A 72,089-nucleotide genomic window follows, 5' to 3' on the forward strand; every position below is an offset into this window, starting at 1 on the left:
GTGTTGCAAATTTTACAATGTTAAACAACAAAAATCAATGAGATACATCCAGGCGCATCGAATATCGAATTACAACCTGTCAACATTTCCATGGAGCCCTGACCTGCAAGCTTGTCGGAAACCCCCCCCCCCCCGTGAGAATTTTTCATTTTTATCAATTTTACAACGAAGAAAATCCAGGGCCCCACATCCAGTAGCGGGGACACAATTTTTAGTGGGGCCCCAGACTGGCTTTATCTCGGGCTTTCGCTGTTGGAAATTCTACAACAGAAAAGAATAAGATTCATCCATGGGCACCAAAATGAAACCTGTAAACAAGGGGGCCCCCGACTTGGAGGCTTGTCGGTCATCCCCCGGTGCGAGTGAAATGAAAAATTTTCATTTGTATTCGCTTTACCAACGAATAAAATCCAGGGCCCCAACCAATTACCCGGGACACCAATTCGCATACTTTTGGTGGGTCCCCAGACTGACTTTATCTCGGGCTTCCACTGTTGCGAATTCGACAACAGAAAAGAATGAGATTCATCCAGGGTCCCCAAAATGAAACCAGTAAACATGGGGACCCCGACTTGGAAGCTTGCCGGTCATCCCCCGGTGCGAGTGCCATGAAAAATTTTCATTTGTATTCGTTTTACAACGAATAAAATCCAGGGCCCCCCAACCAATAACCCGTGGCAACAATTCGCATACTTTTACGGTGGGTCCCCAGACTGGCTTTATCTCGGGCTTCCGCTGTTGCAAATTCTACAACAGAAAAGAATGAGATTCATCCAGGGCCCCCAAAATGAAATTTTTAAACATGGGGCCCCCGACTTGGAAGCTTGCCGGTCATCCCCTGCTGCGAGTGCCATGAAAAATTTTCATTTGTATTCGTTTCAAAACGAATAAAATCCAGGGCCCCCCACCAAGTAATAACCCGGGACACCAATTCGCATACTTTTGGTGGGGCCCCAGACTGGATATATCTTTTGCTTCCGCTATCGCAAATTTTTTAACGTTAAAGCAGCAAGAAAACAATGAGATCCATCAAGGGCCCTGGAAATGAAAACTTTTAACTTATACGTGCAATCCCCCCGGGTACCCCGCCCTGTGTGTTGGGAGCACTGCTGTTGTGTGTATATTATACATATACATACCTCTCGGCATGGCCCCACCCCCTACAAGGGCAGGGCTGACAACGATTCTTATCACTTTTTGATTTTTCACACTATAAATTAACCACAGAGGGGCCCCGGAAAAGCTGGTTTGGGGGCTCGCCATCTAAATTCCAGCATAAGGGCTCTGCTGTAGGATGTGGGATCCTCTCGATACATGCACATAACATGGTCAAATGGGTCCCGATATGTGCTACGGTTAAATGAATATTTGACCCAAAATCGTAACAAACTTCCGTAAAACAAAAACGTAACAGATTTCCGTCACATAAAATCGTCACTAATTTCGGTTGCTTAGAAACAGGCCCTTTTCGAGTTTGTGATTTTATATTATAGAGTAGATAAATTTACACTATATACATGCAGGAGCGAAAGCGAACACGTTGGGTGAGGGTGGAAGAGAAATCCAGTGTATATAATCTCTCATCTTTTTCGAATTATATTGTTTTTCCTTCCCATTTCTTTCTTTCTTTTCTTCTATTTCTTTTTTTCCCATCTTCTTCCTTTTCCTAGCGTGTCGCTAGGTTTGTACAAGGTTACCAAATTTGTCAGCCATATGTCAAATAGACATTATCCAAATTTGTTGCCAGAAGCCTGCATGTGAAATTGTACAAAAGGCTGTTTCCAAAAGGTGTGTTTCCGAACACTGTTCCAGCTGTAGAGGACTATTCAAACCATTCGAATTATTTTTTATACATCGCAGAAATTTTGAAGGCAAAACTTTGTTAAAATTGATTGTTATTAATGATATTCTCCATTGATTTTCTCACTCCTGTTACTTTGCTTGATGGAAATACTAAAAGGGTGAATGTAGAAGTGTTTTCTTTTCATATCACCAATAAACTATTAAAATAATTGATGTTCGCATTCATGCAAGTCGTATGACAAACATGGCATATGTGCCTTTGACTCGAATTCTGTAAACATCCTTTCATTCCTATTAGAGATGAGAAGATCCATTAAATGATTGAATCAATCCAATTATCACAATCCATGTAAAGTGAAAAATACATAATAAAATCAAATGATATACCTTATAGATCGGACCAAGTCAGATGGCCGTCAGACATCATGGTGTGAACTCTGTCTCAACGTGTCATATTATGAATTCGTTTCGTAACATTTTTCAAAATGAAAAACACGTCAAGATTATTCAAGGTTTTTACGACGCCCTTCGGTATTACATGGTCCATGCAAAGACCACGAGATGATCCAGGGTCATCACGTAAGTCAAAGTACAAATATATCAAATCGATGGTCGGTATCTTTGGCATGAGTTTCTCGAAGAAAAATAAGCTTGCGAACAAATGCTTCTTAGTGTTATTCTTTCTGGCGTGGATCTACCAATCATTGCTGCGCATACAATATAACAGACTTTTCTCGATGGGGAAAGTGCATGCTTTGATAGGGATCATGGAATATTTCGGATGCATACCTCTGTTGTTCACGATCAGAATAAAATCTAGAAAAATAGCTAAAATCATGTCATTGAACGACAAAGACGTTCTTCAAGCAAGTATGAATGCACACAGCAAGCTATTTCTATCTGGTCTAATAGCACCCATCATTGCTGTTGTTTCGATCATTTCGATATGGATAGCTGAATTCATTTTCGACAGAGGTAGGAGATCCGTCACGTTCTGGTTTGCTGGAATGAATCCCATGGAACTAGATACGAGTACCGCCGTCGTCATTTTTTTGGTGTCGACCTGTTCGATGTTGTACTTATCATTCTTATGCCCCGTGTTCACTTCACTATTATTCCATTTGATATTCTCGGATGTGTCTCGTAAGATAACGACTCTCGCAAAGTCTATAGAAAATTCTAGTGTGGCATCTCTGAAACAACTGAGATACCTCTTTGAGGAACATAATAAAACCTGGAGTTTTGTGCAAGATGTGAAAAACACATTCTCTCACTCATTGCTAAGTATGATGGCTATGCATTTCTGTTTCACAATATTCTACATAACCCTTTACGTTAACAACCTCGACTTCTTCAAGTCTGCTTACGTCCTTACGACGACGTCTTTGATTTTCTTCAAAGTCTTTTACACCATATTAGTAATGTTAAGTGCGTCTGCGATTCCATCGGCCATGGAAGATGTCAAAAATGCATGGCGTAATAAATATCAGACGTTACTGAGGAATTACAGTGATGATCCTAGATATCGACTAATTACGAAAGTGGTGCGAGACCTGAAAGAGCAGCCGGAGATTCACCTCACAGCTTCTAACTTATTCCGTTTCAAGAAAAGTCTCATATTAACCTCTCACGGATCACTTCTCACTTACGGGCTACTATTAATTAAGAGTGGATAGCGCCTGTCAAAGACACATATTGCAAATATATTTTTGTGTGCTGGCTTGGCCGGTGGAAGACATCAATGGTTTGAACTTTCTGGTATCTTTATCTGTGGTTTTGTTGAGTTTTTCCCCTGACGTTTCAGCACTTCTGTTCTACCTTCTGTCATGTTCAAGTTAACTGCCGAACAATGTGACTTTAGAAGTCTGCCACTATAGCAATGCGTAAGATTCCAAGTCCTTTATAGACCGGTCGCGCGACAACCTCACAAATCTAAAGAAATACCTGTTTAAAATATTGGATAAGCTCGGCGGCAGTGGTGATTCCGATGGCAAACGAAGCAGCGCCGGGTAACTGCTAACTCTGACGACAAACACGGTGCATCAAGTTGTTTTGTTCATTCTTTCTTATTTCTGTTTGGGCTGGTTTTTCTGCTTTTGACGCCAATATCTTTCATGACACGATGATGCGCCTTAAAATAGCTAATAGGCGCAGGCACTCTTTTCTCTATTCAAAGTTTTTCTGCTGTGTTTTGTTGCCCACAATTACTACGTAGCGTGGTCAGTCTGGGCCACACTCGAGAAAAAATTCAAAGAAAATCACTGTTAAAACCAGCTGAATTTTTTGTTAATTTATATAAAAATAAATTATATATATAAAATCTTTGTGGGAGTTCCAGAAACAAACAAAAATTCTTGTATATCTCTTTCAAACCTCAAGTTTCAAAAACAGCTAAAAAACACTTTTGCCGAATTTATGTTTCTTTAGTGTTTGCGGACTGTAATTAACCCATTTACGATCACGGACGAAATTTTTCGTTCAAAACTCCAGTAGGTATGGACGAAAAATGTACTCTCCTCACAATCGCTGATCCTTATTCTTTTATGAAACGAAAAATGGTTTTATTTCTCTCTGTTTTTTTCTATATTCCTTTTAACGACTTTCTCCACATGTAATGTATATTTCCACTATATACATGCAGGAGCGAACGTGAACACGTTGAGTGAGGGTGGAAGAAGAATCTAGTAAACCCTCTCTCACCTATTATATCGTTTCCTTTTTCCATTATAATTATTATCATTTCTTCTCTTCAATTTTTTCTTTCCCCTTATTACTTCTTTGTCTAATGTGTGGTTACGTTTGGAAAAGGTTATTAAATTTATCGCCGACATTTCAAATGGAGATCATCTAAATCTGTGGCCAAAAGCCTGTATGCGAAGGGGTTAAAATGGAATCTCTTTCTAAGTCGTGTGTTCGAAGACTGTTCCAGCTCTAGAAGGCTATAAACACTTTAAATTCTATTTTATACGTCACAGAGATGTTGAGGTCAAAACTTTGATAAAATCGATTGTTATGAATCGTATTCTCCATTGATTGATTGTCTCACTCTTGTTACTTTGCATGATGGAAATACTGAAATGGTAAATGCAGAAAAGTTTTCTTCATATCACCAATAAACTATTAAAATAATTGATGTTCGCATTCATGCAAGTCGTATGAGCAAACATGGTATATGTGTCTTTGACTAGAATTCTGTAAACATCCTTCGATTCCTATTAGAGATAAGAAGATCCATTAAATGATTGAAGTAATCAATCATTATAATCCATGTAAAGTGAAAAATACATAATAAAATCAAATGATATACCTTATAGATCGGACCAAGTCAGCTGGCCGTCAGACATCATGGCATGAACTCTCTCTCAACGTGTCATATTCTGAATTAGTTTCGTAACATTTTTCAAAACGAAGAACATGTCAAGATTATTCAAAATTTGGACGACGCCCTCCGGTCTTATACGGTCCATGCAAAGACCACGAGATGATCCAGGGTCATCGGTCATCACGTAAGTCAAAGTACAAATGTATCAAATCGATGGTCGGTATCTTTGGCATAAGTTTCTCGAAGAAAAATAAGCTTGCGAACAAATGCTTCTTAGTGTTATTCTTTATGGCGTGGACCTACCAATCGATGATTCGATAGAAATTTTTTCCTATTATCTTCGATTAATATCCAATCATTTATACTTTGTACAATTAGCCGAGATGTTCATCGTTTCGTCCACATGTGCTAGTTTTATTGCACAGTGCTAATAATCAAATGGAGCAATATACTATATATATATATATACATATATAAATAATATATGTTGCGTCAAATGGTAGTTTTCGAAAAAATATTATACAATCCAGGTACACAAGTAAATTTGGCAGTTTGCACCAATCGTGCGAATGCAAGCCGATCTCCCCATTAAGAAGTCTCGCTACAGAGAGCAACAGGCCTACACCAGGAATATCTTCAATCATATCTTCATACACTTCACTCCTAGTTAAAAAAAATAGGAGGCAGATGGCAGCACTGTAACAAGCTTCACAACACAAACACCCACATTCCAACATGTACCAATTCGTTAGAAGTTCCGTAGAGGAATATGGATGAGGTGCATGTATGGTTTAGAAGTAGTAGTAGTAGTGTGTACCGATCACCCTGGTACTTGATTTTCATCTTGGTAATCTGCATTTCGGTGCATTTTCATCGGGATTTATTTTTTGTTGGCATCAGGAGGGACCGGACAACCACTTTATAGTTGAAAGTCAGAGGGCAGGGGGAACGTATGAAAATTTAGATTTTCCATTTTGTTACACACTGTATTTTCACTCTTAATGCTGGTATAGGGTAATTTTTGAATCCCTTTTTTTTAGCGTTTTTTTTAAATATTAAAACTACTATAACGGACTGTTGATGAGATACAGGCCCCATGAACACTTACATGACACCCTGTAGAATCGTAGACGATTTACGGTATGGGACCGGATTATGGACAGGCGCAGACATAGAATCGGGTAGCCAAATCATGCGATTGGGCCAGATAAAAACTGGGACATAACGCGAAATTATGGATAAAAACGGACATCTTGGGAAGAAAAACTTTCTGAGGGTCAAATTGTTAATCTTCCGTGAAATTGTTATAAGCAATGGATAAAATTACTAATGACATTAAAACAGCCTGGACTATACGGTATAGTTTAGTGTTTTCTTCGATGTTTTCCTCATTGCAGACCGCTGAAATTAAGTGAACATTTTACAAACTTAGCGAACCGGCACAGATAGGAGAAAGAATTCGCGAACTGACGAAAGTGAAAATATCAGAAGAGAAAATTTCCTAAAAACGTTCTTATTAAATATTTAATGTTTAAAAATGAGAATTATAAATTGATAAATGTGTGTTATAAATGCGAAAAACACACACGGTTTAGTTAGAACATCTGCTGCCACCACAGACAAAACTATCTCATAATTGAAACTATCTTAAAATGAATAAGAAAAGGGGATAAGAAACGTGTTCGTTAAAACGGGATTTTTACTATAACGGTATTGGATTGTATATATAGGGGAAAGTTACCTGTAAGGAGATACTCTCTCTAAAATAGCTTTGCTGATTCCTTGATGAACAATTTAGTAATCCTAAAATTGGTTTTGTACACTATTAATATACCTGATTCGATATTGATAGCATTTTCCGACCCACCCCCAACGAATCGGTACATGCGGCAATGTGCGTGTACGTGTAGTGAAACCTGACGTGAAGTTTTTTGTTTCTCTGTAATGCTTGTTATGTGTAGTGCTGCTATCTGCCACCAGTTTTTCTAACTATGAGTGAAGTGTTATGATTGAATGATTTATCGTTGTAGGACTGTTGCTCTCTGTGGCGAGACATTTTAACGGGGAGATCGGCTCGCATTTGCGCCTTGAAGTTGGGAACCGCAGAAAACCAACTTCAGCCGACCACCACTGTGGGGTTCGAACACGGATCATCGCATCGCGAGTCCGTCACTATAACCACTCGACCACCACAGCGGCAATAACACTCGTCAGACACAGAAGAAGTGATACTTTAGGCGTTGTCTACAAAATGAGGTCTCAATATGAGATATCCCATATTAGGGACTTCATTGAACCTCATATTGGGCACAACCAATGTTTAAGAAATATCATCGGATAAATCAAGAAATCAAAAAATGCTGGTTCCTGTATTTTTATGTTTGTCGTAGAATCACTTTTTGTAAAAACTAAAAAATACAATAACCGGTATCTTTTGGCGCATGAAATTTATATCGGTATGCAGCATATAAAAATAAAAAATTTCTTGTTTCATACCCCACGTAGTTCATTTTTTTTTGCTGCACTTAAGTTTAAAACCCGCAACCATTTTATTTTAAGAATTGCAACAGACAGTTTTTCTTTTGTTTCATAGATGGCATCATAAGCCCTAATGAAAAGCTTTTCTACTTCAAGCAATATTTATACGCATTTCGCTCCTATACAAACATTATCGATAAGGAAAATCAAATAGCATCCGAACTTATTCATCAATGTTCAAAAGGCAACACAATTTATCCTTCTGTGAACACACAAAAATGTTTATTAGCAATCTTTAACAAACGTCTTTCGTTCGCACATCACTGCTCTGAAGCAATCAATAAAGCCAAGCAAGCCAAAGATCCCAGTATATGAAATTTGCAGTATATGAAAACCTATGCCCGCATTGAGCTGTTAAATACTATGCCCATAAAAATAGATCAAAATACGTTGACTACACATTTTCATCATGGCTGTCATAGAAAGCATTTCTATGGAATTTCACGCATGTATAAGAGGCGCAGCTGCACCAACTTCGATGAAAAAAATTAGAAAATCGAAAAATTTAATTAAAATTACTGAAAATAATTGTAGTTTTTAATTTTTAATGGGTTTTTATATGCCCACGTAGAGCATGTGGTCGAAAAAATGTATGACCGGTTGAAATTTTTGCATGGCCCCAGGCGTTTCGAGCAATAGATTTGTCCAACCCTGATGTAAACAATGATTGAACTCACCCTTTCTTGCGAAGACATCAGGAGTGCATTTAAAAGACCAACGACTAGAAATTCAATGACAAAAGGATGCTTTTGGTCAACCCTGTATCATGAGAAACTGTAAATTATTTGTAACTTTCACCAATTATTTTACTTGCTATGCGCAATGTATTTTGTGTGCGTGCCTGCGAGCGACAGAATAACACGAATATTCATGAGATAAGAACGTTTCTTTCAAAAACTCCAATTTTCTTTGCAGTTCTTCTACCTTACAGCATCTTATACTTATATAACATGAAAATGCACACATTTGCTTTTTCGCTTCAAAATATATAAGACAGATGGCAGTACGAGTATAAACCGAAACAATCATAATTCTGGAAACGTAAATAGGTTAGAGCGACGCATATGCACCCACGCGTTCCTGCATATACAATTCGTAAAACATTCCTCAGTGGAATGCTTGCGAGGTGCATGTAGGTTACGTACGTTAAGCAGTAGCTTATTATCATTTGAAATGTTCAACCAAATTCGAAATGTTCCACCCTGTTGCTTTTCGCACCCTAAAAAATTATCTGAATAAGTGTCGATCATTCGAACGCCTTACAATAAAGTATAGATCGTCTATGGATATACAGACCTGTAAGACCTGTAAGTCCTATTCGGACTTTATTTGATCAACCGTTTGTCTGAGAAGTATGGTTCTACTTTAAAAAATGCTCAAAATGTGTTCAGAAATCCCTTTGTAACAGTTTCCAGAGTGAAAATACAGTGTGTGATGAAATAAAAAATCTACATTTTTATATGGTCCCCCAATCCATTAATTTCCAATCAGAAAGTTGTCTGTTCTGAAACCAACAAAAAAAACCCTCTTTTCCCAAGTCTGCTGAGATATTTGTTTCGAAAAATCGGAGAAAAGTTGGTGAAGAAGTGTGTGTACACAAAGCGCCAATTTATGTAGGTTATTTGCACAGATATGTAGGGGGATTTAACCGATCCGCGTGGAACACGAAAATAAATGAAAGTCTTAACGCGCAAATTTTCTTTTTTAGAAATTTCCCGTCCTGGATCCGGTGAACTGAAAACTGAAAACGTTTTTGGAGCTTTAATTGTATGAGTACGTGCATGGGGGGGGGGAAGGGGTGTATTTATTTTTTTTTCTTTTTTTTGGTGATAACTATAGGATCTCCCCGACCAGATTCCTCTTATGCCGGTCGTCCACTGAAAGCGACAACGTTCGACAAGCTACGTGAGCGGCAACAGTCGACATTGAGCGATGTGACGTCGACCACTGAAAGCGACTTTTACACGCTACTCAGTTCGCGACTGCACGCCACACACACACGCGCGCAGACGACTGTCACCATTAAATAATCTCAAGGCAATATTAAAAAACTAAATTTTTGAGAACATTTATTCAGTCCGTACTTGATGAGACATCTGGCACAAAAGCCGGAGAAAAACTTACTCGCCTCGATTAGTGCTTACCATCAAACACCATGAACGGCAATTTGAGCTTTCATGTTCACGCGGGAAGGAGGGAGAGAGACTCGCCTGCTCGGAGAGGCATGACGACTGAAACAGAAAAATAAAGCAGGGCGATCGCACCAGTGAAGCAAACAAACATACTGTGCATGCGCAGATAATTCAAGACGCTAAATTCCCAATCAAATCGGATTCATCGCGATTCCTCGCTCGTCTGCTGATGTCGCTCGCTCAAGATCGTTTGCAGTGGATGACGTTCTCTTACTTTTTTGCACGCGATTAGTTTATTGCTTCCAGTGGAAGTCCGACCTCAACGTTTGGACCAACGCAATCCAGTCCCCCCCCCCCCAAGAATATCCTAATTGCTGAAATTTCTCTTTAATTATGAATTTTTATTATTTCTCAAATAGGTTCATTGAATCGGCAATTATTTCTTTATTTTAATACTGAAATTATTTTTTCCCATTAATTCTCTATATTTGATACTTCAGTAAACTTTCTTTGATGATGACTTCTCCGGTCAAATACATGAAATCTGGACTGAGGGTACCCTGAAATCGTTGAGTCTGCCCTTTCCACAAAATGTAAGGTTTTTACTACTTTTATCTATCAAAGCAATCCCAAAAACGTTGACGTAAAGACTTCGATAAAAAAATTAATTTCCTTCAATAACGTTTTCAATTGATAGACTGTCTCCGTTTTGCTAATTTTTTCTACGGTTATAATGTATGATGGAAAGGTTTTTGTTGATGTTACAAACAAACTTTATCGATATCTTTCATATTTTCATTCATGTATTTTTCTATATATAATAATATAAGTAAAACATTGTACACATTCATATGCATCTTTTCATGTGACTGCAAACAGTGTTGTCCATTAAAATGATTAACCGCTATTCAATCACAATAACTGATGCGATAAAAAAAAATGAGTAAATAAAACCCAATTACATTACAATCGCATGCATAAAAGATCGGACAAAGTCAGTTGACCATCAGACATTATAGTAAGAACTCTGTCTCACGAAAGTGAGCGTAATATATCGGACCAAGTCAATGGGTCGTCAATCATCATACTAAGAACCCTGTCTCTGGAAAGTGAACGAATAGATTGGACCACGTCAGTTGACCGTCAAACATCATAGCAAGAACTCTGTTCCAGCAAAATCAACGTAATTGATCGGAGCAAGTCAATGTGCCGTCAGACATCATTCTGTCTCATGAAAGTGAAGGTATTTAATTTTAAATTCATTTCCAAACATCTATGAAAACAAAGAATATGTCAATATCATTCAAGGTTTGGTCCACTTCTTGGGATTTTATCTTGTCACGGAAAGGCCCACGAGTACATGCATGGTCATCGCGTAACTCAAGGTACAAATATATTAAATGGATGATCAGTATCTTTGGCATAAGTTTCTCGAGGAAAACTAGGTTCGCATACAAATGCTTCACAGTTTTATTCTTTCTCGCATGGATGCACCAATCGTTTCTACGTATACAGAATAGTAGAGGTTTTTCGCAGGGGAAAGTTCATGCCTTGATGGGAATCGTTAATCATTTTGGATACATGGCTCTGTGGTTCACCATCAAGAACAAGTCACAGAACATTTGTAAAATCATATCCTCCAACGAAAAAAATGTTCATCGAGCGGGTATGAATGAACACAGTAGAATATTACTCGCTAGACCTTTGGTGCCCATCATCCTTGCCGTTTCAATAATTTTGATATGGATTGCTGAATTCAGTTTTGCTAGAGATGGGAGATCCATGATATACTGGTTCGCTGGCTTGAAACCCATGGAACTAAAGACCAGTGTCGCTTTCGTGATTTTTTTGTTGTCCGCGTGTTCGTTTTCATACGTGGCATTCCTTTGGCCAATGTTCACTTCACTGTTATTCTATCTGATATTCCAGGATGTATCTCGCCATATAAAGGCTCTCGCCAAATCTATCCGAGATTGCAGCGCTGCGTCCCTCACACAACTCAGTGACGTGGTAAAAGAACATGATAAAACCTTGAGCTTTGTAGAAGACGTGAAATATACTTTCTCTTTACCATTGCTGACTATGATGGCTATGCATTTCGCTTTCGCGCTGTTGTATATAACCGTCTACGTTAACAACTTCGAAGTCTTCAATTCGGCATACGTCATGACGACGACGTCTTTGATTTTCTTCAAAGCCTTTTACACCATACTGGTAATGTTGAGCGCGTCTGGAATTCCATCGGCCATGGCAGATGTCAACAATGCCTGGCGTAATAAATATCAGACGTTACTGAGGAATTACAGTGATGATCCTAGATATCGACTAAGTACGAAAGTGGTGCGAGACCTGAAAGAGCAGCCGGAGATTCACCTCACAGCTTCTAACTTATTCCGTTTCAAGAAAAGTCTCATATTAACCTCTCACGGATCACTTCTCACTTACGGACTGCTATTAATTAAAAGTGGATAGTGCCTGTCAAAGACACATATTGCAAATCCATTTTGGTGTGCTGTTTTGGCCGGTGAAAGACGTTAATGGTTTGAACTTCATGGTTTCTTTTTATCTGTGGTGGTTTTCCCCTGACATTCAAGCACTGCTGTTTTTTCTGTCGTCTGTCATGTTCAACTTAGCTGCCGAACAATGCTACCTTTGAAGTCTGCCACTATAGTAATGCGTAAGGTGCCAATTCGTTATAGATCGGCCGTATAATACCTCGCAAATCTAAAGAAATGCTTGTTTAAAAGATTGGATAAGTTCGGCGGTGGTGATTCCAAAGGCAAATAAAGCAGCGTCGTGTAACCGCTAACTCTGACGAACACAGTGCGTTAGGTGTAGGTGCATCGCATCACGTGGTTTTGTTCAGTCTTGCGTATTTCTGTTTAGGTCGGTTTTTCCGCTTTTTATGCTAATATCTGTGATGACAAGATGATGGGCCCTAAAACAGTTAATATAGACGCAGGCACCTCTTTCGTCTATTCAAATATTTTCTGCCGTGTTCGGTTGCCCCCAATTGCTACGTATCGTGGTATGTCTGCGCCACATTCAAGAAAAAATTCAAAGAAAATCACTGTTAAAACCAGATGAACTTTTTGTTTACCTTCAAAAACAGCTAAAACACATGTTAGTCGATTTTATGTGTTTCTTTACTGTTTGTGGACTGCAATAGGAAAGAAACGTTTCCCGTAAGTATTAAGAGGGACTGAAAATTTCAGGTACACATATGTGTACTTCATGATTCAAAGGAGCAGAAACACCTAATATTTTAACCATCGTCAAATATATATATAGTTAGATGTATACTTACTATTTACAAATCTAAAACACATCATATAACATTATCTGACAATAGTAATCACGAATTCACATGTGTTATGAAGTACAAATGACTGGATTCCAAAGCTAACATAATTGCAAATAAAAGTCACATTCCTCTGTGGGGGATCGAATCACCAATCTCGAACTTCTTCCGGGCTCGTGCTCTACCATTACACGACAGAGAGAGGACAGACATTTTCTTTCTTAAAAATACACATTACATTGGGATGAATGGGACTGCGCCTCCTAACTCGGTGGCAGCTCGTAACGGAATTAGCCTCCAGATGGCGGCATAGGCATTCTTTCCAATTATCTTCGCTTGATATCTGGTGTCATTTGTACTTCGTACGATTAGCGGAGAGGTTCATCGTTTCGTTCACATGTGTTAGTTTTATTGCACAGTGCTAATGATCAAATGAAGCAATATATTATATATCCACTACACATTGCATCAAATGGTAATTTTCGAAAAATATACAGTTCAAGGCACACAAGTAAATTTGATGGTTTGTACCGATCGTGCTAATGCAAGCCGATCTCCCCGTTAAAACGTCTCGCCACAGAGAGCAACAGGCCTACAACAGTAAAATCTTCAATCATTACACTTCACTCACAGTTCGAAAATCAGGACGCAGATGGCATCACTATAACTAGTATTACACAGAAACAAGCTTCACATTAGGTTCACGACACGTAACCGCACATTCCAACATGTACCAATTCACTAGAAGTTCCGCAGACGAATATGGACGATGTGCGTGTATGATTTAGTTGTAGTAGTTTGTACCGATTACCCTAGTTCTTCATTTGCATCCTGGTAATCTACATTTCGGTGCATTTTCATCTTCCATGTATCGAGGAAATGGATTCACTTCATCCAAGTGAACATCTTTCATCGGTTGTGGATCATTTTTCCCTGCTTCGCTCAGGTTCTTCCTAGTGTGTAGAGCATTGCAGACGTGGAGGCCTTCCTCTATACGTGGAATTTATTTCTCATCATACCTACAAAGTGCTAATACAACAACCATTTTATATTCAAATAAAGACTTATAGGCACTTATTCTATTGTTTTTATACGTAACATACATCACCCAACAATTCGAAATAACAAGATCGACAAAATGAGTTAAAAATCTAATGGGCCATTTGTTTGTTCTTACCACCCCCACCGGTAATATCTCAAGTATCTATCGTACAGGTCTATTGTTCCCATGTATGCATTATTTATAGGCTGGCTGTGAGGAATGTCAACTTTCTTTTTCAATATGGGGTTCTTTGGCTTTTTTATTAATGTTGGTTTCTCAGCAACTTTCTTTCTTTCAAACCGAGCGCAACTCCCGTCAATCGCATTGGACAATTTACTACCGATTGAGTTGTACCGGAAGTGTTTTTTAGCAACTGCAGTTTCATCATCTGAATCAGATTCATCAGAGTCGTCATCTGAACCACATTCTCTAGAGTCATCTTCCTCAAAAAAACTGTACGCCAGTCATTGCCTCTACCATCAGAAATATCTGAAAGATCACTTTATTGCAGAACAGCTTCTATTTCATTACTACTCAGAATATCTAAATAAATAAATACATGAATCTGATGATTCTAGTAACTGATAAAGTGCAAATGAATTTGTATTTAAAAAGGCATCGCAGTAATATATTAGAAAGCTCAGCTGAAAATTCATGGAGAGCGAAACAATGATTATGCATAACCAATATCTGTAAAAACAATATGACAATTCTTATCAGGATTAATCAACAACTTTATTTCTTGAAAAGGGCAATATCCATTTCACCAACACACATATGCTCTTTTGTCATTTATATGTATCCCCGAAAACAATGTTTTCCCTCAAAATAGTACAGAAATACAAAAAAATCCTCACACTAAATACTTTGGTTACACGCTTAAATTCACCGCTCAACGCTGAATTTCCACGTACGTGTATTTTCATACAATTCAATGTGCTGAGTTTATAAATGACACTTTAACACTAGAAAAAATTATTTCTAACATGAACTTACGTTTATGTGTATCATTTTTAACAATAAAATTCTTGAAAATAAATTAAAAATTACTTACTTTTCCGAGTAAGCTTCGTCACCGCCATTGCGTAAACCCGCCTTTATTTTATCGCGCTTGTTTTCTCAGATAATATCATTACGAGCCGCATTCTACCCAAATATCGATAAGATTGTTTAGTTGATACATGAAATAATTTCGTTTATATATTTACAATTTATTTACAAGGGATAATATTTACACAATACAAACGGGAATGCTGGTAGAGAAAAATGTGGCCCGTGCATGGTGAGACACAGACACGCGCGTCGGTGAGTAGGACAACATCAACCATCAACAAACCGAGCCAGACGCCTTTGACTTCCGATTTCTATTGTGATGCCACCAGCAGAAAATAGACTAATAATTATACAAGCTGGGAAGATACGCCAGCGCCATCGTGTGTGCAGCACTACAGTACCCCCCTCGCAATCCGAAGGACGAGGACAGAAGAGAAAGAATTAAAGTTTAAAAGTCACGTGCTTCGATGAACGTAGACGATTTTTGCAGGTTTGTCGATTTTGACAAATATTTTTGCAGGTCGTTGTCTTTTTTAGGATGCTTTTCGGAACGACGGAGGAAGTTTTTGGCACGGATACATCTGTGTTTTTGTTGGTTGGCTGAGGCACACTGCCGGTGAGCAGAAAGGCAGGTTTTAACCTGTCGACCGATACCATGGAAGGTTTTCCTTTTATGAGAAGGCAAAATGTCTTCTCACCACATTTCAGCACTTCGTACGGTCCGTTGTAAGTGGGGACGAAAGCTCGTTTTACTGTGTCTGACCGCAGGAAGACGTGGGTGGTGTTCTTCAGTTCCGAATGTATGTACAGTCTCTTTTCACCATGCGCCGTTGCAGGAGTTGGTTGTAGCTGCTGCATCTGGTCCCTTAGAATGGAGACGAATTCTGTGGGACACGGTATGTTGTTACTACCGTTAGTGATCAGATCGCCAGGCAATCTGAGCTCTGTGCCGTATACGAGTTGTGCCGGTGTGGCCTTGAGGTCTTCTTTGTAGCAGGATCGTAGCCCTAACAGGACTGTTGGAAGTGTGTTCACCCAGTTCATGTTTGACCAAGCTATCAGAGCTGCTTTCAGTTGTCGATGAACTCTTTCTATCATCCCGTTAGCTTGAGGATGGTAAGGTGTCGTCCTGATGTGCTTTCGAACTGTCGACCTTGGTCTGTTGTTATTTTCTCTGGGGTTCCGAAACGACTGATCCAACCAGAATAGAATGTTGAAGCAACAGTGGCTGCTGTCATGTCCTTCATCGGTAAAACTTCGATCCAACGGCTGAATCGATCGATGCAGGTGAGGCAATATGTGTAATCTTGGGATGACGGAAGTGGACCAATGATATCGATGTGAACATGCTTGAAACGAGCGTCTGGCATTTCTATTTTTCCTGGAGCGGAAACAGTATGTTTGTGCACCTTTGACTTTTGGCAAGGCACACAACATCGAGTCCAGGTGGTGCAGTCTTTCCGAATTGAAGGCCATACAAAGCGATCGCAGACAAGACGCGTTGTTGCTTTGATGCCTGGGTGGCATAGATTGTGAAGAACATCGAAAACGTGTCTTCGAAGAGTGTTCGGTATATATGGGCGTACTCGATTGCAGGATGTGTCACACCAGAGTGGTTTGTCTATACCAACTAAATTGCAGATGTTGAGTTTTAAAGAGGAGGAATGCTTGAGAGAGTCAAGTTCACTGTCGGTCACTTGAGCTTCTGCGATCTTGGAATAGTCTATTGATGGAGGGCATGCAATGGCTTGTATTCTAGAAAGAGCATCAGAGACTGGGTTCTGTACGCCTGATACGTGTCGTATGTCGGTGGTATGCTGTCCGATGAAGTCAAGATGTCTTGTTTGTCTGGGAGATGTCTTGTGAGGCTTTTGACGAAATGCAAATGTCAAGGGTTTATGGTCGGTGTAGAGGATGAAATGTTTCCCCTCGATCATGTGTTGAAACTGCTTCACTGCCGCATATGCTGCTAATAGCTCTCTGTCGTAAGCGCTATAATTCATCTCAGCTTCGATAAGCTTCCTGGAGTAGAAAGCGAGAGGTTGCCAGTGCGAGTTGACAAGCTGTTGTAGGCAAGCACCGATTGCTGTATTGGATGCGTCTACCATGATAGAGAGTTCGGCTGATGGATGTGGAAAAGCAAGAAGGGTTGCAGAAATGAGTTTTTTCTTGCAATCTACAAACGCTTGATTTGATGTTTCCGTACACTCGATCTTCGCGTTGCTTTTGGCTTTTTTTTGAAGATATAAACATAGTGGAGCTTGTGTTTCTGCTAACCCAGGAAGGAATCTCCGATAAAAATTCAGCATTCCTAGAAAACGTCGAAGTTCTTGGATGGTTGCCGGTCTTGGGAAATCTTTTATCGCCGTCACTTTATCATGAAGAGGAGAAATTCCTTTTTATGATATCCTGTGTCCGAGACATGTGGCTTCATCTTGGAAGAATTTGCACTTCAGAGAGTTGATCTTTAGACCATGTTCGGCCAGTCGTTTGAAAACTATGTCCAGGTGCTGTTTATGCTGTTCAGAGTTTGCTGATGCGATGAGGATGTCATCTATGTATCCCGCTGAAAAACTGAGACTAGCCAACATTTGGTCGATGTACCTCTGGAATGTCTGGGCGGCATTGCAAAGTCCGTAGGGCATGAAAGGAAACTCATAAAGCCCGAAAGGCGTGATGACCGCAGTCTTGGGCACGTCAGCTTCTGCCACTGGAATTTGTTGATACGCCGAGACGAGGTCGATGGTCGAGTATATTGCAGTCCCATGAAGCATATGGGTTAGGTCATGGATATGAGGAATGGGATATCTGTCTGGTGTGGTGATCTTATTTAGCTGACGGTAATCACCGCAGATACGTCACGCACCATTAGGTTTCTTGACCATACGAATTGGACTGGCCCATGCACTGTTTGATGGCCGACATAATCCTTGTTTTTGCATGTCCAGAAATTCCTTTTTGGCGCAAGATAACTTCTCTGGAGAGAGACGGCGAGCTTTAGCAAAAATTAGCCTACCTGTTGTCTCGATGATATGCTCACAGCATGGTTTGGAGTTCAGCGAAGATTTGCTGAGCAGGCTTTGATAAGTTGCGTCACCGTCGAAAAGTTTGATTGAGTGCACTTCTGACTTCTTTAGTTGACAGTTTGCAGTAAGTTTCGTCCTCATGTCGAGGAGACATCGTCGTCGTAAGTCCACCGTAAGACTGTTAAGTTGAAAATCTAAAGTGACTGTTCGCTCACCATAGACGTTCTTTGGAGACGAATTTGCAGCGGAAAGTTGGAGAAGTGGTTGACGTTTGTCAGTGCTGCATGCTGGGAGTATTGAAACGTCAGATCCAGTGTCTGCAAGGAATGAAATGTTGGTGCTTCGATCGGCTACAAATAAGTACTACAAACTACTACTCTCTGCCTTCGCCGTTTTTTGTAAACCTGCATGGTGAAGTGCACCTTCTGGCTTGATTGCCAAATGTCTTATGGTACCGACAAAATTGCCTATCCGGCAACGTAGGTGGTGATGTTGATCTCTTTGAATGGGAGAAACACGAGCGCGAAACACTACGGGAACGAACACGCAAAACTGTTTTCAGTTCGCGGCGTAATTGGGCGATCTCTTCTTGGAGTTGTGCGATCGTGTCCGACTGTTGACTTTTGTTCACGGCGTCTACATGAGGTGGGCTTGCTTCTTGGATCTTGTCGGCCAGCTCTGCTGTTTTGTCAAGGGTTAGTGGGCTCACGACAGCGAGTATAGATCGAGTAGATTTGGGTAGTTGTTGCAGGAAGAGTTCTGTCAATAGTTCGTCCGAAACGCTGAGAGATTCCGCTCTTCGTTTTAATTCACGGAGAATGTCAGACGGTTTCCGATCTCCTAATGGCTCACAAGCGAGAAGTTTCCTAAGCTGTGTAGACGAGGATTCACTACAACGTGTGACTAGTTCGTGCTTTAGTTTTTCGTATGGCTCCGAAGTTGGCGGGTTCATGAGAATGTCTCGTACTAGAGATGCGTTATCTGGAGGAAGATTTGCAACGATGTAGTTGTATTTTGTTTTTGACTCTGTTATCGGTTTCGGAGCGGCTAACTTAAAAGTGCTTTCACACATCACGAACCATAACGATACATCACGCACGTTGAATGGCGGTATAACTACGGCACTCACCTCTGCCATGGTGGGTTCTTTTGCTTCACCTCCGATGTCGCCAATCTTTAGTTGATACATGAAATGATTTCGTTTATATATTTACACTTTATTTACAACGGATAATATTTACACAATACAAACGGGAATGCTGGTAGAGAAAAATGTGGTCCGTGCATGGTGAGACACAGGCACGCGCGTCGGTGAGTAGGACATCAACCATCAACAAACCGAGCCAGACGCCTCTGCCTTCCGATTTCTGTTGTGATACCACCAGCAGAAAATAGACTAATAATTAAGCAAGCTGGGAAGATACGCCAGCGCCATCGTGTGGGCAGCACTACAATTGTAAATATCGATAAGATTGCTTGAATTTCCAGGTATGTGTTAAAAAGGTTGGAATTAAGTATTATCTATAATACAGAGGGAGTAAGTTTAGTATGTAGTCCTCAGATCACGAGAAGAGTTATGCGAACCCCCCTCTCTGGAGAGGGTTCATTTCGGCGCGGGGAAAGGATAAAAACTATCCCGGGTTGCCAGTAAAGGCTGTCTTGGCGCAAATCGGTATGCGGGTATTCTTCACACTTCAGTGAACTCCACCAGTCTTCACGCTTGAGTGAGCTGCGCTTTTTGTGTTGGCGTTTGTTAAAAGATGTACTCGAAAATTGTTGTTGTTGGAAGTAAATTAAATTTTTTAGTTTAAAAAATTTGAATTTTTATTAAATTCAATATTTTGAACTAAAATATTTGATACAGAAAAAAATTCGAAGGGAGTTGTGATCATTTAGTAATAAAGGGAGTAAAATTACTTTAAATTAATAATTAAATTCCTAAAATAATAATATAAATTAATTGTTAAATTACTTTAAATTAATAATTTAATACAAAAGGAGTATTATTAATATAATAATAATAATTTATTACTACCGTAAATTATATGGCATTTTCTTCGGTTTAATTTCTATACCGCAGCAAGAGAATGCCACCTGCTAGCAATTAGCCATTCTTCTTCTGTTTACCTTCTCTTATCGCCATATCATCGTCTTTTTTCCTTTTTTACTTTCTCGACAGAAGCTACTCATATGGGCTTTTTAAATAGGTGACAAATGCAGTAGTAACAAATAAAAAGATTGAGCATGCCTGCTTGTCAAGTTTGCAGTTACGTCTATAGCCACCTTAAGGGCATGTCCCCCCAAGGGCAGGGCTGACAGGGATCCAGCCCTGGGGCCTTGGATGATTCTAATCATTTTTTACAACTACAAATTCATTTTAGAGTGACCCGTCGAAGATTCCAATCTGAGAGCCCGCCTACAAGATGTGGGGGCCATGCTTAAGGGCATCGGAAGAATAGTCCTCTCATGCTGCAGCAGGGATCCTGGCTGGGATCTTTCACTGGCCGTCCATTCTGAATTTACAGTGTGGAAAAAAAAAGAAAATTATAAGAATTCTCCTATAGGCTGGATTTTGTCAGCCCATCCGTCGTCTTCCACTATGAAGGTTACCATCAAGGTCCATGGGTTCGAATCTGGGCATAGAACATTCGAAGCAAGTTCTTTACCTACCGAGCCTAGGGCGACCACCGATGAATGGAGCCTTCATTTCCCACCCAACTCCACTGGTTGGAAATTACCATATGGCGATATATGACCGGAGTTGGTGTGCGTTGTAGTAGCCCATCCTTCTGGGGGCCATGGTTGAAAATGTTTTATACGAGCAGTGTTCGGCTTCAGCTTGATGCATGGAACTGATTAATAAAAAAATGCTGGAGTTTTCGATCCCTTCTGCGGAATAAAAAATATATTTTTGTATTAAAATAATGTGCCGTAAGTGCTCGAGCAGCCGGGCCGTCTTAAGAGCATCACGGGATTTCCCGGGCAAAGTGATTTTTCTGAGGCCTTACACGTAAATTCTGGAAAATTTTAACCAGATCTTATTTTTGTGAATCTAATGCGACAATGCCTTAACACGAAACAAAAACACTACGATGACGACGTTACCGAGAGCACTGCCGTAGCGCTTTTAGTGAAATTTCTAGGAGGCCAAAATAGCGCTAAAGACGCCAAACGGGAAAGCGCCGTTGCGCCGTTGCTCTTGCGCTATTCTCGATGGGCAGTTGCTTTACCTAAAAGTAAATAATAGAATCGTCCGACGTTACGTAGCCAGTGTTCTTCTCGTGATCGGTGGACTATATTCGTGAAAATATTAGTACTAATGGATGCGGTGATTGGACTAGCATACAGTAAAAATGTCATCCGCACTTGCCTCGTTTGTCAAACAATTAAATCCAGTCTTAGAAACTGACGATAACATTCATCTTTCGATTGTAATCGTATATCCTCCAGGTGAAGGTGTGTCCAAACTGCACGTACTTGAGATTTTCGATCTAAAGAAGTAGTGTCTAATATTTCATGCACGTTTTACTTGCACTGCATTGGAAAAAAAATTTTTTTTGAAGTTCTCGATTTTGAATCGTTTGTTTTAAGAAGGAAATACAGATCAAAAAATTGCAAAATATTGCTATTTATACTCTGCAAGCTTTGTCCTATACGTGAGTGGCAAGAAAAACACAAAAACCAACCTCTAGAGGCAGATATTGGACCTCGAAAAAGCGTAAGGTTTTAGAAATTAACCCATTTACGATCACGGACGAAATTTTTCGTCCAAAACTCCAGTAGGTATGGACGAAAATTCTACTCTCCTAACCATCGCTGAGCCTTATTCTTTCATGAACCGAAATGGTTTTTTTCTGTCTGTTTTTCTATATTCATTTTAGCGATTTTTCCCCCACATGTATTGTATATTTCTACTATATACATGCCGGAGCGAAAGTGAACACGTTGAGTGAGGGTGGAAGAGAAGTCTAGTAAACACTCTCTTATCTATTATATCGTTTTTCCTTTTCCATTATAATTATTATCATTTCTTTTCTTTGGAAAAGGTTGTTAAATTTATCGCCCATATTTCAAATAGAGATCACCTAAACCTGTGGCCAAAAGCCTGTATGCGAAGGGGTTAAATAGATATTTTTTTTTTTAAGTCCTGTGTTCGAAGACTGTTCCAGCTCTAGAAGAGTATAAGGGGCTGTTCAAGTATTACGTCATCATCGATGGGGGGGGGAGTCCGATTTGCTGACTTTTGATGAAAAGGGAGAAGTGGGTTTGGATAATGCTTACGTCATCAACCACCCTTTATGAAAATATGAATATTTTGTATGGCATCTTACTCGGTGCATCAAAAACAAGAAAAACCTTTCGATTGTTCGTGGGCACTTGAAGTAACATCCCCTCCCCCTACCTATTGATAAGTGCCCTACAGAGCCACTTTAGTGATCTCTAAATGTTTCGCGGATCCCAGTGCTCTGGAAATTTGTCCGGGCCGCTTAAGTGCTCTGGAACTGTGCCACGCATTGCTTAAATAATCTGAGAATGGGCCGCGGAGAATTTGAGTGATTTAGAACCACACTGGGGGCGACTTAAGTGCTCTAAAACTACGTCACGTGTCACTCAAGGGATCTCTAAATGTGTCACGGATCGCTTAAGTATTCTGGAACTGTGTCCCAGGTTATGTAAGTGATCTGAAAATATGACACGGGCCGCTTAAATGTTTTGGAATTGTACCATGGGACACTTAAACGATCTGTAAATGTGCCGCTTAGTTCATTTTTACAAAATTAGGTTTGAAGAGGGCAGGCCGCATCAGATAACCCCCAGAGTCATATTTGGTCCGCGGGCCAAAGACCTTTATGTGATTTATCGTTATATAGCTTAGAGGGTGGGTCGCAGTGAATTTATTAAAGATGAATTTTGAGTTCATAGCCTTCAAATAGCATTGAAATTAACAGAAATTGATTATAATAACATATAAAGGTATTTTTTTCAATTTAATTTGTAATTTTTCATTCAATTTTCAATTTAAAGAAAATTATTTTTTTCATTAAAAAATAAATTTTTCATCGTGGGAGGGGGATCGCGAGCGCCCTATGCCGCCCTTCCCCCCCCCCCCCGTGTACGTCTCTGATCCCGCCAATATGCGTTAGGATTCAGAGAGGCAGAGCTGATGACGAAATTTTGCTGACAAGGGGGGGCGGAGGGATGAAAATGGCTAAACATTTGCTTACGTAATACTTGAACGGCCCCTAAACACTTTCAATTGTATTATACACGTCACAGAGATGTTGAGGTCAAAACTTTGATAAAATTGATTGTTATGAATAATATTCTCCATTGATTCTCACCCTCTTGTTCCATTCCATTGTGCATGATGGAAATACTAAAAGGGTGAATGTAGAAGTGTTTTCTTTTCATATCACCAATAAACTATTAAAATAATTGATGTTCGCATTCATGCAAGTCGTATGAGCAAACATGGCATATGTGCCTTTGACTCGAATTCTGTAAACATCCTTTCATTCCTATTAGAGATAAGAAGATCCATTAAATGATTGAATCAATCCAATCATCACAATCCATGTAAAGTGAAAAATACATAATAAGATCAAATGATATACCTTATAGATCGAACCAAGTCAGATGGCCGTCAGACATCATGGCATGAACTCTCGCTCTCAACGTGTCATATTCTGAATTAGTTTCGTGAAATTTTTCAAAACGAAGAACATGTCAAGATTATTCAAAGTTTGGACGACGCCCTTCGGTTTTACACGGTCAATGCAAAGACCACGAGATGATCCAGGGTCATCACGTAAGTCACAGTACAAATGTATCAAATCGATGGTCGGTATCTTTGGCATAAGTTTCTCGAAGAAAAATAAGCTTGCGAACAAATGCTTCTTAGTGTTATTCTTTATGGTGTGGACCTACCAATCGATGCTGCGCATACAATATAACAGATTTTTCTCGATGGGGAAAATGCATGCTTTGATGGGGATCATGGAATATTTTGGATACATACCTCTGTTGTTCACGATCAGAATGAAATCTCGAAAAATAGCTAAAATCATGTCATTGAACGACAAAAACGTTCTTCAAGCAGGTATGAATGCACACAGTAAGATATTTCTATCTGGTCTAATACCACCCATCATTGCTGTTGTTTCGATGCTTTCGATATGGATAGCTCAATTCATTTTCGACAGAGGTGGAAGATCCGCCACGTTCTGGTTAGCTGGAATGAATCCCATGGAACTAGATACGAGTACCGCCGTCGTCATTTTTCTGGTGTCGATGTGTTCGGCGGTGTACTTGGCATTCTTGTGGCCCGTATTCACTTCACTGTTATTCCACTTGATATTCGCGGATGTGTCTCGTAAGATAAAGACTCTTGCAAAGTCTATAGAAGATTGTAGTTTGGCATCTTCCAAACAACTGAGATACCTCTTTGAGGAACATAATAAAACCTGGAGTTTTGTGGAAGATGTGAAAAACACATTCTCTCACTCATTGTTGAGTATGATGGCTATGCATTTCTCTTTCGTACTATTCTATATAACCATTTATGTTGACGTCTTCGACTTCTTCAAATCTGTTTACGTCTTCACGGCGACGGCTTTGCTTTTCTCCAAAGCCTTTTACACCATACTGGTGATGTTGAGCGCGTCTGCGATTCCATTAGCCATGGCAGATGTCAACAGTGCATGGCGTAATAAATACCAGACGTTACTGAGGAATTACGGCGATGATCCTAGATATCGACTTATTACGGAAGTAGTGCGAGACCTGAAAGAGCAGCCGGAGATTCACCTCACAGCTTCTAACTTATTTCGTTTCAAGAAAAGTCTCATATTAACCTCTCACGGATCACTTCTCACTTACGGGCTGCTATTAATTAAGAGTGGATAGCATGGGAGGACATTAATGGCTTGAACTTTCTGGTCTGTTTATCTGTTGTTTTCTTGAGTTTTCCCCAAACGTTGAAGCACTTCTGAGCTCGGTGGTAGTGATTCCGAAAGCAAACGACACAGCATATAGTGTAAGTACTCTAACTCAAGCGAATACAGTCTCTGCGTTGAGAGTCGGTCCATCAAGTGGTTTGGTTCAATCTTGCGTATTTGTATCCGGACTGATTCTTCCGCTTTTGACGCCCGTATATACAAATACAACCGATTTCCCCCAACATGTTTATTGTATTTCTTTTTAAACATGTCCCACAATTGTGTTAGAATTTACTACCTCCATCTGTAAGCTATTTCATTTATTATCAACCCTATTCGAGAAAAATTTTCTGCGTCACCATAACCGTGAATTGTCCCGTACTGGTGTCTCCTTCTAAAAGCAGTTGATTGACGGCGAATTAATAAATAAAAGTCCATTATATCCATACCATGTAAACATATTCAAAAAATGAAGTCTCTCTTCAACCCGCGTGTACCGACAAGGACACGCGTTGCTCTTCTCTGCACCCCCTTCAACCAAGTCTATGTCCCTCCGTAAGTATAGGCTCGAAAACTGGAGCTCCGCCTCATGCCGTGGCGCGATGATGGGCACTGGTTAATAGGCGCACGCACCACTTTGCTCCGTTTAAAGTCTTTCTGCCGTGTTTTGGAAAACACCATTGCTACGCGACGTAGTTGGTCTAAAATGCACTCGAGAGAAGGATACGAAGAAAATCACTGCTAAAAACAGCTGACATTTCTGTGAATATTTTATGTAAAATAAATTTAAATATTTGCGTGAGTTACAGAAGCAAACGAATTCTTTTGTATAGTCTTTATTTCTAACATTTTTCAGAGAAGAATACGTTTGAAATACATCCCCACAAGAAGAACGGAGAGTTTTAACGTATCCGTGAATACATCGGTTCTGATGGACGCGGTGATTGGACTGTGACATGCATAAAATATATCATCCATACCTGCCTCGTATGTCAAACAATTGAATCCAATTTTAGAAATCGACGTTGGGATTCATCTTTCGATTGTACTCGTATATCTTTCTGGTGAAGGCGTGTCCACACTGCTCGCGTATTCGGGGCTTTCACTCTAAAGCAGTAGTGCCTAATATTTCGTGTTTTACGTGAACTGCATAGGAAGGAAAATATTCACATTTTGAGGTTCAATCTAATCGTATGTTTTAAAAAGGGACTAAAAACCAAAAATGTCTATCTTCAAGCTTCGTTATAATAACCAGCATTCCCCCCCCCCCGCCTCCAAAGGCAGATATAGGACCTTAAAAAAGCGTAAGATTTAAGAAAAGAAGTGTTAATGTTGATTTAACTCACACACAGTTTCTTTTTAGATTTCCTCAAAAAACTTGATTTCTGAACTTGTTCTTTTCCTAAAACACGATTCAATAAAAATTCTAGTGATATAATTTTTAGATTTCGATTCCAAATCGAAAAAAAATTAGTAAAGCTGTTTAGTTTGCTTTGGTATAGTACATACATGTGAGATTTTAATCATGAACGATAATTATTATTATTTATATACATACAGTTACAGACATTCCTATACGTCTTTCGTCCACCGCGTCGTCAATCCTTCTGCTCGTCCACTCTCTGCGCACGCGCGCCCACACAGTCACCAACTCGATCCTCGCATGTGGCACCATCTTTCCCACAATTGGCCATCCTGCATTTCACCCATACACCGTGAAACAGTTCTGTCAATGGCTTGATGTATAACGAATCTTTTAATGCCTTCATCTCTTCCTCTTTTGCCCTTTGTAGGAGATTCTTCTGCTCCGTCAGCAAAGCCTCTTTCTCTCGTTCGAATTCAGCTTTCAGTTCCATCTCTTTTTCATTCAGCCTCAACATCAGCTCCATTTGGTGTCTTTCGGTCATCTCAGATAGTTCTTGTTTCGGGTGTTCAATGATACTCTTGTCCTCCAGCTCAATCTGCTTACTTCTCTTCCCTAACGTCCTTGTTTATGATATGTCCCACGTCAACTTCGTTTTCACTCACCACAGCTGTCAACGGAACACAATTTGTTGATGCTGATGATTCCGCTTCAGTCTTACCACCGTCTGTTAAGCGAGCGTTTTTTCTTTCGCTCAATGGTGCCGGTTGGTCGTCTTGTAAACACACGATTTGAGCGTAGTTTACTGAATTTTCGGCGTCATCGCGTAAACCACTAACTTCGATGCCTCTCTCAGTGAAGGAGATGTTTACTTTACATATGACATACGCACCCATAACCAGCTGATTGCAGAGGTTCTTTACGACGTACACTTTCGTGGAAACAGCGTGTCTATCGATGAATATATCAGCGTAAAAAAAACCTAAGGGAGAGAGATTTTCTCCGATTATACCCATCAATGTCACACCATCAAAACACATACTGGGTGATCCTAATTCGCAGTAAAAAGTTTGATTGATCATGCTTACGTCACTTCCCGTATCAAATAATGCATCTACTTCTTTGCCCATGATCTTCACGATTTTTCGGTAATTATTTCTTTTACATTTACCAGGGACACTGACTGTTTTATTCACATCTTTCAGCGTGCAATCAATAGATTTGTGGCCAAACTTATTACACCGGAAGCATTTAACGCCACGTGACTTATTTCTACAGTCTTTTGAGAGATGATTTCTTTCTTGACAATCGTAACATCTGTTATTAGCTTTTTGACCCCCATCTGGTCTTGGCATCGGGTTGTAAGAAAGTCTTGGATTGTTTCCGCCCTCACGTTGACACTCGGTCGAAGGTGTTGGATAGCGGTACCCTCGATTATTGCTAGTTTTCAAGTCATCATACACCACCAACTTCACCTTGAACTCTCTCACCGACGTAGCACCGTATACCAAGATTTTGTGTTTGTCCTCTGGAATGCCGTCCAGGACATACTCGATAATTGCAGCGTCCTCGATATTCTCTCTGCTAGCAATTTCCTTCATATGCAAGAAATGTTCACGAGCTGTTTCGTTTTTCAGTTTCCTCTCGGACAACATCTTGTGTATTTGAGCACTGCTCAATTTTGAACCAAACTCACTCAGGAGCGCATCTTTCAAGATCACCCACGAGCTGATACCTCGCTCACCTTGGATGAATAACTTTGCGAGACCTTTGAGTCGTTTCTTCGCGAACACAAACAAATGCAACTCCGGCCACCTGAAAATCTGAGCCATGTTTTCCAGCTCCTCGACGAATTTCTCGACTGGATAGGTACTTGTGCCATCAAATGGTTGTACCGAGTCCTCGACATCTTTCAGATTCATGGCAAAGTTCATCGTGAAGCACTGGGAATCAGCAGAACCAGGTCTTGGAACTGTCGATTCGTTGTCGTCATTTACCGGTGTGGCGGAGTTTTGCCAACGCTTGGCGTAAAAAGTGACTACGCAGGTTACGCGCGCCAAGCGACGGAAAAAAGAAGAAAAAAAAGATTCAGTGATTGCGAGTGGGTGTAAATAACATGATGTTTTTCGTGTGTCTGCATTTTTGTAAATAAATTAATTTGGTGATTGTGACAAGTCGTTTTTTAATTAGAGTGGAGTCAGATGAGCGTTATCAAATCAACTCGGTCGACATCCCAAATGTGGTAACCCGGACGTGGAATGACGCAAGAACATTAATTAGCACGTGGCTGAATAAAGGTAGGCCGGATTCGTATGTTCACTTTCTCGTGTGTCCTCTGGGGTGTTAAAAGTGCAATTCCGTTCGCATTGGTATTGAAGTTTACACGCTCATGATGCCGGATCCGAAACCTGGAAATTCAGGAGATGAGAAAGTTGAATCACAATGTGGTCGTGTGTCTGTCAAAGTACCAAATTTTTGGCCAAACAATGTGAAACTATTTTTTGTTCAATTAGAGTCCAGTTTCAGGGTGTCTGGGATTACTGTTGAGCAGACAAAATTCGACACATTAGTTGCTTCGTTAGACCCTGAAACACTGTCACATGTTACTGACGTAGTTTGCGACCCCCCGTCAAATCGGCCTTATTCTCAGCTAAAAGCCCGTTTGCTTTCAGAATTTGAAATTTCTCACACGAAAAAAATTCAAACATTACTTGAGGATGTTGAGTTAGGGGATCGCTCACCCTCAATGTTTTTAAGGCAAATGAGAGATCTCAGCGAAGGTCACGTTGATGATCATTTTTTTGAAAAATTTATGGTTGCGTAGATTGCCGATCACAGTACAAACCGTCCTGGCCATTAGTTCCAAAAATTTGGACAAATTGGCACAGATGGCAGATAAAATTTGCGAATGCACTGCTGTCTCGGTTGCTTCCATAAATGCCTCCCATTTGACTGCTAGTAAAAGTGATGAAAGCGCAACACTAGTTGATCTCAAACATCAGGTAAATGAATTAACAAAACAAGTAGAGAATTTGACAGAGTTGAATCACCGTCGATCTAATAATCATCGAGGTCGATATCGCTCTAATTCTAGAAATCGTAATGCAGTAAAAAAAGAAAATTGGCTTTGTTGGTACCATTTTCGATTTGGAGAAAAGGCAACTAAGTGCGTTTCGCCCTGTTCCTATGGGTCAAAAAACGAGTCAAGCCATCAGAAGTAGCTGCGGCTTCTGGGAATTTGGTTTTAAGTCGCAGGCTGTATGTGAAAGATCGCTTAAATAAGTCTGAATATTTGGTAGATACAGGTAGCGATGTTTCATGTTATCCCAAATCTTTTATGAGCAAAGTAACTGTTGTTAGCACATTTAATCTCTATGCTGCGAATGGGTCATGTATAAAAACATATGGTGTCAAATTGCTCACTTTAGATTTAGGATTACTCCGTACATTGCAGTGGCCATTTATCGTTGCTGATGTCAGCAAACCCATTATAGGAGCTGATTTTTTACAGCATTTTGGTTTGCTTGTTGACATTAAAAAACGAAACTTAATTGACCCCTTGACAAATCTTGTCTCTCATGGTCGTGCTGGTTTATGTGACATTCAGACAGTAAAAACAGTTTCGGACAAATCTGGGTATGCCGATCTTTTGCTCAAGTATAAAGAGATCACGCAGTTAAATACTGCACCTCAAAATACTGTAAAGCATAACACGTTACATTTTATACCTACCGTAGGCCCTCCTGTTTCAGCCAAAGCACGCAGATTAAATCCTGCGCAGTTGAATATAGCCAAGCGAGAATTCGATTATATGCTGGATAAGGGTATTTGCAGGCCTTCAAAAAGTAATTGGGCCAGCCCTTTACACATGGTTCCCAAGGGTTCGTCTGACTGGCGACCCACGGGTGACTACAGAGCTCTGAACCGCAGTACGGTACCAGATAAGTACCCTGTACCACACATTCACGATTTCTCGCATATGCTCAATGGAAAGTGCATATTTTCTAAAATTGATTTGGTTCGCGCCTACCACCAAATTCCAGTTAATCCACCTGATATACCCAAGACTGCCATCATAACACCATTTGGGTTATTAGAATTTCCATTTCTAAATTTTGGCCTCTGTTCAGCAGCACAAACTGTCCAAAGATTTATCAATGAGGTTATGCGTGGTTTGGACTATGTTTTTTCATACATTGACGATATTTTGGTTGCTAGTGAGAATCCGGAGCAGCATAGGCAGCATTTGGAAAAAATTTTTAAACGTTTTTTGGAATATGGTATTGTCATTAGCGAATCTAAATGTGAATTTGGCAAAGAGAAAATTGAATTTTTAGGTCACACAATCAATCAAACTGGTTGTTGTCCTACTAAAGAAAAAGTTGATGCAATCTTGAATTTTCCCAAACCTAGTGATATTAGCCAACTGAGACGATTTTTGGGGATGATAAATTTCTATCACCGTTTCATTCCAGACAGTGCGGTCATTCTTGCACCCTTAAATAAGTTACTCGTTGGGGCAAAAAATAATGAAAAGCGGAAAATCGAATGGAATTCGGGCTTAGACACAGCTTTCGTAACAGCAAAAAATGCCATGGCTGAGGCAACTTTATTGTACCATCCTTCAGCAAATGCTAAAATGGCTTTGGTCAGTGATTGTAGTGGTTTTGCGATGGGTGCTGTATTACATGAAGTAACACCTGATGGCCCAAAACCTCTTGGATATTTTTCAAAAAAGTTGTCACCTGCACAATGCAATTATTCAGCTTATGATAGGGAATTGCTTGCTGCATATTCAGCAATTCAGTATTTTAGGTATTTGTTAGAGGCTAGGCCCTTCACTTTATTTGTGGACCATAAACCCCTCATATTTGCATTTCAGCAAAAACAGGATAAATGCTCACCTCGTAGGCTTAGGCAGCTTGACTTCATTTCGCAGTTTACCACAGATATTCAGTATTTACCAGGTAAAAGTAATATTGTAGCGGATAGTTTATCCCGCATTTGTGAAATCCAATTTTCCTCGTTATCAGACATGCAGTTATGGAGCAAAATGCAATCTGAAGATGAGGAAATGAAAAATATCCTGGATGGTAATATTGATTGTAGTGTAGAATTAACGAAACTGGGGATGCCTGCATCCGATATTCACCTCTATTGTGATAGTTATACTGGGGAAAATAGATTTTATGTCCCTCAAACCTTAAGAAAAAAAGTGTTCGAACAGGTGCATGGCTTATCTCATGCTGGCATCAAGGCCACTAAACAATTAATCAATAGCCGTTATTTTTGGCCTAATCAAAACAAGGACATAACTGTTTGGTGTAGAGCATGTGTGCTATGTCAGAAAACCAAGGTGCATAAGCATACAAAGTCGCCTTTGACAAAATTTTTAGTCCCCGATGAACGTTTTTCACATGTTCATATCGACTTGATAGGACCACTTCCTCCGTGTCATGGTTTCCGTTACTGTCTAACGATGGTAGATAGATTCACGAGGTGGCCCGAGGTAGTGCCACTATCCGACATGACGGCTGAAAGTGTCGCCAGAGCGTTGGTACATGGGTGGATTGCGCGATTTGGTACACCTCAGAGGGTAACATGCGACAGGGCTGGACAATTTGAATCTGGTCTTTTTCAGGCTCTTTCCCGAATGCTTGGCATCCAAATTGCAAGGACCGCTGCATATACGCCACAGTGCAATGCAATGGTGGAAAGGTTCCATAGGCCACTCAAGCAAGCATTGATGTGTCATATGCTAAAACAGGTCCTGGAAGGCCTCGACTCAGACTGGTATGAAGCTTTCCCATTGGTTCTTCTTGGGTTAAGGTCAGCATATAGGAGTGACCTTGATGCCTCGACAGCCCAGCTGACTTATGGTTCCTTACTTCGTCTTCCTGGTCAGCTGTACGACGATCAGCCATTGTCTAACCCTCCCGACTACATTGCCCGATTGCAAAGGATCATCAGCTCTCTGAAACCAACGAATCCTGTGCAGCATGGACTTCCAAAGATCTACGTCCCGAAGGAGCTCACCACCTGCACTCATGTCTTCATCCGCCGTGGTCCCTTCAAGAAGTCTCTCCAGTGCCCGTACGAAGGTCCATTCCGTGTTGTGCGTAGATTGACCAAGGACTTCGTGGTGGAAGTAAACGACGAAGAAAAGGTGGTCAACATCGACAGATTAAAGCCGGCATTTTTGCTGTTGGATAAAGCCGTTCAGGATGACTCATCACGTTCCAGTGACAGTTCCAGTGATAAGAACAAAACTTACATCTCCCCCCGATACGGTCGTAAAGTTCGGTTTCGTCTCACAAATGAAGTGTGAGACTGGCTGGGGAGTTGTGTGGCGGAGTTTCGCCAACGCTTGGCGTAAAAAGTGACTACGCAGGTTACGCGCGCCAAGCGACGGAAAAAAGAAGAAAAAAAAGATTCAGTGATTGCGAGTGGGTGTGAATAACATGATGTTTTTTCGTGTGTGTGCATTTTTGTAAATAAATTAATTTGGTGATTGTGACAAGTCGTTTTTTAATTAGAGTGGAGTCAGATGAGCGTTATCAAATCAACTCGGTCGACATCCCAAACCGGAAGCACCGTCCCTGACATCTGTTGTAACGCTGAGGTCGGTTCCCGAGTCCGAGTCGTCATACATCGTTGACCGTCTGGCTTTTCTTCGGCATTGGAAATGGAAATACTACGATGGTTGTCTTCTTCATCGTCGTATTCTTCGGCGTCAGATGCCTGAAGTTTCTGATTCAAGCCATTCAAGTCCATCAAAGTTGATAAAATGTTTTTTGGCAGTTGATCCCGTCTTACATCACAGTCTAGGCACAGGAAATTTGCAACCAGCAACTGATCTGTGTTACTCCATTGCTCAACAATTAGAGCCAGTCGCTTTTTATATTCGTTGGAGCCATGCTCGCACCGAAGACCATTGAAATTCCCGAGTCTCTTTCGATTTCCCCTATCGCCCTCAGAACCGAATATGAGTTCGTGTAACATCTTAACAATCTTCGCGGACACGCTCTTTATGTTAGCGTTAATTTGAGGGATTTCATACACACAAATCGACATTCTGTTCGTCGGAAACTGATCAAAACGCATTCACCGTGAACTCAAAATCGTCGTCGTTGATTAGTGTGCTTTCGTCGTCGAAATGCTGTTACCGTCGTAGATCAGCGAGATTCGTCGTCGTCGAAAGGAATCTACCGTTGCCGTCGTCGATCAGTGAAATTCGTCGTCCAAAGAAATCTTCCGTTTCAGTCGTCGATCAGCGAAATTCGTCGTCGTTGAAAGGAAACTGCCGTTGCCGTCGTATATCAGCGAGATTCGTCGAATGGAAACCGTCTTCGTTGAAAGGAGTTGAAATCGTCGTCGTCTTGAGGTAGCGTCATCACAAGAAAGAAACCGTCGTCGTCTTGAAATGGCGTCGTCACTGGAAAGAAACTGTCGTCTTGAAAATCTCGGAAATGATCGTCGTAGTCCTGGAAATCAATCCATCCCGGCGAGAACCCCCATATTTGTGAGATTTTAATCATGAACGATAATTATTATTTATATACAGTTACAGACATTCCTATACGTCTTCCGTCCACCGCGTCGTCAATCCTTCTCCTCGTCCACTCTCTGCGCACGCGCGCACACGTATTTACGAAATAACCGTGATAAATGCGAAATTCACGAAATAAATGCGATAAATGCGAAATTTTTGTCAATTTTGATAACAGATGCAAAAAATTGAATTTTTACTACTTTTCTGCGAAATCTCGATAATTAGAATTTTATCGTTAATTTTCCGTGTATTTCCAAGCTATAATATTGACACCTTAAAAGAATACGAACTAAATACGAAAATAAAGGATCTAGCATCAGACTCAGAGCGTTACATGACTGCGTGCTTCAAATTATTAAAAACACTTCTTGACAGCATTTTGCACTACCAATGCCGCTGCTGCTGAACCAGACATGCACTACCAGTGCTGGGCGCATAAAGTGAATCTTGTGGGTGACGCATTTATTAAAGAATTTAATTCTGTTGGGGCCAAGAGACGAAGATAACTTTTTTAGCACTGAAGAAAAATGGGCAGTGCGTATATTTAAGCTAGCAAAAAGAAAAAAAAAGTATCACTGTATAAGCAGGCTATTACTGGCAGCAAAATTCTTCCCGACGCCTGCAGTAACCAGGCAGAATTTGTGGTTGAAAGGTGTCGTTTATCTGAGCGAATATCATATATTGCTGCTTTTCTCAATAAATATGAAGACGATTACTCCAGCATAAGTTTCTTAAAAATAAGTTTTAACAATGAAATTCTAGCTCCTAAAATACGGGTTCAGTTGGCTTTCGTTTCCTAGTTCTGTAGGAAAATTATGCTAATCGACCATTTGAAAGGATCAAACTTTTCATTCGCACATGTTTTGTAGAGTAAGTTAGTAGATTTGAAATTTTTTTTGGGCTTAAATTTTAAGGGCAGTTTTACGAAAAAATATACAAATGAGTGCAGTAGAGTCTTGCTTATCCGACTTAAACGGGCAGTCAGAACGTCGGATAATACGGAGGTGTTAAGGAAAAGTCTATTAAACGCCAAACTATGTTATAATTTTGCACATTACGAACCTAATAATTATGTTTACAGAAAACAACAGAAAAAATTAAGTGATAAAATGAATTTACAGTTACAGAACATTTTGAAGTTAAATACAGCACTTAAAAAAAGTTCAGTCCTGGATGCTTTAGAAACATTTTTGATAGTAGTCTGCTTTCCTGACGAATGCCGTTTCTCCGCTGCCAAATCTCGCCATCTTTGCATCATCATAATGTCGATTTCTGTAGCTTCTTGTTGCTCAATGTATTTTATTGCAGTTTCTAGAGCCTTAAATCCGTCGTTATGTGAAATTCTAAAAGCTCAATAGTTGGTGCTTGATCATTTTTTTCTTCTTTTTTTTTCCGGTGGGACGTCGGATAATACAGAAGGTCGGATAAACAGGACTCTACTGTATGTTGGAATTGATGAACGGCATAGTATTCTGCTGAAGACAGCAGCAGGAAATAGTCAAAATAAATTGACTTTACACATGACATCCAACCAGTGTCGTCATTTGATCATTGATCATTTTTGTCGCACCACGGTCATTTTCTGCACACGAGGGCTAATTAGACCGGGACCTACAATTTATTGCCGATTCCGAACGGCAGGCTTGTTTTTCATACTCATCGAGAGGTTGGCGCGCTAACCCCTCGATGGGGGACACCCTGCGGTAGCAATTTTTGCTGCGGTCAAGTCACCGTTTTTTGTTGTACCCCTGTGTCAGGAAAGTTTTCTGACAAGGACGAACTGGGTATCGAACTCGCGACACCTCTAAACATCCTTTGGTACCTTAGGCGAGCATCTTATCGACCGGGCTACCGCGCCCCAACCAGTGTCGTCTTAATGCATGGGTCCGACAGAGCACGGCCCAGAAACCTCAAGTGCGGAGGGGCCTCATGAAAATGAGATCTGGTTCAAATTATCGAGAGTTAGCATTTCTAGCAAGGTATGGGAAGGGGGGCATCAGAAAAATCATTTTAGTCGAGGGCCTATGATATGATATTTTTTTTTATATATATATTTTATTTTTTTACATTTTTATTTTTTGTGAATAAATTGACATTTTTTATGAACAAATACGAAATTTCTGACATGATTTTTTTTTCTTTTTTTTTTTTTTGCGAAATTTATGTATCGCTATTCATGATTTGTTCCAAAGCGGACTCATGACATTCTGTGGGAACCATTCAAACTCTAACTTTTCTCTTTTTTTTACTGCCTTAGCTCTTTATGTTTTCCTTTTTTTTGATTCCGGATTTTTTTTTCAACTCTTTCAATATTAGATTTAAGGTATTTTCTGAAGATAATACGTGCTTGGAGCTTTGAACCATGTTAAGTTGTTTTCTGTGTGCATTGATTGATACACACACAGTGTATTGCAGTGAAACAATCGGTTCGGTTGATCTTTTCTTATTTCGCCTTCGAAAAGTTCAAATTTGAAATTAATTTTTACTAGAAAGCTCACATCCTTATAATAAATGAATTTTCGATGCAGTATATAATTTACCTAATTTCAACTTTAACGTTAACTTTTCTAATTTATTGTAATCTTTCGTGGACTCATTTTAAGGAAGATTCATAAATGTCATGATTTAAAAATAAGATTTCATTGCATTGCTTTTTTTTTTGTCATTGCAGTTCTCTTGACACCCCGTTTTGGTCACATTGCCATAAATCCGTTCACATGCTTTTTATATACACAGATCAGGTGGTGGGCAAAGTCACAAAGTTTCCCCATTTTGCCAGGTGACTTTACCCACTCAGTTTCTATTTTTTCACAAAAAGGAGGGTGGCCCATAAAAATAAAAACTGGATGAACTGTATCTACAAACCATGAACCAAACATAAAAATTTTATTTTCGACTGGTTGAATGAAAACTTTTCATTTCAATTTTAAAACTGGGCAAAGTCCCCCCAGTTGACGGTATAATATATGTATTTTTTTCTGTGAGTTTTAAAACACCCATCTTTCGGGAACGCTTTGAGATTTCTCTCTGAGATATGATGCGGTTTGTGTCTGGTTCTTCAATAACCGATGTAAGTTTATGGGGGAGGGGATGTTGGACTGCTTTGATATATGTTTTGGCCACAGGTGGGCGCCCTTGATAAAAAGATTTGCGTCTGTCTAGAAACATGCAATTTTTAATTTTTCTTTTCACCAGTGTGCAAACCTATTCCGATCACAGCACCACAGCTTTGCTTCATACACAATTCGACAGGTGTGAGTGTGAATATCTTTGAGTATTTATAGTCTAGTAATTTTCCTAGTCTAGTAATTTTTTATTTCATTCACATACAGGAGCTCGATAAATAACTTGAGTATAACAAGAGTCGAGGACTCAACAATTATCCCGTTTTATTTTCGTTGAACACGAACAAGTAAAACCCGACGGCGTAACAATATTTCATGATTCATCATATCAATCCCATTGAAAAACTTGAAAACAGTACTTCGATCATCTCTCCAACGCCTACGTTCTTCCAAAGAAAACATATTCGCAGAGTCGATTCCCTCTTCATAAATCAAGCCCTTTATACTAAGTAGCGTTCACTAGTGGCTCTTCTCACAGCGCTCCTTCGATCAAGTCTAGTTATTATTCAGATATGGTCTCCAAAACCACTTAAAATCCCAACACTACCCTCATCAAGCTCAGTCATAAAAAGTGAAAAACGTATGGGACCAAGGACACTTCTTTCAGACATTCCACTTTTCACACCTGTCTAATCCGAATATTTTCCGCTCCCCATCACCCGTTATGATCTGTCCTGAAATGATGAATCTATCGAATCCAAAAAGTTACTTAGAATCTCATGTAAATGCTTCAAGGGTTAATAATGGTCAACCCGATCAAATGCTTTTTGAATGCACGATAAGAAAGAACGCGTGATTCTTCCACTGGTTTGATCAATTCAATAAAAAATATTAATATATGTATTTAATTAATATTTTTTCAAAAATTATCAACTGTAGTTTTTGAAACTTATTTCCACCAATGATTGAAATAAAGAGAATTCTTTCACATCTGTTAAGCATTTTGCTCATCATCTAGTCAGGATTTCTCAATCGTTTTTCACCCACGACGCATTTTTCCCTTTTTGCTTCGAAGAACCTTTGTAAGGCCCGCCATTCCACGTACAGTTTGAAAACCCCTGATCTATTTCTAACTGGGAAAAATACACGTCTTCATCGATTCCATTCAATATTTTGGATACAAGGCTCTCTGGTTCACGATGAAAATGAAATCACGGAATATTTCCAAAATCATGTCGTAAAACGAGAAGAATGCCCTCCAGGGAGTAAGAAACGAACATGAAATAATATTTGCTGTAATTAATATTCTCATAGTTTTCATTTGGATTGTCGAATTCTGTCTCGAAAGAGATGGCGAAGCCATGATGTTCTAGTTCGTTGGAGTGAATCCCTCGGATATGAATACGAACGTCGCAGCCGCGATTCTTTTGATGTCCACTTGCTCGTACTCGTACTTGCATTTTTTTGGCCCGTGTTCATTTCATTGCCTCCCCGGAACGTCTGATACACCTCGTTGAAGAACGTAATAAAGCCTGGAGTATTGTCGAAGATTTGAAAAAAAATACATTCTCTCTGCCACTGCTGCGTCTGATGACTACGCATTTGTGTTTCACTTTACTTTATGTAACATGTACGTCAACGAATTCGATTTCTTCAGGTCGACCTACATCATCATGACAACGTCTTTGATTTTTTTTACAAAGCCTTATATCCCATATCGACCATGTTGAGTGCGTCCGTCATTCCATTGGCTATGCTAGATGTGAACTGTGCATGGCTTAACAAATATCAAATAATACTAAGGCATCATGTCGATGATCCTAGATACCGGCTCATTACGGAAATTTTGCGAGACCTAAAAGAACAGCCGGAGATCCATCTTACCGTTTGGAACTTGTTCAACTTCAAGAGAAGTATCATATTAACGTCCCATTGATCGCTCCTGACTTATGGTCTACTATTGATTAAGATTGCATAGAGTTTAAAAAAAGGTCAATTTTGTAAATTTTTACTGTGATTTCGTTTTTTATTCGATCTGATTAATAGCTTGAATTTCAACGAAATAGATCGTTTCTAAGGGGCGTTCCGAAGTCAAGTCTGGTTCTGGAAATATATAGATCCTTCGAATTCATTTATATCGATCCAACCGATTACAAAAACGTTGGGATCTTCGATATATGTAATTATCATCAATAATCTTCTCGATTGATAAACACTCTTTTTACTCTTTGGAATGATAACATATTGTTAAATGCATCGCAGATACTACAAATAAACGATCCATCAATCTAATTGATACCCATTCCCATCCAATAGCACAAAGTAAACATGGTATGTATCTTTTCCATTATTCTACTATCCATTAAAGATATTGAGGTGTACTAAATGATTAATAGAAATCTAAAGTTCTTTATAGCCCACGCTAAATATATAATAAACCGGAATTATTAAAATGATGCGATATAGATCGTACCAAGTCATTTGGCCAAGAGTCATCATGGCATGAACTCTAGCTCGTTAACTAAACGCATGAAATTAAAAATTGGTTTTGTAACCTTTTTCAAAACGAAGATTATGTCAAAATCATTTAAGATCTGGACCACACCCTGCGGTCTCATCCGGTCCGTGCAGACCCCAGGAGATAATCCCCGGACATTGCGTAACTCAAGCTATAAATACATTAAATCTTTGGTCAGTATCTTTGGCATAAGTTTCTCGAAGCAAAACAGGTTTACGTATAAATTTTTCTCTATGTTGTTCTTCATGACATGGATTTACCAATCGATCCTGAGCATACAAGTCAACAGAAATTTCAAGAAGGGGAAAGTGCACGTCTTCATTGGAGTCATTCAACATTTTGGATACATGGCTCTGTGGTTCACGATCAAGATGAAATCGCGGAATATTTCCAAAATCATGTCGTCAAACGAGAAGAATGCTCTCCAGAGGGTAAGTAACGGACGTAGAAGAATATTTGTTGCTGGTCTCGTGATACCCATAGTGATTGATATACTCATGATTTCCATTTGGATTGTCGAATTCTGTCTTGAAAGAGATGGCAGAGCCATGATGTTCTGGTTCGCTGGAATGAAACCCTCGGATATAGACACGAAGGTGGCAGTCGCAATTCTGTTGATGTCAACTTGTTCGTACTCGTACTTGGCATTTTTTTGGCCAGTGTTCACTTCACTATTATTCAACTTGATATTCTCGGATGTATCTCGCAAGATAAAGATTCTTGCAAAGTCTATCGAGCATTGCAGTGTGGCATCCCCAAAACAGTTAAGGGACTTTGCCGAAAAACATAATAAAACGCGGAGTTTTGTCGAAGATTTGAAAAATACTTTCTCTCTGCCACTGATGAGTCTGGTAACAGTGCATTTCTGTTTCAGTTTACTGTACATAACCATGTACGTCAACGATTTCGATTTCTTCAAGTCGACATACGTCATCGCGACAACGTCTTTGATTCTGTTGAAGGTCTTCTATGCCATATCGGTCATGTCGGGTGCGTCTGCGATTCCACTGGCCATGTCAGATGTCAACAGTGCATGGCGTAATAAATACCAGATATTACTGAAACATTACAACGATGATCCTAGATATCGACTCATTACGAAAGTTGTGCGCGACCTGAAAGATCAGCCAGAGATTCATCTTACAGCTTGTAACTTGTTACATTTTAAAAGAAGTCTTATATTGACCTCTCACGGATCACTTCTGACTTATGGCCTACTATTGATTAACAGTGGCTAATGTCTTTAAAGCAATGTTCTTCAACCACTGAACCATTTTTTTTTCGATTTTGAAATTTCAAATTTATTACACAAACAGATATACAACATAACATAAAAATAGACACAAAAACAAAATACACACAAAATATAAACACAATATACAAGTACATATTACCACTTATGTAATAGCCCAAGGGATTACTTAATCCATCCAGGGCGAATTGATTGGGGGTTGACAACATACCAATGATATAGATAATATTCGGGCCTCATGACATTGGTAAAAAGAAGAAAGAAAGTACATAATTTGAAAAAGAAAATGTGTGCATAAAACGTTATTCAATTTCGTTGATTTCGTTCATTAGTAGTTTTTTTAATTTGTGTAATGATTTTTCTGGTTTTATTTCGCCATTCAATCTATTATATTCCTTAAGGGTTATGTATACGAATTTTTTTATTATGGTTTTGTTTGATTTAAGTATGTCATATCGTATTGCATGTCGTCTTGTTTGTCTCGGTTGGCGTTTAATTTCGAATCAATCGGGATTTCTATGAACAAAAAATAATATTTTGTATAGATATAGTTTATTGATGTTAAATCTATAATTATTGTGGCAATCTTGGATTGCAATGGTTTTTCAGTTCACAACCTTTCTCAAAGCGTTTTATTATTAAATTTATATTTGAATCATATAATCATCGCCCTACACCCATATACCATATTCTATGATTGGCAAAGTAAATGCAAAATAAATCATACGAAGAAAATTTAGGGAATATGATATTTTTATAGAGCAATAGATTTTAGTGTTTGTGTATTTTGGTTTGTTACTTATTGTATCGTAGCTCAAGACTTTCAATCCAGAATTTTATCGAAAACAATTCCTATATAATTTATTTCTTCGGATTCAGTTATTTCGGTGCAGTTACAATTATTACGTAAGAAATTTCGCACATGATATTGTATTGTTATTGGTTCTATGATTCTGTTGTTATATAATTTCTAGTGCATGACTTTACTTTTATTCAGATTAAGAGTCAATTTATTGTACTTTAACCATTGTGAAATTATAGTCATATCATTTTCAGCTTTATATTTGAGGTTTAGATGATCGTTGTCCGAAATAAAAAGCACTGTGTCATCTGCATAACTTACAATCATTTCCATTAACTTGTAAGTGGTGTATATCATTTACATAAATCAAAAAGACTATTGCTCCGAGTACCGATCCTTGTGGAACACCACTTACTATTTCTTTAAAAGATCCTGTTTCATTTTTAATTGCTTGTTTCCTGTTCATCAAGTAACTTTTGAACCAGTCGTATGTATTTTTCCCCATTATACCAGCCTTATAAATCTTGTCCAAAAGTATTTTATGGTCAAAGCTGTCAAATGCTTTACGTAAATCCAAAAAAAAACAAAGATTTGTTTTTATTGTTGTTGGCATTTCCCTCAAATTCTTAAATTTGCCACTGCATAATTGGAGAGATGCAGTACCGTGAAGTGAGAAGAATGCAATTGAAATTTATAATTATATGAAAAAAATATTGTTCAGCCATGTCAGTAATGCAAACCCAAGAGGGAAATTCAATGGATGTTAATGCAGGGGTTTATATCACAAAAACAGTAGCCCCCGTGTATAAGGTGTGTCCTAAAATGGTAGAGCCGCCTGTATTTTTCGGGTTTATCCTAATGAGAGCTGCACATACACAGCCTGTCCAGTGACTGATAAGTAGTAAAATAAAAAAGACAATGTTTATTTTTTACTCGCTGTAGATTTTATTCAAAATAGACTTCTTGTGAGTCAATACAGCACTCACTCGAAGCGGTTGTAAAATTTTTTGAAACACTCCTGAAACTCGTTTTTTCGAATTGCCTGGAGAATCGAGGTCGTAGCCTTATGAATGTCTAAAACCCGTGTCGAAACGCTTTAATTTCATTCCCAATTTTAGTTTTGGAAATACCGAGAAGTCGCATGGAGTGTGAGTACGGTGGGTGATATAGCACCACAATCCTTTTTTGACCAATAAAGCGCGCACAATCTTGCATTTGTGGGCCAGTGCAATGTCGTACAACAACGACCGTGTCCCTTGTACCCGATATTCGGATGAACTCGAACAATTCTGGCCCATAAACGATTTAAAACATCCCCGTAATAGTCACCATTCACAGTTTGTCCTTCTGGTAAGAATTCATTATGAATAATTCCTTTAGAATCGAAGGAAACAGTGAGCGGCGTCTTGATTCAGCTTTTTGCAATCACACTTTTTTCGGTTTTTTAGATCTTGGACCCTTCCATTCCGAGATTTTGTGCTTTGTTAAGTGGTTCATATTGAAAACACCATGTCTCATTTAGTGTCATTACGCAGTTCGTTTCTAATCCCGTCCTATACATAATATGTTCTGTAAATAAAGTCCGTCCCTTCATGTAAGATAAAATGCACGTCTGTCTTGAATTGTAAACTCCCCGCAACCATTCCCACACGGCATACATCATTGAGTTGGAGCTCCTGCTGCCACCTATCATATAAAAACACAAATGCTATAATTCTTTAATTAAAAGTAGCGACCGGTTTTTTATTATTATGCCGCACAATAAAAAGTGGTGTTATATTACTATATATTTTATAAGATAGAGCAGTAATAATAGTTCAATTATATATTAGGTTTGCTTCAAAATTTTAACAGTTGTTGTTTGTGTGTTGTAACATAACGTTAGTAAAGCAAAATATGGTTACCCATGGTTTTTAGAAATTGTAATCGCTAAAAATATAGACCAGCAGCAGATCGATTATAATTACAAAAGCCGAAGGAACAGAACAGAATTTAATTCATTTCGTCGTTTCCTAGCCCAATGAGGCTGTCTGACGACGTACAAATAGCCTTTCTGAGGCATTGAAGGAGAAAAACAAGTTTGTACATGTATATGTAGAGCATGAGTGTGTGGTTTCCTAACACAGGGGTACAACAAAAAAACGACGACTTGACCGCAGCAAAAATTGCTACCACAGGGAGCCCCCATCGAGGGGTTAGCGCACCAACCTCTCGATGAGTATGAAAAACAAGCCTGCCGTTCGGAATCGGCAATAAATTGTAGGTCCCGGTCTAATTAGCCCTCGTGTGCAGAAAATGACCGTGGTGCGACAAAAATGATCAAATGATCAAAGCATGAGTGTGTGTTTGTGTAAGAGCAAACAAAAGTCCAGTCCAACGTCATGTCCAAAGTACAAATGTAGTATGCGCTCTAAAAGATCAAAATAAGGGGGAAAATTGAAATATTCAATATTTAAAAAAAACAATCGTTGGTAGACAAAAACCATACAATACATATAAGACATATGAGTTACTTACCCCGACCCGTATGGCGAATCACATTCGCCGGGTCGGGGTGTATGTGACGGGGGTTCCCCGAAGGGAGCATTTATTTTCTCAATTAAAAAAAAAAAAATTACATGTTAAAAATATATATATACCCAGGTCTTTCCTGATTTCAGCTCCACGTATAAATTTAGGTGCCCTCACAAGAGACCTTAGGATCTTGTTTTGCTGAGATTGTAGTTTTTGCATGTTGCTATGACTTGCGTAGGCCCAGACCGGGGCTGCATATGTCATAATTGGTCGAAGTATAGATTTATATAGTATGATTTTATTCTTTAAGGAGAGACGAACTTGAGGAAATGTCATTTTGGAGAGCATGCCTAGGGCTTGGGTGGCTTTGTTCCTGACATAGTCATTGGCCGGTTCAGAATACAGCCTAGGTATTTTAGTTTTCTCACTGGTTCCACGGCCGCTCCACCGATATACTGTAGATGGGAGCGTTTCCTGGGTCCATTTTCTTGTGAACCAAATAAATTGGCACTTGCTGAGGTTCAGCTCAATGGCGTTGATGCCACACCAATTCTCGACGATTTCTTGAAGATTTTCACGGCATTTTTTAGATTCCCTATGATTGGTGAGTATGATGGCATCGTCAGCAAAAAGTGCTATGATTTCTACCAGAGGTGCAGGAATGTCGTTAATATAAAGTAAGAAGAGCTGAGGGCCTAAACAGGATCCTTGAGGAACTGAGGCTCTCACTGGGCGCACGTTTGATAATGTTTTTCCAATTTTGACTCTGAAAGTTCTTCCTGAAAGATAGCTATGGAAGAATAATATAAAATGTTCCGGGAAGCCCATGTCGATAAGTTTGACCAATAGTGTATCATGTTTGGTCTTGTCGAACGCCTTACTTATGTCAAGACATGCTGCACAGACGTAATCTTTGTAGTTAAATGAGCCAATTATGAATTCTGTCACCCTGTGCAGTTGGGTCACACAGGAGTGCCCTCGGTGGAAGCTATGTTGCTTAGGTCGGATGATGTTATGTTGATTGAGATAGTTATCAAGTTTATATATACACTCAAATAATTTAGATACGCTGGTGGGTCTATAACTTTTTGCAATGAGAGGATCAGTACTCATTTTATGAATTAGATTTATAACGGAAAGCTTCCAGATGCGTGGAAAATAGTTGATTCGGAGCATGCTGTTGTAGAGATTTGTGAGAGTAGAGATAATTTGAGGAGGTGGTTTTTTTTAATTTTTCTGACGGATTCGTGCAATAAGTGCAATCAACCATTGGAGGGTGAAGGCTATTGTAATGTGGTAGGACTTCTCATGATGTAACCCGGATAACGAAAATTCTATATCTCAAGTCATTTCACCGCTTGAGCATTGTTTGGCACCGCATAACCTTGATGGCCCTTGCACCAATGAAGAACAACTATCAAATCCGAAAGTGCATATGCACCCCCGAATGGTTGCTAGCACATATCCTAGCAAATCCGTCGAAAAAATATGATATTTGTTTTTGGCGCAATAACTGTCGTGCACTCTCTAAACACAACCTCTACCGCCTTTGCAATTGCGATTCGACTGCTCCTTCTATGGCCAAAAACGCTTGTTTAGGAGTCTTCTATCATCTCTTGAAGTTTGTCCCATGAATTTACAATCGCCCTGCACACTGCAAAAAATAATCAAGCAAATAGATTTATCCAGGTTGTCAGAGCCTTGTCAGTTCACCCATGAGGAACCAAGTCGAGTATATTCGTAAAACTATCGATTCTTATGAACTCATTGGCTGCTGAACTGAACTCGCAGTGAATATGTCATCCGCAGCTGTTTCACGCACGAGACAAGGGAATCAAGTTTTAGGAATCCATCGCGTCATTTATCACTCGACTGTATATCCTTCGGACAATTCTCGGAATGACACGAGCAAATAATTCCCAGTGAATAGTTTGAAATAAAAGTTATATATATTAGCAGTGAGGCCGATGCCATAGGAGACAGAGAGAGAGAGAACGTTTGGCATCGTCGTCGGCCACATCTTTCATCATGCGTCGTTGTCTCTCCTTCGTCGTCGTCAATAAATATTCATCTTGTTGATAACCTGCAGATATTAAAAGCGATGCATTTCCTCTTGTGCTATGACATCCTCTTATTAAAGGAGACTTCGGAAGCTCCCCTTCCCTTCTTCGCCTTGCTTGTATTTATACGTGAAAGGCTTTCACTGTTGCATCAATTTTCGTTTGATATTCACTGATCCGATTTTATGCAGTTTTACGGATCCGTATAACGCAAACTAACATCGAATTAAATCATTATTAATGTACTTTATTGCCATTCTTTTGCTCCCATAAAAAGACTGCTGTACATTCAAATGTATTTTTAACCTGTTTAAATGTTTCGGATTGAAACTAAAGTTGAATGAACATCAATATTAACAAGTTTTATGAATACAGTGGTTTTTGGTTTTGAACGTAACTAACAGGATATTCGTGAATCTGCTTCGATGCAAACACTCCGAGAATTGATAGAACTCAGAAAACTCACTTTTTTTTATTACTTTTCATGAGGGTGCATGGGTACGAGTAATGAGTTAAGTAATGCTTACGATGCTCATAAAAATATGGATGCCAATTATGACCACAATACAACACAGTCCAATATAAAAGCCGAAATACATTGAACATTGAAGGACCGGACACACCCCGCTTCCCATCTCAAGGAGATATAGAAGCGTTCCAGAAAGATTGGTGTATCCGAAATTTTATTGAATATTTATATGTATATATATATATAAATTTGTATAACAGAATAACAAGTACAATTACAAAAATAAGTATAAATCAGTATGAGTAGTATGTATCAGTATCGAAAATGAGTATAAATCAACGAAATAATTATGATAAATCATGATCTAAGAATCGAAATCTAAATTGATATTATAGCGTCCTTGGCACGTCTGGACTCGATAATCAAAGTTCCGTTGGTGGCTGTCCGTTCGCGTTCATTGGATGTCACAAGTTATAGTCGCGTATGCCGTACAACGACGAATCGATGTCACGTTTGCGCACATGGAGTCCTGGTCCAAGTCAGTCAATGTTCGCACACCCTGTTTTTGCTCATTCTAGGCACACATGCCTGTTCCATAAGTATCCTACATCTTAATTCTCCTGGGCAATTAGGAGATTTTCATCATTCCCGAAGTTACATCGGCTGGCTAGCTGGATTATGGGTGGCATTGATTTACCACGTTTACAGATAAGTGTTTATAGTTTCTACAATAAAGTTCGCAGTTCAACGACGTATCAGTTTCGTGAATTTCCAGGACCCCTACGTGGCCGCAAATTGTAGACTCTCCCTGGTATCGGCTTTACTGGTCTGGAAGGCTGAAATTCATGCTTGTTCTTCCGTAGTCCACTCTTCTTGTCGTGCAGCAAGTATAGGTTACGGTCTAAAAATTGAATCAAATTTTGAATGTGCGAGAAGTTCATTGGACTTTTTAGTATTCTTCTCTTGATTGCTGTCATCTGACTTTGTGATATCTGACCAAAATGAAACGCTGATGTGTGTGGACATTGGCAGACGTAATGCCATAGCGAGCCCGTAGCACCACACTTACAAGCATTGTGAAATGATCGTCCAAAGCGTAGCAAGTATGTCGGAAATGGACCATGCTCAGTTAAAAGGAAAGTTAAAGTTTTGTTGCTCAGTTAATGTTTTGTTCGCGGCCAAACACACTTGCGCTAAGCCACTCGACGAGGCGAAATACAATATAAAATCCCGAAAAAACTAATAAATAATGCTATATGATGCACTGTAATTCCCAAATAGGTAACCATCCTAGGTAGTAATAGCATTCAACACGTAAGTGAAACGTGGGTTGTTCGAAACAAAATGAGCGACCACGTGCTTATCAACACTATATAGGTCACACTCAATTCATTTTCTCATGCTGCAATCATATTCAAGTTGGTCCCTATCGCTTCGATCCCCCCCCCCCCCAGTTAGCTTCATGTCATGTGCGAACTTGCAAACAATCTCGCCGATACCTTATCGTCAAGTTTATCGATAAAAACTGAAAAAGTATGGGGCTGAAGGTCAAACAATTAGTTACGGCACATCTGGTATGTAGCGCATATTCAAAAAGAGGGGGGGGGGAACACTTAAGCTCTCTTTCCTTAACAGATGAAACAAGTACGACTTTCCCGAAAAAAAAAACTTCGCCCAAGGCACGGATGTTTACGAAGGTTTTCTTGAGGGACTCCACTCCTATCCAATCAGGATATTTCGCGTTCACACCATGGCTACTTTACCGCACACCAACTCCGGTCATATATCGTCATACGGCGATTTTCAACCAGTAGATTTGGGTGGAAAACGAAGGCGCCATCTATCGGTGGTTGTCCCAGGCTCGGTAAGCAAAGAACTTGTTTCAGATGCTCTATGGCCGGATTCGAACCCATGGAGTTTGACGGTAACATTCATAGTAGAAGACGAGCATAACCTACCACTGTGTCACTCAGACACTTGTTCGCCACGGCTAAGATCTAGTTTTTTATCAGTGACTTACGGTCCCTACTACGAGGAGTTGCATTCTATAGGTCCAGTGACGTGTTCGATCACCGGGAAGCGATATGCATTGCTGTTTTACAGAACGAAATTGTTCCGGCTCTGCCACGTCACTGCCTTGCAGACACAATGTTTATGCAAGACGGAGCTCCTCCACACATTGTAGTGAAGAATGTTCTTAAAACACATTTTATTGAAGAACGTGTCATCAGCCAGCACTTCCCTAATCTATGGCCTCCCCCATCCCCGGACCTTAATCCACGTGATTTTTGACTTTGGGGGCATTTGTAACGTCTGATAAGTCGTGACAATCCAAGAACTTTACCTGACCTTAAAGACAGCAATTCACGCCACGTGCTGAACATTTCCCCGCGCACACTTCGGTCAATTGTGGAACATGCCATCTTGTGTTTTCACGTGGTATCTGAAAATGATGGACATCATGTGGAACATGTTTTGCTGCAGTAACAATAGTAAAAGTGTTTAACAATGTTAAAATTGCAAACGCTTGCCACACACTCACACACAATGAATGGATTTCGGTACATCTAATCAAATAATTTTTCAAAAATTTATGTTCAATGAATATTTTATATTAATAAATGACCGCGGAAAGGAAATGAACCATATTTATCCCCTGCTTTTCCTATTTTAATGAAATCCATGCATATTTTTCCTCTCCCAAAGGTACGCACAAAAATTCATAGCAATGCATTTTAAGATGCATTCATCAGTATGTGTGTGAGAACAAATAAATAAAATCTAAAAAGAAATTTTACCAAAAACTTTAGTCTTTTCCCCCAACTACCTTCTTGTACAGTAAACATTGATGTGATTACAAATGGATGCTTAGTTCTCTCAAATAGGTCATGGGGAAACAATTCAGCGAAATTTGGAGTAAATTGAACGAAATTTAGTTCACGAGGGACATTTTTAATATTAGTTTGTGACGAAAAAAAAGCACATCAAAAACTAGAAATGAAGGTATTTCCTGTAGACAATAATGATGTTTTAATAACAACAATCGGAATAGAAAAATAACTAACGAACGGATTTCAATTCGGTAAATTTGAAATTATTTTACGGAAATTTCCCCGTAAGATAGCAAATGCTATACATAGATCGAATAGAAGAATCGACTCTTTTTCCTCTTTCAGAAGACATTATATCCCACAACTCATTCTTTAATATTTGAATATTAGGCAATGAAATTTGTACATACGCGAATTCATAAAATTACATAACATTGTTAAGTTTTATCAGAATTTCCAAACTATCTAATCCTTTATGTAAATTTTTTATTCTCGAAGTATTGATATTTTTATGAAAATTATGTAAATAGTAATTTTTATACCCTGTATTATGTCATTTTTCGCCTGTAAATAATCGTTAATTCATCATTTCTCTGTAAATCTCGCCAAATTGACGATAAAACTTAAGAAAGTCTGGGCACAACGATGATTTGGCGAAGTCATAGCACTAAAATAAGTGTAAGATCACGGGAGAATTCTCGAAATTATTCTGGAAGGCTCCATGTAGCTCTTTAGTGGCGCCACGTCCGCGAAACTAAGGTCAATTTGTCGAATTTCATTCGGAACACCAAGTCTTATTTGTAGGTCTTGTTTCAAATCGCTGCTTGTGAATACGTGTGTATATAGCCGTTCTGTAAAATAAGCCTATGTTGTCCGCCGAATTGCTTCGTACTGACAATGTCTCTCATAAGTATTCGAGATGGCAAACATCTCGAGTACTTGTGAGAGACATTATCTAGAAGAATTTGGTGTCAGAAGTGGGATAGTTCAAGGACTTTAATGGTAAAGATCAGGGGAACGGACACGGACCAGACGTGAAAGTAGCTAAACCAGTTGATGTCTGTGATGGGCCAGATGAAATCAGGCATCCAGGACAAGATCCAGTCAACAAGTTCAGCTTTGAAAGATGATGTCACGAGCTCTATTGAGTATTGTGACAGACATTATCCGAAACAATTTGGTGTCGGAGCGCGATCTACACATAAGACCTTGTCCTCTCAATAAAATTCAACTAACTGCTGTTAATTCCGCGGAAGCGTCGTCACTATAGAGGTAAACGAAACCTTCTAGAATATTTTCGACAATTCCCGCAAGATTTTTACACTTCTCTTGGTGCTATGACTTAGCCAAATCATCGCTGTCTCCAGATTTGTCATATTTGTTGCCAATATGACGAGAGTTATAAAGAAATGGATTAATGATTATTCACAAGCAAAATATGACACAATGCATGATAGAAAATGACTACGTATTTACATAATTTTTGTAACAATATTGTTATGGAATTTTCTTTTATTTTACAGATATAAAAAAAAATACCAGAATTTACTTTAAGAATTAAAAGATAATCTTTTCTCAAAAGAACACAAAATTTTATTTTTTCTCTACTTAGTGTTGCATTTAAGATCAGAAATGTTCATCATCAATGATATGGTCTATATTTAAAAAAAAAATGTCTTCCCGTCAATAAACTACCAGATGTATTTGAAATGCTGCATTTCATAATGACACTTTCTTTTTAAATGTCATTCCTTAAATGACAGCACGAGCCTTTTTTTCTAAGAAACATACAAAAAATTCAGACCTTCATCTTATTCTAATTTTTTCATATATTGGTTTCCACGTCTTTTTTTTTTTTAAATCAAACTGTCGTTTTTTTTTTCCTGTCAGTTATAATTTCATATTTTTTTGTTTTAAAAAAATGGTTACGTCACATTTTCAGTAGTAATGTATCGAGCTAGAAACAGATTTTATCACAAAAAATGAGTAACTTTGCCTGGTTTTAATTTATACAAAAATTGCCACGTTTTTAAGACAAATAAATTCAACCGGTCGAATGGTCGACGCGTTTCGGCTCTTCAATGGAGAGCCGTCATCAGGACCTCGTGGTCAGAACTCTTCGGACGACCAGACGTAAACATCACTCTTCATTCGTGTGAGTTCTGACCACGAGGTCCTGATGACGGCTCTCCATTGAAGAGCCGAAACGCGTCGACCATTCGACCAGTGTAATTTATTTGTCTTAAAAACGTGGCAGTTTTTGTATAAATTAGAAACAGATTTCTTATAAATTATTCCTAGAATCATTTAAAAATTAATTTATAAGTAGCATATAAAGTGCAGACTTGATAACTCGGCATTCATTATTTCTATTGGTTGGCACAATGCTAAATTCAATGAGGAAAATCCTCTTTTACTCGAAATATGATAGGAAAATCCCTATTAAGTCGATTACCATTTTTTACTGCGTTATCGCAACTCGTTTTCGGAAATTGCCCATGTGTTGATCAGTTCGAAAACATTTATGACATTACTCTCGAGTGTCTTAAAAATTCTGTTTCATTATTTCTGCCCCTTGCGGCAACTTTGACATACTTATACCTGAAATCTGCATTTATGTGTTATCCTTGAATATAATTTCCACAGGATGTTTAATTGAACCGTTAATCAAGTACTCTCGAGTTCGAAATCGGACATGAGCATTGAGCACTCTTTGTGCTTTGAGGAGCACCATGGTGTTTGCGAGCAGGGGCTACTCTAAGTCATCATAAACCCAGGGCCCCCGAGTCAAATTTGACCCTCGGGGTTATCTGATGCCGCCAGCCACTTTAAACCTAATTCTGTAAAAATGAACAAAGCGGCACATCTACAAATCACTAAATTGGCCCGTGGCACAATTCTAGAGCATTTAAGCGGCCCGTAGCGCATTTTCAGAGCACTCAAATAGGTCCGTGGCACATTCAGAAATCACTTGAGTAACTGACCCGTGGCCGTTCCTTACACTTAAGCCGGTTGATAAGATAAAGGCCACATTAGGGAACCATTATAAAGGCACTTATAGGAAACCCTGTATATACTTGACTACATGTTTCATATTAATTCTTTGCTGTTATAAATACGAAAAAATGCGTTAAGCTGCGACCTGTGTTGTTACGTTTTGAATAAAAACAAAACTATCTATTATAACTCTTAAAATGGTTGTTGGTGTTAAACCCCAATGAGCAGAATAAAACTGAACAACATGTGACCATGAAACTACATTTTTTTAAATATATATTCTAGTGTAAACTTCTCTCTCTCTCTCTCCTAAATACCGGTTATAATGTTTTTTTGTTATTTACCAAAAGAATTTCAGCGGCAAACATAAAAACACATTAACCGATATTATTGCGCATAAAATATACCACAAAAACAATGATACATAGTGTCGTAACATATTTTGTTCGTTTTCACGCGGCATACCTGTCTGAGACCACCAACTAACTTTATTTTAAAAACTATAACAAATAGTTTACTTTCTATTTGATAGGTGGCAGCAGAGATCGCAAATTTTTCTCGTAGATATTTTTTGATATTTTTGTGTATACAAGAAGAAATGCTCATAATTTACTTTTTTATGCAAACCAACAGAAGTCTTTCCTCCTCTGTAAATACCATCAGGATGTACTGTTTTGTTGGAAGTAAGGATTTTCATTCTGCAGAAAAGCCCAGATGAAGTAGGCCTATATAATTTCAATTTGAGCCCGGTTGCGGTATATCGTTCATTTTGAGCCCATTTGCAGCGTATTAGGACCCTATAACATAATATAAAACATAATTTATTTTTCCTTCAGTCAATTACGAAAACAATCATTTACTGTACATACTCAGTCATTTACTGTAGAAATTAGAGTTTACAATCAAATTACATATTTTACAATATTTGAAAGAAAATGCAGAGAAAGAAAAAAATATTTGAATGGACACGAACAGTAGAACAGTTAATTCGTATTATGATGAAGAAAGCTGGGAGCTGGGACAGGGAAGAGAGCAGTAGCTACAAGCGACCGCACATGATTGGTAAGAAACCCGAAATTCAGGTTTTTCTGACTAATCAGCGGTTTCACGCTGCACACATGTCACAGAAATTCTACTCCTAGAAAAACCCGGCTTTAGGGGATCGAATTCCAAAAAAAATTTCTTACTTACTCTTTACGTCATGAAGCCAAACTTCTGACCAACTTTCATGAATTCATCAACTTCAGCGATTTTGGCGTTGCGTGATTTCTCTATATAAACTTTGCTGCTCTTGTGAGCTCCTCAGGGGTCGAATTTCGGAAAAAAAACTTCTTACTTACTCTTTACGTCATGAAATAAAACTTCATGAATATAACCAAATTTCATGAATATAATTGCTTCAGCGGTTTTGGCTAGGCATGATTTCTATATGTTAACTTTGAACCCCCTCTAATTCCTTTTGGGGGAGGAAGTTCGAAAAACCAATTCTTATAGTAAAACTTTACGTCAGAAAGAAAACTTCTCTGAACTAATTTCCTGAATATAGTAGCTTCAATTTTGGTTCGGCGTGATTTCTTTGTTAACTTTGAACCCTCTTTTGACCCTCTAAAGCCTCCCGTTCACATGTGCAAGATTTGGGGTCGCTTTGGTGATAATTACCGGCATGGCATCTTTTTTCCCCTCATAAGCCCCGTTCACATGTACAATAAAACATCCCGGGAAGTTCCCGGTAACGGGGATTTTCGCTACAAACCGTTCACATGACGTTAAGTTTATGCCGGTAATCCCCCATCGTCTTTCCGGAAGTCGTCACTGGTTACGTAGGTTGAACAGAAGTGATTGATTCAAGATGGTTGACGAAGGTAGCAGTTTTCGCGGCGCAAAGGATTATGGGAGAGAAGGTCGGTGTCAACCTCCAGTCCACCCCAAGAAAGATGGGCTTTTTTTGAGATGAGCCTCTCTCCCACCTTTTTCTTCCCTACGAGGGGATAAAAGTTTTCATGCCGGTAATTATCACCAAAGCGACCCCCAATCTTGCACATGTGAACGGGGTTATGGGGGAAAAAAAGGTGGGCGAAAAGCTCATCTCAAAAAAGCCCATCTTTCTTGGGGTGGATTGGTGGTCGACACCGACCTTCTCTCCCATAATCCTTTGAGCCGCGAAAACTACTGTAAGCTCCTTCGTCGGCGATCTTGAATCAAGCACTTCCGTTCAACCCACGTGACCAGTGACGACTTCCGGAAAGAAGAGGGAGATTACCGGCATAAACTAAACGTAATGTGAATGGGGTTTGTAGCGAAAATCCCCGTTACCGGGAACTTCCGGGGATGTTTTATTGCACATGTGAACGGGGCTTTAGGGGTCGAATTTTCAAAAAGAAAAATAACCTTCTTACTTAGTTCTTATGTCATGAAATAAAACTTTCGGCTAAATTTAATTAATATAGCGTCAACTGTTTCGGCTCGGCGAGATTTTTCTATATGGCTCTGAACCCCTTTTGACCCTCCACGCCTTAGGGGTCAAATTTTGAAAAAGCCCCTTCTCAGTTAATCTTTTTATCATGAAATAAAACTTCTCATCAAATTTCAAACTTCAGCGGTTTTGGGTCGGCGTGATTTCTATATGCTACCGTTTGACCCCTTTAGGGGTAGAATTTCAAAAAGTCCCTTATTAGTGAGTCTTTAACTCCTGAAATAAAACTATTGACCAAATTTGATACTTATAGCTTCCGAGATTTATCATAATCAAATCGAATGATACACCATTTGAAAGCTTAAAATTTGACGTGGTGAATGTGTGTGCGTTGTTAGAATAGAAAGCATGGTTTCGGATGGTTCTGTTTATCACAGCGAATTAAAACCTTTTCTGAAATTTCGCTTACAAGTGATTGGCAAGAAATTTTGGGAGCTCCCCTATTTCACGAATCGGCGATAAATATGATAACTTCTAACCTAACAGCGCGGTAGAAAAAGAAAAAAGGAGAAGGAAGAAAAAATACGCAAATAAAAGTGTAAAACACTGCAATAGATAAATCGATAAGAATGTAGGTACAAAGTACAACATTTCTCTTTTCTCCCTCACCCTACCTGTTTTCTTTCACTCTGATAAGAAAGATACACCATGTACAGAAAAGAAATCTCTATCACTGTATACAGGAAAACAAGAGGAAAAAAATTATAGGGTTGCAACAAAGCTTCAGGAGAGAATTTATTCCACTGACGTTTTGACGGAATATCATGTACTTAATTGTTAAGTGGTTAATTATTCAAAGCTTTCTTTTTTCTATGCATGCTTACAAGTCGATGTATATAATATCATTCAATGAAATTCTTCGCGAGGCTCGCGAGCAAAAAACGCATAATAAGCATTGCTACACAACATCTAAACACGAAAAATCCCTCAGCGGATAACGAATCTCAGTAGAGAATGGACGTCGCGCTTCCCAAGGATTAAAAAAATTTCAAATTTTGTCGATTGGTTGAACGAATCGACGTGCGTCTTCGGCACAGAGAGGTTTGAGTTTATTTCCCTGCTTGAAGGGTTTAAACTTTTCCGAATGGCTGTATCGTCTCATAACCTGAAAGTATTTGGAAGCGTCCAGAGTAATTTCACATGTACGTGGACCATCACGCGTTTCAGTTCGCTGGATTCCAGGGTCGGAAGCTTCCGCCAAAGCCAAATGTTGCAGCTTCAGGAGAAAGGCATCGAATGGTATTTGAAGATATATCCCGGAGGAGAGTCTGCAAGATCCGATGGATGCGTCTCTTGTTTACTCTGTGTAAAAGACATGACGCAAATGATAAAGGTGAAATTGCGTCTTTCATTACGGAACACAGATGGAGACGTTCTGTTCTATGAAGAGTTTCCCGAGTCTCCTCCAGTCGTGATGATTACTGGATACGGTTACTTAAAAACCATACCGAGAGAACATCTACTATCTGGATTGATCGATGATACTTTGGTGGTGGTCCTGGAAGCGTCTCATTGTAACACCTGCTTCAAAGAAGATGCTGACATTCAAAGCGACCTGAAAGTCGTTCCGTCACTAAAAGTCATCGATGACTTGATGAAGCTGTGGACGAGCAAAGACAATGCAGATTGTATCATCTCCTGCGGTGGACGAGACATTCCTGTTCATTCTGTGGTGCTCGGTGCCCGTTCAAAAGTTTTCGCGGCCATGTTCAGACACGCAACACTAGAGAAAGATACCCGACGCGTGGAAATAACCGATTTCGAAAACTACACGATGGTATCTTTAATGGAATTCATCTACTCCGGGAATGTGCGCGATATGGATTACGATCTCGCTCTAGAACTTCTACGCGCAAGTGACAAATACGATTTGAGTGACTTGAAATCGTGCTGCAGCGATTATCTGATGTCCCTTCTTTATGACGAAAACGTTTGTCAAATCCTCGTGCACGCGGACATGAGCAATGCCGAGAAACTGCGTGGTCAGGCCATGAAATACTTCTGTGACTCGGTTCCGAAAACTGATTTCAGAGCCAACCGTTCGACTTTCAAGGCACGACCAGAACTCGTTTGTGACCTCGTCGAAGCAATGATCGATCATATGGGAGCGGAACACCTTCAATCAGCTGAGGGGAAGAATGCTAGTGACAAAAGATGACGAGCTGAATGACGCCCTTGAAGTCTTTCTTGTTTTCATTCGAACATATCCAGTAAAGAATTATTCTCATGTACATCCAGTTTGTTCATAATCTAATGTTAATGTTAAAGAACGCATTGTTTATTTATTTATTTATTGATAATAAACTCGTCTTCTGTACGTGAGAAAATTATTTTCTGCTTTCTGTATATATTTCCTGATTTTTTCATGTGTTAATATTAATGATACCAGAAGCATACTAGTCATTAAAAAAGTCATCAGAAATATGTATGTTTTGTTTACGTGTATAATATTCAAGGTCGAGTCAAAGCAATAAGACTACCTAACTCAATAATATTGTATATACAGACTGTTGCCTTGAATAGGCCACAAACTCAGAGGGGTGATATTAGGAATCAAGAGGAACAAAAATTGCCATAGAACATGATATCGCAAACCTCATTTTGTCAGTGAAAATAGCAAAAATACTTATGAAGGGTATGACGTCGAGTTAGACAAAAAGGCCAATAATAAGTGTAAAAAAAATTATTTGACAGCATGATCACAACACGGACTATAGTGTACAAAATAAGGTATGTAAGTATTTTATTGATATGCACCGCAGCGCCAATCAAGGACGGCAATGTACCAATGCACATACAAGGAGAAAAATAACACAGACAGAACAGAAATAAAACACACAAGCATAGAAAAAATTAATCACAATCAGTATAAAATAAATGAATAATTGAACCGGGGGGGAACCACATGCAGAAACAAAAAAATGAGAAAAAAATAGGTACAGAATTGCAAAATGGGACAATATCAATTGGTCGAGGTGAGAATCATGTAGATTTAAACAAAAAATGGAAGGGATACTACATCGGGAAAGTAATAAATGGAAATAACATCATGTAATGACCGGGACCGGTCTGGGACAACATGGGTGGGTGAGGATTACTTGTGGACTTTGATAAAAGTGATTAGTTTCATAATATTTTCAATGTAGTGGATGTCACGACAGAATTCTCGGGAAGGGTTCGAAAAGAGTCTCCAATATTTTCGCGTTCGTCAAGGTTAAAGTTATATTTAGTGATTAGAGTGGACCTTTGGGTGGCAAAGAAATTACATTCAAATAAAGTATTGAAGATATCACTGCGGCTACGTATTATGGAATCGCAGAATGAAAAACACGGTTCTTCAGGTGAGAATTTGAAAGATGAAGAGACCGGAAGACCGTAACTTTTGTTATACTGATATTCTCCGTATATATCTGGCACATTTATTTTTTTCTGAAGTTGGGTTTATGTATCGGCAAGGAAGACAACATCATCAGCGTACAAGAAAGTGCAAATTAATATCTGTATCGCTATCGACCTGAATTCCCCGGACTTCTGATGTTTCAAAGATTTTCTCTATGTTGGCGGGAAAAGAGGAAAATAATAAAGGGGAAGCAGAAGTTCACCCTGCGCAAAATACCAAAACGACTGAGAATGCATCCGTGAATGAAATGCCAGTTCGAACTCTACCGTAGGCGTTAGAAAAGAAAATTTAATAGATTCTAATAATTTTATCACCAATTCCCAGACCGTGTAATTTGCACCAGAGTATATTTCTGTCAACTGAATCGAATGCTTTAGAGAGGCAGGAATATACCTTGGCAGATGATCTATCAAGTACTTGAATGATTGAACTTAACGTAAACATATGTTCAACGCAACCTCTATGTTTACGGAAAGTGCCCTGGGATTCCGGAAGTAAACCGTTTACCTCCGACCAATTATAGAGTATATATATATTTGGTAAGAATGAGTGACAAAAACAGCTACTGTACAAAATAAAGTACAATAAGTACAAACAGTAAATTAAATAAGTACAAATACCATTTTTACTTGACAGCATGATTGCACTACCGCCTGTGCTGCAGTTCAACGTCAGAAAGTAGAAGAAGAGAAATGATTACCCGAGTTGTTCGAAATTACGACCGTGAAGTCCATTGCACAGCCGACAGCGACGGAGTAACGATTGTCGGACGCACTCAAAGATACCGGATGTGCTGGTGGTGCCTGCCCCTTCATTAGTATTTTTGCAATTTTCATCGACTAAACGTAGTTTGCGATAGCATGTGCAATAGCAATTTTTGTTCCTCTTCACGCCTAATACCACTCCTCTGAGTTTGTCGTCACTTAAATGCAGCACCCTGTATAGCGTTTGGTTGGTCTTTTTGAGTAGGGTTAAATTAAGCAGGCTATGGTCAAGTGTGTTTGTTTACCTATTATCCTGATTGCTTTCATTGAATGAAGTTATATGAGCTGCTTATTTTGAAAAGGGAACACTTACATTTTTTTTTTTCAAAATTCATTTTTTAACTGTTTTTGAATCTTTGGGATGAGCTCTATCCGATTATGCAACAGGGTTTATTCTAATAGAAATGTTTTTGGTAGAACCTCTCAATAACGGTCACCAACGAGGCCTAAAATTTTTTCCGCTAATGAGGATATCAGTTAATGGATAGTAAAATACGTTTTGTGAGTCCCATCGACGTAATTCAAAAAAAGTGTCCGTTAGTGGAGGTACCTGTTATGGAAGGTTCCATTCTTGAAGAAAAATTTTGACACTCGAATGCTTGTCAAAAGAAATTGCGAAAACACGTTTTTTTTTAAAGATTTCTTTGACATTAATGCATGCATCGAATCTTCAACGCAATTAATTATCAGTAAACACATCTGTTCCCAGACTTCAGAATCGAACTCACGAAATAATCGGAAAAGAAAAATTAATATGTTTCCCCCCATTCATCTTATTCACTTTTTCAATCGAATAGAAACATTTTTCTCTTCAATTATTTGTTTCTTTTGTATTGTAGTCGTTATTCTATTTTTTACAATTTAGTTTCTCGAGAACATTCACGTCCTATATAAATAGTTAAATGTATTTATTTCTTATGTTTTCTTACATTAGACGACTCTGAACCGTCGTCTTTGATGCACATCTTTTTATAAAATGAAGCGAAACTTTTAACTTTGAAGGAGATTTTAACGTTCATCACAATGGGAAAATGCAAATTTTCCTCTGAAAACGTTTTCGTTTCTCTACAAGTTTGTTCTATTCTTTCTCAAGCGACGACGTCCGTGAAGCAGTTTCGAGTATTAAGTTCATTCTTTGTGAAAATAACAAATACACAGACATAGCGTAGGAACTGGAACAACTTCTTTATTCTCATTTAAATTGTTCTGTTTACCACGGTTCAAAAATAAAATTAAAGATCTCTTCCCGGCGTCTCCTCCCATAAAAGCATCTCGTATATATCTTCCCTTTAGTTATCGAAAGAAATGAAATAAATATGTAGGGTTAGATTAAAATATAAGATTTTAGAGTTAAACATAAACTCCAAATATAATATTTTAAATGTATTCGGGGAGTTATATATACATTTATTTTTTACTGCACTAGTGTTATTTTTTTAAAGAATGATCACATTGTTTCAAATTCCTTAAGAAAACCAAAGTAAATGAAATTAGGTATGGATACAGCAGAGGGTATCAAACTCAATTGGACCCTGGGCCATTTGCTGTAAAACTGTATCTCGTGTGTGAGTAAAATATTATTTTTTTTACTTCATTCCTTTCTTTATTTTCAAGTTCTTTTTCATTTCTGTTTTTCTTAATTTACAATTTATATTTTGTTTCTTTTTAAATCTCTAATTTATTTTTTCATTTTATGTTTTTATTTTATTTTTGCTCAGTTTTATTTTACTTATTTATTTTTTGCACCAAAATAAAGAAAACTACATATAATTTGAATAGAAGGGAAGTGATAAAAGAGCTGTGAATAAAACATAAAATTGATACAAATACAAGGCCACAACAGAGGCAAAATGTCCAAAGGGGTGGCTGAAAAAATGATACCCATAATAAATATGGATGTCATATACAGTATTTATAAAAAATACAGCCCCCCCCCTTCAACTAAAAATTCAATTACAAAATTAAAGGCTACATATACATGATAAATTATAGAGTATTTCAAAAAGAATCATCTCATGTGAAATGCTTATATTACGAAAAATATTGAACAATGACACTTAAGATTAATTTGACATTTCATGGCTAATCATAAAGTTGTTTTTTTTTTTGCAAACTAAATTAAAGGTGCTCAATATGTCCACCTTGGGATGCATGGCATATGTCTATACGATAGTCAAATTCATACCAAACTTTTGCAAGCATGTTTGCATCCACTGCGAGTGGATTTCTGTGAACTACGTGCGAATCTCTGTCGTATGCGCTCCACATTTTCGTCTGACATGCGGGGACGGCCAGGAAGTTTCCCTTTACCCAGCCAAACCGTGTCTCGGAATTGTTTACACCATCGCCTTATGCTCTGAGTGGTAGGAAGTTCAACACTAGAGTATTTTCGACGAAAAGCACGATGAACAGTTGTTACGGACCCACACTTCGGGAAGCTTAGAACACAAAACGATTTCTGTTTTGCAGTCGCCATCATGACAAACACTGAAATGGCGGCCGAAGGAAGAGCGTTAGCGCTACCTGTCGGCAACTGCGTGAAACTCCAGATTTCACTCTTTCTACCTTTACATTATTCGATCAAAACGGATTAAAAGCTGAATAGTTATGATTTTTTTAAATCGGGTGATTCTTTTTGAAACACGCTGTATAATACCTGCCCATAAAAAATAGTTATGGTTGTCTTACCTAAGGGGTAGGGTATTCCATTCATTCACAACCCTATTAGAGAAAAACTTCCTCCGTTACCTCAACCTGGAGTTGTTCCTTATGAATTGATACTGGTGTGGCCTTGTTGAAGCAGTCGATTGACGTCATATTAATAATTCGTGGTCCCTCCTATCCGTCTCGTTGAAAATTTTAAAATCATCGATCATGTCCTCCTCCCCCCGACACCTGTGTTCTTCCAATGTAAACATATTCAAGAAAGCTAGTCTTTCTTTCATATCTCAAGCCGTCTTGGCGGGGCTATCCTTTTTCCAGTATGACCCAGCCGTAAGATGGCGTGCTTATATCCCGTGAGGGACAGAGCGGGGGCCATGTTTGGTGTTTGCATAGCCCAAGACGTGTGTACCAACCAGAGCATGCGTAACTCTTCTCTGCAACCGAGACTATATATTCCTCTGTAGGTAAGGTCTGCAACTCCTTTATACATATTTCTTCATATTAAGGACAAACTAAGCCCCGGAAAAGTGGAAGAAACTACTTTAGGAGAACGCGAAGAGACCTTAAGAATGAAGCCAAGCATTCTGTTCGCTTTTCTAACCACCGCTGAACAGTGTTCAAAAAACCTAAGCCATTCATCAATAAGAAGAATACCCAGATCGGTGATCATAGATGCATCCGCAGATGCAATACTTCGGTGGTTTCGTGATATCTAGTGATTGTACCTGATCTTATCAAGAGATTATGGAATCGAACTAAAAGAAATTGCTTATCAATTGTAAACCAGCTGATCGTCTCTAAAATAGCGAGATGGGACTCATGGTTGATGTCTGATCCAGGCCTATCCTTGCGACAAATAAGTTTAATGTCTTGATGCATAATATCTGTGGTCAAGTCCAAAGATGGCCACAGTACACTGCATACGATATCAGCACGCGTTTTCTCATACTGTCCAAGCAAATACACATGTAAGTCAGATGTTCTACTTTTTTAACAACTTTATGGCGGTTGCTCTAATTTCTTGAAGAGGAAAAAGTAGTTTGGCATTTTAGGACGCATTCAATCTACTTTTTTCAATTTTTTTTACCACCGATATGTTCAAAAAGAACAATCAACGACCGTACTAAATTTTTATTAATTGTATTACTAATTTTACACTAATTATTTACTAATTTCATTAATTTGAACTTTCCAACTTCAGCATTTCATGAAGTGCTCTTGTAATTTTCTGGGGTATTCTAATTTTTTTGAAACAAACGTGTATGTGGACGAGTGTTGTCGTCCATAAACAAAGAGGAACTAAGCCAAATGCTTTTCCTGAATAGTCACGAATATGAACTGAAACTTATTGACACACAAAAACATACATATACATAAATACACAAAGTAATTACAGCACGACACATATAGGAACATACACGTACAACAAACATGGTCCACTTCTGTTGTGCCTAAGGGATCAGTACGATCCGTCCAAGGCAAATTACTGTATATAGAATATCTATGTTGGTGGAGAACACACATATAGAGCAGAGTGAATAGCATAGCCTTAAACATGGTTTCCACAATCGATCACAAGCCAATTCCAATTTTATGAAATGGTTTCCGAATGCTTCTGAATGCGAGATAAAAAACTGCTTTTTGGAAAATGTTTTTTTTTCTCGCCCCGTCTGCTTTCAGGGTTTGATCCAGTTTTAAATTCAAACCATGAAGGATTTCTCTGAATAAACCTTAGTATTTCAACCATGTGTAATTTCTATATGTAATTCCATGTTTCCAAGGTATTCTCTTTACACATTTGAGCAATCAGGGAGCCTAAGTCAAACACACAAAATGTTTTGCAACCTAATATGATGCCACCTCCAATGGCTTCTCCACCAAACAGCAACCTCTAGCTCAATTATGCAGCTAGATAAAAAAAAAAACGACGTAAAGTTGTTTTTTTAGCTTACCTCTCGACCATTTTTTCCACCTTCAACTAATTAAAAACAGTGTAAAATTTTCACGTAAATCATTAATTTAGGATATGCTGTCACGTTTATAGGGTAAATTATAGGTGGACAGGATTTGCTGAAACTCTTCGGAAACGAAATCCAACTAAATGAATTAAAAATATATGTTGGTGAAGAAAAATGTTTAAAATCATTTCAAACTTGGTATTTCTGATCATAAACATTTCTACATTTGTATTGAGAAAAAAAAATCTCGTCCAGTTTACGAATTCTCGGACCTTAGGCATAAATTCCGGCATCTCCTGGCGAACCTTTAACGGTCAATTAGCCGATGATTTACTGCCGACTAAAATGAGCGTTTTCGAGAAGAGGAAGAGCAGCCAAAAAGTATATACGTGTGTGTTTGTGCGATGGTTGATACTGAGGGATAATGTCCTCCTCCCCGTGATTCGGAAATTCTGCACTTTATCACTTTTATCTTCTCGTCTAGAGGAATATATACAGCGACATGCGACAGCAGTTGAGAGAGAGAGAGGGCACAGAAACAGCTTCTCTTCAATTACGGACAGTGGCGTACATAGTAGAGCACCGGAGAGGGCAATCCTCTCTCTCACTCTCAACCCCCCCCCCCCCCGTGCGCTTTGCTTTACCCAGACGCGTTCAAGCATACGCACTTGTGTGGAGTCTTTAATGACACATAAGGCTGCCTCATGGACTAGAAGCACCAATGCTTGTTGGAAAAGCGAGGAATTTCAGAGATAAAGCGTTTTAGTTGAGTGAGAGAGAGAGAGAGTTTCCGGGCCAAGTCTGAAAATGCGAATTAAATGTCTCTTTATCACTTAATTTCTCATCCCTTGCCTCATCTCTTCGTCTATTCGAGTTTAAAGCCCACCTCCCGGTTTGGTTTAGTGTTAACTTCTAATTTTGAATTCGAAGCTTATAGAGTAGAATATTTTTTTCCACATATACAGTAGACTCTCGACTATCCGGCCAAGTTAAAAATTAATTCATAATCCTCCGTGATTCCAAGCTGCACAAAAGCCGGTTTTGTGTGTGGCTACGCAAAATCGACCATTAAAATCTCCTGCGCTGAGCCGGTCACGCCTCAAAACCGGACAGGTTTTTGCGCGTGTTAGAGAGTAAGTAGAAGGACAAGACAACTATAAAATAGAGAAGCCATCAGTCATATGCATCAAGGGTTTTAAAAAAGCTGAAACTGTGACTTGATTCTTTCATCTTAGGCCTAACTTTAGACATTTGCGTTATCGTATATCAACGAAGAAAGTTGAAATAGTTTTGTAAGAATTAAACTCTTGCGTTTTACGTTAATGATTTTTATTTTCATTTTAAAAGCATACGATACGTGTTCATACTGCTTAGTGTATGTGATTTTATGCTGCTTCCTGCAATCAAGACAGACATATAAGAATTCATCCTGAAACCTAAAATGTGTCCAATATTTTTATTCTTAGACCACTAATTCTGTAATAAATTTTTAAAATGTACAGTTCAGTACATAACAACCATTTATTAAGTCCTCGCCTGTACTTAGAGGTCAGAAAATATTAATAGGGGCGGGCTTTGGTTTAAAAAGGGTGTTTCTGATGGCATGGGTGAAGGTAGGAAGTGTGAGCATATATAGAACTCCGGGTCTATCCTGGCTTTTCTGTTTTCCGTGCTATTTCTGTATTTCCTGTGCTAGACTGACCTAGGTTGCATGAAATGATACATTGTAATGCCAGACATTATGCTTTACTACTCATTTACAACTGATTGGAATTTCCATTTTCACTGAATTCCTTTTCTTCTTTTTTTTTTTTCTTGGTGGCTTCAGCAAGCAATGCGAGCAACGCGTTGTAAATGCGCGTTTTAATATACACACTGCTCGCATCGCGTATATGAAAATATCTTGATTCAAATAAGGTTGATGAACCAAGGGTTGCGCAACCACTTCATCCTACAACTACTTCATCCTTCAACCTACACCACTTCATTAGTACAGTTTGTATTTTACAGCGACTCCCCCGCAATGAGGAAAGCCCCCAGATGTTTGTTCCTTTGCAGTTTTTGTATAGCTTATGAGATCTGCTGAGAAGCCGAATTGACACAGGGCCTTCCTATTATTATAAGGGACCGTTATGACAAAGAATTGCCGTTGTTCCCTGATGCGGACTACGTCGAGTCCACTTCGACATAGAATCGCAAAAGTTTAACTAGAATTCAATTCTTTTTTCTTTTTTTTGACGCTCTTCTCTGGTTTTTAGTTTATTCTAAGCGAGAATGCGAACTGGTTTCTCATTTGAAAAAGTCTTTCCGTAGAAAGCAGGCAGACGTTGCACACACGATACTTACATGAACACGAAAATTTAGGAATCTATCTCTTTCACTTCTGATATGGAAAACTTGTAGCAGCATTTCTCGAACGCAACATGGTCACAAAGTTGTTTGCAGGAAATTCAATTTTTCAAACTGAGGTATTTGCCTTACTTGAAGCTATCAAAGCAGCAAAAAATATGATAAACCATGTAAAAGGTGTTTTACCCTAATTTTCGCTGTTTTTTCCCCAGCTTTTCTCCCATTTTTGAATCCCAATATCTCAGTGAATATTTCAGTACGGAACGTAGATTTTTTTTATATTTCGGTTGGACTCAGTAGAGACAGGGCAACGACTTTCTAATTCAGTATTTGAACACGCACACACATGTAATTATAAAAAGTCAATTTTTATATTTTAATAACTATGCAACCCCTTGCAACATGAATGACATATCTGAAATCCACTCGTTATTCCGATACTTTTCTTAACTGGAAGCATGCCTCTAGGATCAATGGTTTGCCAGTAAAATGCGGTGCAAGATGTTAACACTGTATAGTAGCCCTCACTTTAGAAATTTACTGATGAAATTATAATTGCCTTACGAACCAGTCCTAACTTCAGATCAAGCGCTCTTTTCAGGGTAAGCTGATTTAAATCGTCACTAAAACCACGATTTAAATCACGTGATTTCTTTTTAAAAATGATTGATTTCAGTCACAGAATTTAAATTTTGTTTTTTCTTTGCATAACTTCAGTGATATTGAAGTAAAATTAACCTAGTATGGTATGCATGTTATTCATACGTGGTAAAGTTCGCGCGCGATTAAAAGAAGCGTAGAAGATCTTTGGGGTAAATTAATCCCTAGATACAGTGCAGAAAGAAAGCTGCTGTATTTCTAGATTTAGTGCATGGAAAAAAATCGCAAAAAAATATAGGGAGTTGAACTTAGCTAAACCTGCACTTAGTATTTTCAGGGCATTACAATGTGGAACTAGGGCTCCCCTGATTAAAAAACAGAAGAATAATTTTTGGTATAAAGCCTTGAAATGTATGCCCTAATTGTTGATTCAAAATAATAATAGATGGTGAACCAACATAAATATATATCATTGGGCTTTTGTTTTTACTTTTCGTATTAAAATTTTGAATTTGCTCGTTTTTTTACCACAGCTCATTAAATCTGTGAAATAATAAAAATGTGTAAACTATTAAGCACCATCATGCAAGTCAGAAACACATCCAAGAACAATCGTGCAAGAAACAATCTTGTCAATAGAATTTGTTTTATTTAGTTCATGCTGAATGTCCCTTTGGTTGTACATCCAGTAAATTGAGATACCCCTGCACCACATATGTGACACTGAGTTGCCACCACGCATTCACTTCAATGGGGACTCACTTTTCTCTACAAGAAAATTGTTAATCCATGAAGTTAATTTGGCCTCAACGGCCTTTCATGTTGCATAAATACCGATTTTCGGTGTTCGTATTTTTTGTTTTTAGTTTATTCATTAATGCTTAATTAAATTTGCGCGATTAGGAGAAAAAAGCAGTTAAGGGATATGAAAATATGCATTATTAATAATTAACCAGATTTGTTTTGATTAATAAGAAGTCAGTTAATTAAAATAAAAAAATCTAATTTAAATCAAAAAAATTCGATTCAAATAAAAAAAATCGAATTTAAATCAAAAAATCCAAATTTTTACTTTTTTTTTTTAAATCATGATTTATTCATACGATCTTTAGGGATGAGAAGGCAGTACCTCTCACTCCCTGCATAAGGACAATATCAAGGGGGACCGACACCTAGATTTAAAACTACTTTCTGCTGTTGAGAGAATGTCATCTCTTTCCTTTTCTGATATTCTTGTAAATCCTTACCCGTTCTTGATTTCTTCGATTCTGTCTACGGTTCCATTCTATTCCATCTCCTGCCCCTCCCCTTTTTTTCATAAATCTCGAATCTTTCAAAACAGGAAAGAAGAAAGGAAAACTCTCTCCCTTTTCCTTGCCTTTTCTTCTTTCTTATATTGCAGTAGACTTTGGATATACAGCAACACTTATATCACGGTCTGCTGATGTATCGACCAATGATCGTTTTCGCTTTTTACGAGATTCAACGCTGCTTATCCTTCTCCTCCAGTAGCGATTTTCACGAGGGATTTTCACAAATCGATTCCTTCATTTTTTTTTCCAGGTTCACACACAAAACACAGAAAAGCACGAGACGAAAATAGATAACGGAAAAATATACACTGTGTGGTAAAAACGAAAATATATATATGAGTGTGGGTATATGAAAAAAAAATAGACATCATTGAAGAAATGTATAAGGGGATAGATTTTCCTCACAGAATCTGGAAATATATTCTAGAATTCTGCAGAGTAAAAAAAAACAGATTTTAAATCGATGAAACGTGAAATTATTGTGCTTTTTCGCAGACCGTTTATTTATCGGAAACATGTCACCGGTATGTAGTGACGTGTTGTGATCCGATTTCAAGCAAAATTTTAGGAATTTCAAAGCATCCGATCGATTTGATCCCCTTTATTCCGATAAAATCCTTGTTCGTTCGCTCGAATACATACGTCATACGATATTATCTCTCGTGAGAATTTCTTTTCATCTCAGTTATCACAATCATAATTTTTTGTTTCTATTTTTCATCATATTTGTCTTACCAGGAGTTGTACGCTTCCTTAATGAGGATCCAGGACGGAAAATGTATTGGGAAGGCATAAGTGAATACTATTTTTAGACTTTTTGACGGGGTGATAAGTTCACATTCACGCCTCGAAGTTGGGAACGACATAAAACCAACTTCAGCCGACCACCACTGTGGCGACGGTGGGGTTCGAAGCTGAGATCTCGCGATGTGAGTCCACCACTATGACCACATGACCATCACAGCGGCTTTGGGACATACTGTATTTTCATTCTTAAAACTGCTACAGGGTGATTTCTGAATACATTTTAAGCATTTTCTAAATTGTAATCATACGTGTACGACGTGATGATGACAAGAGTTAACGGGGTAAAAAATTTCACAAAAAACATCATAATTGATTGAAGAAATTATTTCAGAAATAATAGCTTTTTTTTTGGGTTAGAGAAGAAAATTTAGTGGTTAGTCGATAAACGACACTTTTTGTCGATAGACGACACTGCACGAAAGCAAATCACAGCATTTTGAACCTGAACCTGTCTTAAATCTTTCCTGTGTCCGAAACGTTCGGAAGCTTCAGCGAGCGAATGGTGGCTAAGGAAAAACAGCTTCACAAATAGTGCATATATCCACCAATGTCAAACACAAATACAAGGCCACAACAGACAAAATACCCAACGAGGTGGCTGAGAAAAAGATTCCCATAACAAATATGGATGCCATATATTTCTCAAATACAGCAACCCAATTATAAACGCAATTATAAAAACTAAAAACGACGTATAGATAATAAAATATTATATTTTATGTTTATTAAATATTATTTATGGTTGTCTTATTCTAAGCATGGATAGCTTCTCGATTTACCTCAACACGTTTATAGTATTTCTTTTTTAAACGCGTCAATAAACTTTTTCAACACTTCACAATAAAAAACCTTATATAAGCACCAGTAACAGGGAAATTCAGAAATAAGGTGTTAATCGTACAACCTGCATTTTACAGCAACTATTGCACAGCATTTTATTTGCATGCTTCCAGTGATTTGCTTTTGCGCAGCGGCCCTCTAACGACAAAGATAAATAGAACACAATTAAATTTTTCAAAAAAAAAAATTTTTCCTCCGTGAGTATAACTTTTTGAAAACCGCATTCAATTGTACAGTCCTATGAATTTTTATGAATTTTTGAACTATTTATGAATTTATTTGACATCTGTATGTGCAACATTTATTCTCCTATGAATGGAAGTGCCTATTTCTTTTGTGCACACACCCTGTAATACGTGTAGATCATTTCCTAAATATGCCGGACATTCTCTCCGTTAATATTGTTCTCAACATTGTCAACAACATGTTATTCCCCAAAAAGAAACAACCATAATTGAGAAAACTTGGAAGAAGAAAAATTATTTCAATTAAAATTTCTATGAATGGAATACCAAAAATGTTTTTAAAAATTCAATTACGCTTCAACAACATGCAACAACACTTTATTCTTCATAATTAGTTGACGCTCCACTCGGAATATAATCAATTAATTTTTTTTTTTTTTTAAATTCTAATTCAGTTTCGAGAATGAGAAAAAAATTAATCCGTTGAATTTCATGTGAATTTATTTGATACACCGGAATTTTTTAATTCAAAACAAAACAAATAAATACTATTAATAATGATCTCGTTATTTTCATTAGAACTTCGATAAACGATTTTATTTTCGAATCGGGAATCGAGCTGGAAAAATATTTGTAAAATTTCGCGATTAAAATCGGACTTTCGCGGACGTCACCGCATTTTTCTTTTCTAAGTATTTTTCATCGCATTTTTAAACGACGAAAAGAGATTAAAGACGCAATAATCGTAAGCTGATTATTTGTCCGAACGAATTTTTATTTATTTATTCATTTAATAATGAAATTATCGGTGATATTTTCTTTCTCTCATGAAGAGTTTTGAAATATGTTCGACTTCAATGATTTCTGAAAAATCCCGAATTTGATTCAGTCAAGTGTGATTTTGATATCGGATAAGGTTTTTTTTTCTTTGTATCATTGATGCATTTTTAAATGTTTTGAATTGAACAATGAGACTATTATTATTATAGTTTCTGTTTTTGGGTGTTTTAGGGCAGGGGGTGCACAACTTTTTTAGCACGCGGGCTATATATGCGATATTTTTGCCGCTGGCGGGTCAGAAACTTGTATACATAGGATAGCCCTATTGACCTCTTCTAAGGAACTTTACTTGCCTTTGACAATTTTTTCGGCTGTAATGGGCAACTTCACTGGGCTTTGAAATTTTTTGGCTGTAAATGGCAACTTTACTTGCTTGTGACAATTTTTTGGCTGTAATTAGCAACTTTACGTGCTTGTGGCAATTTTACTTGCCTGTGACATCACAAATTCTGACTGGAATTTGCAACTTTACTTGACTTTGAAAATTTTTTTGGCTGTTCTTCGCAACTTGCTTTTGAAAACAATTTTTGGCTATACTTTTCAACTTTACTGGTCTTCGACAGATGCTTTTTTTATGTAATTGGCATCCTAATTTGCCTTTGACAACTTTATTTGCCTTTCACAACTTCAATGGCCTTCGACAACTCTTCTGGCTCTAATTGACCATTTCACTTATCTTTTACAACTTCACTTGCCTTTAACAATTAATGGTTTTTGTTAACTTTTCTGGCTACATACTTGACAACTTTACTTACCTTTGACACCTTTACTGGCTTTTCACAACTTTTCTGGCTGTCATTGACAACTTTGACAATTTTTTGGATGTAATTTGCAATGTCCCGTATTGATCCCGATTTCCCATAGTTTTATGAACGAAGTCTGGTCATGCTAGATATTTATCGGGTTTATGTGTTGAAACTTTTCTACCGGAATATCTTTCGTGGTCCAGATGGAACCTGTTGGGGTGCCGAAGATTAAGCACCCCCTCTTTTATAGGGGGGACTTGTCAGGTTGTTAACCTAAATGATGACTTATCTGAAGGTCTGTCTCTCTCAATGCAACAGACCCTGTGATCGAGGCTGCTGCGTCGTCGTGTGGGTATGGCGCTGCAATCTAATCACGAGGATCCAAGTTCAAACTCCGTTGACGAAACAGTAGTTGTTAGTTGAAGTTGGTTTTTACGATAGTTCAAGTTGGCTGTAAGACGCAAAAAATTCATCAACCTCCGCCATTCATCTTTATGAATGTAGGTAGGATAAACTGGGTGAGTGAAATTGAACAGCTTCAACTGTGAACTCAGAGGACTCTGGAGGGCGTA

The 72,089-nt window shown here is 38.6% G+C and overlaps 3 protein-coding genes across 3 annotated transcripts; 1 reads left to right on the forward strand and 2 right to left on the reverse strand.

Annotated features, from left to right (window-relative positions):
- Positions 1–15,632: 15,632 nt before the first annotated feature.
- Positions 15,633–16,289, reverse strand: LOC149070426 (uncharacterized). The gene has a single exon (XM_089249319.1). It carries the CDS (start codon positions 16,287–16,289, stop codon positions 15,633–15,635), a length of 657 nt encoding a protein of 218 aa, XP_089105445.1.
- Positions 16,290–18,590: 2,301 nt separating this feature from the next.
- LOC149070427 (uncharacterized) lies at positions 18,591–19,355 on the reverse strand. The gene has a single exon (XM_089249320.1). The coding sequence runs from the start codon at positions 19,353–19,355 to the stop codon at positions 18,591–18,593; it is 765 nt and encodes a 254-aa protein (XP_089105446.1).
- A 36,780-nt stretch (positions 19,356–56,135) lies between these two features.
- LOC149070428 (speckle-type POZ protein-like) lies at positions 56,136–57,209 on the forward strand. The gene has a single exon (XM_089249322.1). It carries the CDS (start codon positions 56,136–56,138, stop codon positions 57,207–57,209), a length of 1,074 nt encoding a protein of 357 aa, XP_089105448.1.
- Positions 57,210–72,089: the final 14,880 nt, after the last annotated feature.

The sequence above is a fragment of the Pholcus phalangioides genome, unplaced genomic scaffold (genome assembly GCF_987345545.1).
Source record: "Pholcus phalangioides strain wild (caught in Gottingen) unplaced genomic scaffold, Ppha-v1.0 ptg000022l_1, whole genome shotgun sequence".
In the NCBI taxonomy this organism is placed as follows: Eukaryota; Metazoa; Arthropoda; class Arachnida; order Araneae; family Pholcidae; genus Pholcus; species Pholcus phalangioides.

What these genes read in the sequence shown, in the direction of transcription:
- LOC149070426 (XM_089249319.1), bottom strand. Translation starts at nt 16,289, where the DNA reads ATGATAGAAAGAGTTCATCGACAACTGAAAGCAGCTCTGATAGCTTGG.
- LOC149070427 (XM_089249320.1), bottom strand. Translation starts at nt 19,355, where the DNA reads ATGGCAGAGGTGAGTGCCGTAGTTATACCGCCATTCAACGTGCGTGAT.
- LOC149070428 (XM_089249322.1), top strand. Translation starts at nt 56,136, where the DNA reads ATGGCTGTATCGTCTCATAACCTGAAAGTATTTGGAAGCGTCCAGAGT.